This window comes from Piliocolobus tephrosceles, chromosome 15 (assembly GCF_002776525.5).
Source record: "Piliocolobus tephrosceles isolate RC106 chromosome 15, ASM277652v3, whole genome shotgun sequence".
NCBI lineage: Eukaryota > Metazoa > Chordata > Mammalia > Primates > Cercopithecidae > Piliocolobus > Piliocolobus tephrosceles.
The window spans coordinates 64,993,880-65,065,968 of NC_045448.1; the positions used below are offsets into that span (position 1 = coordinate 64,993,880).

Sequence of the window (72,089 nt, forward strand, 5' to 3'; positions counted from 1 at the left end):
AGAAAGCCAGTTCCTCAGTGAGAGCTTTCTTTTTCCTTATTCTGGGGCTTGAGTGAATTTTTCCTCCAAGTTCTCACACAAGGGAAGTCTCATAGATTCTCAGCAATCTATACAATGCTAAGTCCTCTACAGCTATTCCACAGGGTTCCTGGAGGTGATATTCCAAACCTCAACTTAGAACCAGCAATTCTAAGAGGTGGCAAAGGGAGAGAGGCTAAATACATCAACCCAGTAGTAGACTCACCTGATTTGAATTGGGAAATAAGATCTATGCTATCTAAGGATAGACTACATGTCTGTCAGGCAATCCTCCATACCTGTTTGCTAAAAGTTGGGTCACACGTGGTTGGAAGATACATTATTTGGAAAGAACTCAGCTAGAGTAGAGTAACTTTCTATTACTGATTAAAGGCAGATCAGTAATCTTCAAAATCAATCTGACACACATCCAAAGAAATACTAGATAGTCATTAACTGTTATTTTCTATATCATAATTTTTATGATCTGATAATTGTCTATAATATTACAGGTTTAAAAAATCAGTAACAAAATAGGATGTACAGCATCAAACATGGAAAAAAGAAGAATTTAAACATGGAGAATACACACACACACACACACACACACACACACAGAAAGATAAAGAATAGACAGAATGAAAGAATATAAACTGTTAGCTGTCTATTTCTAGGTGGTAGAATTTGACTGCTTTGTGCTTATGCTAGTTTTGGGTTCTATTCACTCCTGAAAGGAGAATTTGGGTGCAGCTGTTTGCGAGATAATAGAAGGAGGCACTAGAAGTGGGGTGAAGAAGTAGAAGAAAGAAAAGAAGGTCAATATGGGATGTGCTGATGAATGGGTTACCACTGTTGGCAACTGGAGCTAAATCCCTCAAGGGAAACTCTGAGAGACTCTGTGAAACACATCTCAGAACAGTCCCATCAAGGGTCAAGATAGCTGGTCAAGATATTTATCCACCCACTCTCATTCTCCATTGTTAAGGATCACTTCTGGAAATGTTAACTCCCCAGCACTCCCAGCACTTTCAACCACCTATGTGCAAGCCAAGAAAGCTCCTATAGCCAGAGAATGTTCTCAAGAAGGGGACGAAGATGCTTGAGAAAGGAAGCCATCCATATATAACAGAACCATCCACTAACTGCAGATGACTTCCAGGTGGATTAAGGAATGTGGGCAGGTCACCAGCAGTGTAGTTTTCATATTTTTTACATACTTTTGGTATCAGAAAAATAGTATTTATAAAAATTGACTTTTCAGAAGCTACATGTGCTGAGAGGCACAGGTTATGAGAATGAAGGACTTGACCATGACTCCCATATGAACAAAAGGAATTTGTCTCTGTCCAAAGGTGGACTGGGGCAGCACTATAGAAGGAACAAACTTAGGGAATATTTCTGGGTCCAATCCAGAAAACAAACATATGAGAAGTCAAGATCTCAAATCGTCACTCCACAGAATATTGATCACATTGATGTTGGCCTGAAGTTTATTCAGACTGGGAATTCAGTCTGAAAAGCTCAATCATGCATTCACGAAGTGTTTAAATTTGAGCATCATGGTTTCCAAGGAAAGATGGCTTTCACTTTAAAATTATAATTGCAAACTTCAAATGGGTGCCCAGCACTGCCTGGTAGCATGACTGTGTCTATTCTAAGTAAGCTCACTTTCCTCATTGTGGTGGCCGTGAGAATGTGTCTTGCAGTGTATGTGTAATTAACCACAGGCCCCAGCCACTGTACTGTGAAAGCCATCACTGTGTTGACTCTAAGGCCACCTTCCCACAGGCTGCTTGCAGCCAGTGGCTGAGCTCAACAGGGATAACAAGTCAAGCTCATTCAGGGGAAACAGGGCACTCCTCTGACAGCGAACTTTGGCTCAGCATTAATCCTGCCAAACCTTCCCCAGATTTCATGGCAATCTAGGATGCTTCCATCCAATCTCCCTTTCTTTTCTCCTTCACTCAGGGTCAGACTTGCAGCACTGTTGGACAGCTGCACCAGCCTCTTCTGACTCCCTCCTCACTTGTTCCCACAGGTGGTTCAACTAATAAAATCTTTGCATGCTTATTCCCATCTTGACATTTGCTACTTAAGGACCTGGACCAACACACCACTTTATGAACAGGCTCTTTCCTGCCTTCTTCTCTTTTCTCAACAACTCCCTTCTCTCTCCCCCTCTCAGCTGATGACATGGCCTCCTGTTTCCTTGAGAAAACGGAAGGCATCAGATGAAGCCTAAGCCCACCAGCATCTCCTTCCCTCATGCTAATGTAGCAGAGAAGGTGTCCCCTCTCCAGGCAAAGCCCAGTCTTTCCAAGGGTGCCCAGGATCTCACCCCTTTCCCCCAAAGCAGACCTTCACTCCTTCAGGTCTCTCCTCCCTCTCCTGCAACACAATCTCTTCCTTACCCTCTGTCATCCTGGCTCCTCAATCTCTCCAGCTGTTTCCTCACTCCTCTGCTCCTCTCCAAAATCAAATGTCTAGTAAGAGATCCTTACACATTTTGTCTCCACTTAGTTACTTCTCATTCATTCCTAATTCACTTCATTTTAGCCTCAGCAACCACCACCCTGGTGCTCTTGTCAAGAATAGCATGGCCTCCACCTTGGCAAGTTCATGGAATATTCTCCTATCCTCATCGCACTCAACTGTTCAGCATCATTTGGCATAGCTGACCATTTCCTTGTTCTTTAAGCCTTCTTCTCTTTTGATTCACACCATAGAGTCCTGGTTTTCTCCTACCTCACTGGCCACATCTTCTCAGTCTCCTTGCCTGACTCTTCCTCCTTTGCTAGAGATTTCAACATGGGTTTCTCCAAGACGCTCAGCTCTTTTCTCTGTCCCTTCTCCTCAATAAGCTCATTCACTCACTTGACTTCCAATACTACTGACATGGCACAGCTGTCAACTTTCTATCTCCAGCCCTTACATTTCCCCTGATGTTCAGCCTTGTTTCCACCGTCTGCCTACTCCACATCTCCACTCACATGCCTGATGGGCATCCCCAGTTTAACAGGTCAAGAGCTTTTGATTTCTCTTCCCAAATATGCTCCTCCCTAGCCTCCTCTTTGCAGTAACTGACACTACCATCCACCCAGTAGCATAAGCCAGAGATATCTGGAGGTCACCCTTGATTTCATCTTCTCCCATACTCTTCATGTTTAATTCATCTGTCACTTCTTCCTCAGAAGTATGTCTTAGGTCCATGTATATCTCTTCATCTCTGTGCATCTCTCTGCATCCTAATATTCTCTTCTTATAAGGAGACCAGTCATACTGCATTTGGTCCAACCCTGATAACCTCACTACCTTTTTAAAGGCCCTATATCTTCAAATACACAGTCACATTGTCAACATACAAATTTTAAGACCCATTACACTTGAACCACTACAAGTGTAAAGGGGATGTGAAAGCCTTATCTCCCCACTTCCATCCCATACATTCCCTCTCCATACAGAATCAAGAGCAGATTTTTAAAAACACAAATCCTATCTTGCCACCCTTCTGTCTCGAACCCTTTAGTGCCTTCCTATTGCATTTAGAATAAAACCCGAAGTGTTGCCCTGTAGCACCTGGCTTCAGTCTACCTTGTCAATGTCATCTCACATTCCTCTCTCCATCAGTCACCACACTGTTATCATCACACTCGACTTCTTTTAGCACCTGGAACAACCCAAGCCTTTTTACTGCTCAGAGGCTTTGAACACACGATTGGTCTGCCTGAAAGTTCCCTCCTGCTGCACATAGCATTGCTGTCTCTTTCTCCATCTTCATGTCTCAGGTTAAGGATCCCTCCACCCTTGCTGTTCTTTATGATAACAGCCTATACATGCCCTGCGTAGCACTCATTGCATATACTTAGTTGTTCATCTCTTTGTCTGATTATCTGTTTTCTATTTCTCCTTCTACAATGTAGGCTTCATGAAGGCAGGGACTTTGTCATCTTTTCACAGCAATATCACTAGCACCCAGAAGAGTGCCTGGAATATTACAGGTGCTCTGTAAATACTAGCTGAATGAAGGAATGGTCATGCCAGAATAAATTATGTGAAAAATGTACCCATAAGGAACTGAGAGTCAACCTGTTGCATAGTATTGTTGGATACATGTTAATTAAATTCCAAAGACTTCTGCCAAAATGACTGTTGTGTTTTTAGAATAGTTATTCTTGGGCCTTTCTTTCTGGTAATAGTTGAAGAGCAGGATCAGTTTCCTGTTGAAATCACTTCTAGTTCTTCACCTAATCTCATCAGTGGAACAGAGCACACCTCTGTAATTGTCTAGGGCAGGATCAACTGGCCACCATTAGAGTGCCACATTGGAATGTCACAGACTTTGGCATCAACATATCCGGGCTGGCATCCCACTTCTGCCATATATAAGCTGTGTAACTTGGCAAAGTCTAAACTCCCTAAGCCTCTCTGTCCTCATAGATAGATTGGGGACAAGAGTATCTACCTCTCAGGAATGTTCTTAAATTAAATGATATAATGATGTCATTATATATAAATGATATAATATATATTAAGTGCCTACCAGAGCTCCTGACATACAATGAATATTAATAAGTGATGACCATTTTTAAGAATCCAGGAAACAATGATTCAAGACTTTAGGGCACAGTCACGGAGGCAAAGAAGGAGAGATAGTTTAATACATGGTTATGAGATTACACAGACAGAATTTATACTTATTTTGATTGGGTATGAGAGATGAGGCAACATTAATTGAAGAGGACTGACTTGAAATTAGAAGCTGGGTGATTAGATGTGCAGTCATGCCAACAACAAACACTTCCACGCAAAAGCAGCTGTGTAGAATAACTGAATCATTTTGAGTTCAAATCACATACTGCATGATTTTTAGCTCTTGCTGGCCTTAAAATGGGGTTCACCTGTATTTAAGAACTCCTTGTGGGACCTTCTCAGTTTCTGGTCGGAGGAAGAAAGATATCTCAGACTCCAAAGAAGGGCTGGAGGGTTTATCTTTTTGTGAATTAGTTTTCTTCATCACCTGCCTTTCCGTTCTAAATATGACTGAATCTTTTCATTTCCCTTGCACTGAAGGGAAAAGCCTCCTCTGGGGCTGGAGCCTGACTCTGGCAGTCCTTCTGAAGTTACAGATTTAGGCTCCAGTGCTTTCGAGGTCTCACTGTGCATCCGTAGGGGTCCTCTGGTGGCCAAGACTCTCAGACATGTGCAGACTAAAGCCGTGAGCTGAGAAAAACACAGAAAATGCTGTCCCTGAGAGCTGGGAACCTATATCCCCTAAAACCAAGCTAGCAACCATGGTGCACTCTCTTAAGTTTAGGGTGGGTAGGCGCTATTTTATGTTTGATTGGTTGCCAGAAGAAAAGGTGGAAGGGAGAGACATCATCAGCAAAGCTTTCACAGAATAGAGATCCAATCAGCACCACCTTAGTGGCAGGGAGTGGGGTAGGGGGATGTAAATCATAATTGTCACATCAAAAGTCAACCCTTCTTTTACCCTCTAGCCCCATCCCCAGTCGTGACTTTTTAAATTGCAGTAAGAAGAGTTTATTGTAAATAAGTATTGAATGAATTAAATTACAGAAAGAAAAAAAACTGGGCATGCCTAATTATATGCTCCAGAGACATGAATGCGTATAGTCATTTAGAGACATGTATAAGACTTCTTAAAATAGCATTATTCTTAATAACTAAACACTAAAAACACCCCAAATATCTATCAGTACTAGAATAGTTAAACTGTGGTTTAGTCACGTGCAGAGGAATATTGCACAACAATGAAAAGGAAGAAGTCAGACACACAGTAGAATGTGGCAGACACATCCTACAGTGACTGCCGACAAAACACAATGTTATATCATCCAGTCCCTTTTATTACTGGCAGAGCCTGTGATTTGTTTCTAACAAATAAAATATGGCAAAGGTGATGGGATGTCACTTCCTTGATTAAATTATGTTATATGTCACAAGTGATGGGAGCGTGATTATGCTACTTTACATAAGGCTCTGTAAACCAGAGAGAAAGAATCTCCCTTACTGCCATGTGGTAAAGCTCTCATGTTGAGAGAGAGCCTGTGAGAGGGCCATGTGGCCAGGAACTACAGCTGTCCTTTAAGAGGTGAGGTTGGCCTTTGGCCTACAGTCATCAAGAAACCAGGACCAAAGTCATACAACCACAAGGAGGTGAATTCTGCCAACAACCTGAATGAGGTTGGAAGCAGATTCTTCCCCAAGCAAGTCACCAGAACACAGCCCAGCCACCACCTTGATTGCAGGCTTAAAAGATCCTGAGCACAGGATTTAGCTAAACTGTGCACTGACTTTTGACCCACAGAAAATGTGAGATAAGAAATGTGTGTTGGAGCCAGGTGCAGTGGCTCATGCCTGTAATCCCAGCACTTTGTGAGGCCAAGGCAGGGGGATTGCTGAGTCCAGGAGACCAGCCTGAGAAACATGGTGAAACCCTGTATCTACAAAAAATACAAAAATTAGCCAGGCATGGTGGCATGTTACTGTAGTCCCAGTTACTAAGGAGCCTGAGGTGGGAGGATTGCTTGAGCCCAGGAGGTTGAGGCTGCAGTGAGCCGTGTTCACGCTACTGCACTCCAGCCTGAGTGAGTGGTAAGCCACTACCTATGTGGTCTTTGTAACACCATGATAGGAAATGAATACAGAGAACATATTGCATGATTCTGTTGCAATTGCAAAACTGGGGATTGTATTTTACTTTTTTATTTTTATTTTTTCCATCTACTTCCCTTACGGGGAAGGATTTACTTCTCTTAATGCATACATATGTTCTTCTTGCTTCCCATCTCCCATCCTCCTAATATGATTATATTTGAAAGTTGGCTGTATCAGTCCTGAGGGATGATGTTATTATGACTACATAACGTGGAATGTAACCTGGCTGTATTGTTCCTTGGGAGCCAAGTGTTGTGCCATTATTAGGTGTCTGTGTGGGTTTCCTAGGTCCGCTGTGACAAATGACCACAACTCTGGTGACTTAAAACAACACAAATGTGTTCTCTCACAGTTCTGAAGGCCAGAAGTCTGAAGTCAAGGTGTCGGCAGGGCCACACTCCCTCTTCCAGCCTCTGGTGGTCACCAAACTGGGTTTTTTTTTTAAGTAGGCTCATGGTATTTGCTAATTTAACCATCATGAACTAGTCCTTTATGACTCAGAATGCGCATGACATGGATGTCATTTTGAAGGAGGCCAACTTGTAAATATTTCTTTCTGGAAGCTTGGTGCTCTAGAATGTCACTTAGCTGGTAAGTGAACCTGGCCGACTGCAGCTGCTATATCAACAAGGGGGCTTTATTGTTTTCCACTGACCTTGAGTCTGCATGTTCTTGGGTATTCACATGTTTGGGGATTCTGAAAGGTCTCCAGTGATCTCTCGGTCTCTTAAAGTCAATCACCCATTCAGGACCCTTCACTGTCCAATCTCCTGCTCCTAAGCCCCAGCAGGGTCCCCTCTCATGTCTTTGCTGGAGCCTCCTGCTGCCTCGGCTCCTAACACAATCTAGTCAGGCATACTTCCTGTGGGACCCTCTGCTGACAGTCCAGCTTTGCCTCATGCTCTCTTTAAGCAGGTACCAAGGAAGTGTTGCTGTTTTTCAGCCTCTTTTCATGAGATTTGTTTTAGGACTTCCCTTCCCCTTCCTCTGAAGGGTTAAAATCTCACCCTTTCATAGGGGGCCGTGGGGGGTGGGGATGGTGAGGATAACTAAGAGATTTCAGCTCAGCTACCTGGACAGGTGTGGCCCTAACCTTCCTGAATTCTAAATGAGGGATGAGAGGAGAGGGAAGAAATACAAGCTAACCCCCCACCCCAGGCCGCTGCCATGGTCACAGTACTTCACCCTAGAGGTGTCTGCCCAAGTGTCTCAAACCACACAGCAGCCTCAGGGAAAGGATCTCAGCCCTGTGATCCCCATAGTCAACCCCAGTCTCTGTCTTAGCATCAGAGACAGAAAAGTTACTATGATGCCAATGAAGCTTAAGATCCTAGTTCCTCCTTGCACTGGCTCCTCTATGGCCCTGGAAGGGCCCTAGCAATGGGTTCACATGGCAACATAGATCTACTAATAGTATATATAATGTCTTCGTCTGCTTGGGCTGCTATAAAAAAGTACCATAGACTGAGTGGCTCAAACAACAGATTTATTTCTCATAGTTCTGGAGGCTGAGAAGTCCAAGAAGAAAAGTCGGGCAGATTCGGTTTCTGGTGAGGCCTCTTTTCCTGGCTTGAAGGAAAAGCTACTAACCCCACTGTGAGAGTGCCACACTCTTGACTTCATCTAACACTGATCACCTCCCGGAGGTCCCATCTCCAAATACCATCACACTGGGGGGCTAGGGCTTCTACATATGAGTTTCGTGGGGGACACAATTCAGCCCATAGCATATTATATATATTATACACACAATATTCATTCCTCCTGCAATACAAATTATATGAAAATTGATACATAAAATATACATATAGAAAAAATATATTCCTGTTACAGCAATAGGTTAAAGATCACCCCTTCTTTCCACTTTCCTTCCCCTTCCATCATGCTTCCCCTCAGGTCAGGCTGTCCTGGAGTGATCGTGGGCATCTCAGGGATCTGGTTAAGCAGAAATGGAGTCAAGGATACATTTGGTGTCGGATTAGGGGGGTGTTTGTGTCACTTCCATGTACAGGTCGGTAATGGCTAGCCATCCTGCTATAGAAATGGCTCTGACAACCCACTCTGCCAACTCACCAGTGTCCTGACATGGAGGCACACTGGTGTTGTGTATGAATGTGGCCTGTGGCAGCCAGCACTAGAACTATGTAGGTAATGGAGAAAAAACAAGGATTAACATGTACAAAGCCAAAAGCTAGTATATGGAAAAATTCTTCCAACTCTTACAACTCAGATACAAAAGCAGCTTGATTAAGGTTTTCCTAGATTTGATGACAATCCTTAAAATGTACAGGATATTACCAATAATGAATTCTGAAGCTGAAAGGACTCTTAATAACTATCAGTAGCTTAGAAAAACAAATTTCACACACGTTAGAGCAAAGATTATCTTTCTATTCTCTCCAAAGAAAATGATAATTACAAAATTGTTGTCACATGAAGAGAAAAAGTGTATGTTGCCCAACACTACAGGGAAAAATATTATGAAGTTGTTTTGGGCAACAAATTCATTATATTCATGTTATTTTTCTGGATTCTGTATTTATGACACTTTTCATAAAGTATGTAGTTTATTGTTATTTCTTGTATTATTCTAAATAAACATTCAGTTTTATATTTAAATGTGTGGGGGTGGGGGAGACAGAGTCTTGCTCTGTCACCCAGGCTGGAGTGTAGTGGTACGATCCCAGCTCACTGCAACCTCCACCTCCCAGGTTCAAGTGATTCTTATGCCTCAGCCTCCCAAGCAGCTGGGACTACAGATGCATGCCAGGAAACCCAGCTAATTTTTGTATTTTTAGTAGAGAAGAGGTTTTGCCATGTTGTCCAGGCTGGTCTCGAACTCCTGGCCTCAAGTGATCCGCCTACCTCAACCTCCCAAAGTGCTGGCATTATAGACATAAGTCACTGTGCCCGGCCTTACATTTAATTGTTGATGGTAGTTTTGCATTATTTTTATTAAAGAGGGCCTCACAAATTACATGAGCTTCAGGCCCCACAAAATCAAGAGCCACCTTGATGGCGAGACTCTGCTTCACGCATTTCTCTGTGTCCCCTCGCCCATCCTCCCTGCATCTGCACAGGGATCGCCACAGAGTCCCTGCGTGGCTCCAGGCATTTGTTTCAGAGATAGTCTTCCAACCAGAGCGTGAGTGCAGGATGGAATGTTAGCACTTATTTTGTTCACCCCTGCCCCAATTTTATAGATGCGGAAACTAAGAGCCAGAGAAGCAAAGTGACTTGTACAAAGTCACGCAGGAAGCTTGTGGCAGAACTTGAACTCAGTGTGGCAGATCCCTGACTCTTAGTCCAGGGATCTCTACACTGTTGCTTGCAGTCTATCATTAGTTATACTGGTGGTTTTCAGGCTTCGTTATTAATAATCAAGCTTGCTAAAAACAGATTCCTCCAGCATGCAGGTCCTCAGGTCCTCAGTCAAAAGTCAGTGCGGGATTCCCTGAGACACGGGTACCTTGGATCCCTAGGGGCCCAAACCAGTGATCCCTCAGGTGCACAAAAATCACTTGAATGCCTGAAATGCAGATCTCTGGGCCCCACCCCTAGAGACCGTGATCCATTAGAACTGGGTCGAAATCTGCGTTTTTAAAAAACTCTCCCAGAGAAGCTAAGGCAAGAAGTGAATGAACTTAGCCCACTTATCCTAACCTTGTTGTTCCTTAGATCCCAAATATTCTCCCTCCTCTTCGTTCCACCCACGCCCACCTCCCATTACAATGGAGGACAGAGTGGTATACACCAGCTCTCTTCCTAGCTTCCTACTGTCCCACCTACTTTCAAACGTACATCACACTGCAGGTTTTTTTCCTAAGACATTGTGCTTGCAAGCTATTTATAAGGATAAATGCCCAGTGAATTCCAAGGACTGTCTAGAGCCTAAACAGCAAACACACCAGAGATCCCATGCCGGGATTATTGGGAAATAATTCCTGGTAGATTTCATAAATGCTTATTGGTTCTCTACATGAAATGTAAAATCTGGACCCGTCACATCCAGTTTCGTTAATGACCCTGGGGATAACCATAGGGTGAACTAGAGAATAGCTGCTATGATTAATTTTGACTCAGGGCTTTAATACCATCTTGATGCTAACTAGTAGTGACCTGATCTGTCGGCTCCAGATGTCTGGAGCCTTGTGAGATCTGGCAACCAGAAGAGGACGCACACTCTAAATTTCCTAACAAAGTAGATGCCATTTGAGGCCTTAACAATCATGGACCCTGAACTTCACTATCCACATTAGCCTAAGTTAGAAGAGGATGGCTTTTGCCTATCCCCAGGTATAGTGAGACAATGTATATGAAACTCTTTGCAAATTCCTAGGAGATATATAAATGCAGTGTTTCTACTCCCTGTTTTTATGAGGCCCAGATCCGTAAGTCCTCAAAAGGTGTTCTTGAGCCCAGAGTAATCAGCTGGCGCTCCCCTAAAGCACATAAACACGGACATGACTAATAATTGGTCAAACAGAATCCCTCATGGCACTAAAATTCTAGTTTTAGAAGAGCTACAAAGATGATTGTTAATGGTAATTCTTCTTGTTATTAATCATCAAACTTGCCAAAAACGGTTTCCTGTGAGGTGCAGTTCCTCAGGCACAACTCCACAAGGGGTTCCCTAAGGCAGGGTGCCAGGGGCCTCTGAAAGAGCCTCCCAAGGGCTTACCTCCTGGGCCCAAAGCAACCAGGATTCTTTTGATACGAAAGATTTGCCATCCTAAAAGCATGGGTATTTTCTATTCTTTGACCTTTCTGCTTTCTCTATGTTCAACGTCTCAAAATTGAATTCAAAAGAGGAGCTAAAGGCTACTCATTTCTCTAAATAGACTTGCATTTAGTGCTCCAAGAAGAAATTTTATTCCTACCTCCCATGAGCACAGTGTCCCTAATTCTAGAGATAATAGCTAAATAGTAGCTTGTCCCTATTGGTGTAGGAAATTCTTTTCTCCATTTTCAGGATAAAAATAAAGATTACTCAGACAGATCTGTGATTCTCCCTTGGCAGAGAGCTTCAGTGCCTGGGAACCAGAATCTATTGGATGAACATTCGTAGGCTTAATTTCAGAATCTCAAATGACAGAAACATTCTCACTGACTGCAAATGAGGACAGAATGTTTGGCTGGTTTTGATATTTTCAACTAATACCTTTAAAACAATAGTGATGACCATCTCTTGATTATCATCACAGCAAAATGTGTTCGCAAACTTCCTCAATAAATAAAAGTTGAAGTCCTGTACTTGAAAAAAAAAATTAATGAATTATCAATACATCTTTGTTGATATGCAAAGAATTATGCAAAGTACCTTGGCACCACAAAAATAAATGGGACACTGTTTCCACTAGGAGGACCTTAAAATCCAACAAGAAAGACAAGACATGAACACTGATAAATATAAGTAGAATACGAGAAGTATCACAAAACAGGGACAAACAAAGCTATAGGATTTCAGATGCAAGAGATTACTTTTAATGGAGGGGAATCCACGACGATGGCAGAGGGGTGACATTTGAGCTGGGTCCTTCAGCGTGTATGTAGTCTCGCTACTGGATCTGCCATGTGTTTCTCCAGTTACCCATCCAATAAAGCTTGCTTGCCAATAGAGCTCATGGTTTTGACTTATGATAGTTTGCTTTTGCTGTGTAACACATTACCACAAACTTGGTAGCTCAAACCACACATATTCATTATCTCATAGTTTCTGGGGGTCAGGAACCTAGACACAGAGTAGCTGGGTTCTCCGCTCAGGGTTTCACACAGTTGAAATCTAGACATCAGCCAGGTGTATTCTCAGCTGGGGTTCTCCCAAGTCCATTCAGGTTGACAGAATTTATTTCCTTACAGTTGCAGGACTGTGCTCCTTGTTTTCTTGCTGGCTGTTGGCCAGGGGTTGCTCTCAGCAACTTGAGGCTCCCTCGTATCTTAGCTGTGGGGCCCTCTTACTACACGGCAGCTCACTCCCTCAAAGTGAGCAGGAGAATCTTCTCTTTGGGGAAGGCCTGAACCCTCCTTTAAAGGACTTGCCTGATTATGTCAAGCCTGCCCAGGGTAATCTACCTTTTGTTTGACCCAAAATAACAGGAGAGACATTAATTACATCAGCAAAATTCCCCCACCTGTGCCAGATCATGTAACCTAATCACTCCAGTAAAATTCTATCATACTCACAGGTCCCTGACATTCAAGAGGAGGGGATTACACAGGGTGTCTATACCAGGTAGGAATCTTGGGGCCATCCTGCCTACCACGTGATTCAAGCCGAGTGTAAGCTTTGGCACCCATGGGATGACAGTCCTTCCTGTGAATCCCATCTCTGTCAATAAATTTAAACCAGCAGGACTATAAGAGGTAGAGAAAGGAATGGTGAGTATGGAAAGAGAGGTGGCAGACTGAATTTTCAACGTAGTGTGTGTTCACCATACTCCATACATGTATACTACATTAGTACAAGGTAGTGCGTTGCACACTACACACACACACACACAGACACACACTATACGTGCTGTTCCTCCTATGTGACATTGAACCCTCCTCCCATTGAGTGGTGGGTCTGGGTTACCCCCTCTTAGAATTGGACAGAACTCTGTAACTGCCTTGGCCAATAGAATATAGCAGAAGTGACACTAAATGACTTCTGAGACTAAGTCATAAAAATAATATGCACTTCCATTTTGTCTCTTGAAACGCTCACTCTTGGAACCCTGCTGCCCTGCTGTGAGAACACCAGTCACATAGAAAAGCCACATGTAGGTGCTCCAGCTGACAGTCCCAGTTAAGGTCCCAGTCAACAGGCAGCATCAAACACCAGATGTGTGAGTGAATGAACTTCAGATGACTCCAGCACCAGCTGTTGAGTCACCTTTGAGCTACCCCAGCCTTTAAGCCACCCCAGTAAGTTCCATGTGGAAGCAGAGATGAGCTATCCCTTTTAGCCCTGACCAAATTGCAGATTCATGAACAAATAAATGATTATCACTTTAAACTACTTAGTATGGACTTGGACAGAACATGACTGGAACAGATGCAGAATGGCAAGCTGGACACTGGCATCTCTGTATTTCCCCAGAATCAAGGGGAAGCCCTCCTCCTATAGCCAGGAAGGTGAAAGTAGTCAAAAGACTTTGAGACCCAGCATTCCAACAACTGCACCGCATTCTAACCTCCCCTGCTTTAATCTGGGGGCCTCGTCCATGCAGTGGATTAAGAACCCTAAACTACTGTCCAGAAAGAGCTTGATTTACTATTCCAAGGAAAATGAGAAAGCAAAGGGGCTGAGGAGATGAATGAAGAGCAACAGAATCAGAGGAAGAGATGCAGAGGAAAGAAACGCTGACTTGAAAATTGGAGTCTGAAATGCAAATGTGCATGTGAATGGGGGCGTGTTAGAGACAACAGAGATTTTAATAAATCGTGCTCTCTAGACACACACACACACACAGACACACACACACACACACACCCCTGGATACCAGCAAGAGACAGGCTAGCCTCTACCTCTCTTGCTCTTTCAGGTTCTGGAAAAAGGAATCTGGCTTTCAAATACATACTGAATTTCCCATTGTCATGCCACGTCCCTGGTTCTCTACAAAGCATGTAATTCCAGCTATTTGGCTGCAGCCAAAGAGTCACTTCATGCATGTGTTCTTGCTTATTTGCCTGGGTATGAGACAGAGGATTTCTGAAGGATCCAGAAATCTAGCATTGATTGGGCAATATGAGGGGTTGCTTGGGACAGCAAGAACAAATAGTGTATGACACACCATGCAGACACATAGTATATGCACAACACACACACTGTACAGTACACTACATGTATATCATATATACTATAGGTACAACAGATACACACAGGACACGCATATACAGCCAGCTGACCTTAAGGAAGAGAAACCTAATGTTAGGAATGGTTTGACTTAAACACTTGTGAGGATCTAAGGAAAACTACACATCCTAGGAATGTAATGTTTTACAAACATTCAATCCAAGCTCTCCATTTTATAGGCAAAGAAGTGGGGGTTTAACTGAAAGTGGGAGCATGTGTTCTCATTCCTAGACTGGAGCTATTTTCTCAGATCTTGGTGCTAGGAAGGCTCCACTGTGCCTCTACTAGTTTTAGAAATATACATGTTGATTAATACTTCAGCACTGGTTACACACACACACACACACACACACACACACACACACACACACACACCCTTCCTCACCGTGCAACTGCTGTTTTAACTTAACTCTAGAAAAATAATAACATGAAAATAATTTCGCTTTCAGATCAGAGCAAGGTGAGAAAATGGACACAATCAAGTTCTCTTGTCAGCCAGATGTCCCTCACTTCCACACTCAGGGGTCAACCTTCCTTTTGGTGCCCAAAAGACACAGTGCTTGCACCATAGACTCCAGGAGGCTGGCCTTTCCCTGGATCTTCTCCACAGGCTCCTTGGGACTCCTCAGGAATGCAAACCCATGGATCTTGCCATGCAAGGCTGCTGCCCAGGAGTCACGCTAGTCACTTGCCATTTCGTAACTGGCTTCTCCAGGTTACAGACATCCTCCCCTTACTAGCCCCCCTGAGCTTGGTTGGACCTGGCACGAACCTGCCTACTCAATTGAGAGAGCTTTGGAATCCTGGAGCCCAGTGAGAGAAAAGAACTCATTTCCCCTCACCTTCATCTTCCAGAGCCTCAGGCTGCTTCAAGTCAGTTAATCATCATCTACAGAGGTGCGCTCTGCCCACTGTGAGGAACCTCCTGCCCCTGTAACCAGGAAGGGTTTCCTCACAGTCCAACCCCACCCAAGTTCCTCTGCTGGCTCTTCCCTTCACAATCCCTGCCCCTCTGGGCCCAAAGACACTTTGCTGTGGAGGGGATTACAAGTGTCCTAGACTCTTGCTGGGGGTTGAGGGAGTCTGTACAGGGTGGTGTGACTGGAGCTCAGCAGTCACTGAGCATGGGACGGTGTCTTCTGTGGTTGATGGACAGAGAAGGACTGCCACGTGGCTCCTATGCCTGGCAGCAAATGGTGTTCTCACTCAGCTGGTGCCAGATAGTGGGGTCTCCTCATAGGAAGCTCCCCCTGGCTCCCTCCCCTCCAGTACAGGAGGCTCCTGGGAATGCTCCCTGGAGTACAGAGGGCAGGCAAGATGGCGTCCCCCTCTCATGACTTTCCTTTCTTTGCATGGCATAAACTCTGTGCCCCAAGACCCTCAAACCCTTGTCTTCTGATTTGCAAGAACCTGGTGATATGGTTTGGATATTTGTCCCCTCGAAATCTTATGTGATATTGATCCCCAGTGTTGGAGGTGGGGCCTAGAGGGAGGTTTGGGTCCTGGGGCCAAATCCCTTCCGAATGGCTTGGTACCTTCTTCGTGGTAGTGCGGGAGTTCTTGCTCTATGAGTTCCTACAAGATCTGATTGCTTGAAAGAGCCTGGCACTGCCCTCCACTCTGCCTATTGCTCCCTCTCACCATGCAACATGCCGGTTCCTCTGCCTTCTGCCATGAATGGAAGCTTCCTGAGGTCCTCACCGGAAGCAGACTCTGATGCCATGCTTCTTGTGCAGCCTGCAGAACTGTGAGCCAAATAAACTTTTCTTTATAAATTATCCTTCCTCAGGTATTATTTTATAGCAACCCAAAACAGACTAAGACACCTGGCCTGGAAGTTTTGAAAACAGCTCCATATTTATATTTTTTTCTCTTTGTGTTCCTACTAAAACAAGCTCACTAAAGGAAGGAACCAGAATGCAAGGGAAAAAAAGAATAGCACAAAGATTTCCTTTCTTTGCACATTTTAATATAGAGCTCTTCAGAGATTCATTATCCTAATTTTGGGGTCCAATCTCAGAGTACCCCTGTATGCTCTTCTCAACGATGACCAGTAACTTGAGAAACCAGGAGGTAGGAAACTTGACCAGGGTCAACTGTGAGAATGAAATCTGATCATGATAAACACCAGAGTGCCTGACACAGAGTAGAATCTAAACCTCTCTTAACTTCATTTTTATCATCTGCAAAATGTAGGTAACTGTTAGGTACAGAGTTTAATTCCATGTGGAAATTTCATGGCTTGCACATAGTAGATGTTCAATAAATATTCACTAAACTTTAAAACACTTTATTTTTGAAGGAATCTGAATTATGCCCAGTAATGCCTAGGTTCAGATTAATGATTACAAAAGCAGCACTGTAATTCCTTATTTACACAGTGTATATAGTGTGTAACTGTCCCCTTTTCCCTAGAGGGCTTAGCATCAGTCTTCAAATCAAGCACTTGATTTTATTTTCACATTTTTTTTTCTCTTTCAGTTCACAAAGGTAGAAGTGCTGGCTCCAGAATCTCTATATAGAAGATTTCAATTGGATCAAAAAGAGGCTTGAGACTTGAAGTTGCATTTACATAAAACACAGCTGCTATAAATATTCATGTGAAGGTTTTTGTGGGAACATAAGTCTTGATTTCTCTGGGATAATAAATGCCCAGGAGTAGAATTGCTGTGTTGAATGGCAGTAGCATGTTTTGTTGACCAGGGTCAACTGTGAGAATGACAGAAATCATGATCAGAAATTGCCAAACATTTTTGAAGAATGACTGTATCACTTGACATTCCCACCAGTGGGATCCAGTTTCGCTGCATTTCTCCTCACAGCATTTGGTGATGATGATACTATTTTTAATTTTAGCTGTTCTGAGAGGTGTGTAGTAATGTCCCATTGTGATTTTTAATTTGCATTTCTCTAATGGCTAATGGTGTTGAACATCTTTTCAGGTCTTATTTTCCATCTGTATGTGTTCTTTGGTGAAATGTCCCTTCATGTCTTGTACTCATTTTATAATTGGATTTTGGGGGTTTCAAGAGTTCTTTATATATTCTAGATACTAGTCCTTTGTCAGATATGTGGTTTGCAAATATTTTTTCTCCCACCCCATAATTTGTCTTTTTGCCCTCTTAACAGGGCCTTTTGTAGAACAAAAATTTTTATATTATTGTTATTATATATATGTTTTTATAGACAGGGTCTCACTCTGTCACCCAGGCTGGAGTGCAGTGGCAGGACCTAGAGTATCTGGAACTACCAGCGTGCACCACCACGCCCAGCTGATTTTTTGTCTTTATATAGAGACAGGGTTTTACCATGTCACTCAGGCTGGTCTCAAACTCCTGAGCTCAAGTGATCTGCTGGCCTCAGCCTCCCAAAGTGTTGGGATTACAAGCGTGAGCCACCATGCCCAGCAAATATTTTCAATTTTGATGAAATCCGATTTATTAATTTTTATTTTTATGATGAACTTTTGTTGTCAAGACTTAAGAACTCTCTGCCTAACCCCAGGTCCTGAAGATTTTTTCCTGTTTCTTTCTAAAAGTTTCATAATTTTATATTTAGGTCTATAATCCATTTTTTAGTTAATTTTTGTATAATACATAACGACTTAGGTTGAAGTTTTTGTTTTGTTTGCTTACAGATGTCCAATTCCTACAGCACTATTTATTGAAATCTATTTACCATCGCTGAACTGCTTTTGCATCTTGTCAAAAATCAGTTGGTCATATTTGTGTGAGTTTATTTTTGAGTTCTCTTGATTATTATCATTATATAATACATCTTGAAATCCAGTAGACCAATTTCTACTACTTAATTTTCATTTTTCAAAATTTTTAACCTATTCTACTTCCTCTGCTTTCTCATATAAAATTTAGAATACTTTTATCTATATCTACAAAATTCTTCTGGGATTTTAATGGAAATGGAGTTAATCCTGCCTATCAGTTTAGCGATAACCAACATTTTCACTATGTTGTCCTCCAGTCCACGAACATGATACGGCCCTTTTATCTTTATTTTAGATCTTTGATGTCTTTCGTCATCGTTATATAGTTTTCACAATAAAGTCCTGTATGTGTCATATTAGATTTATACCTAAATATTTCTCTTTTTTTGAGCAATTATAAATGGCATGTCATTTTTAATTTCAGTGTACATGTGTTCATCTGTAGTATATAGAAATATAATGCATGTTATTTTGCATCTTCCATCCTATGACCTTGTTGAACTTATTACTTCTAGGACTTTTTTTTGTAGATTCCTTGAAATTTTCTGCATAGTCAATCACATTATCTGCATATAGAAATAATTTTATTTCTTCTTTACTGATCCATATACCTTTTATTTCTTGCATTATTAATTGAATAGAACTTCCAGTACTATATTGAATAAGAATATTGGGAGTGGGCATCCTTACCTTATTCCTAGTTTTAGAAAGAAAGTATCCAGTCTTTCACCATTAAGTATAATTACAATAACATTATTTTGGTAGATGTTCTTTATCATGTTGAAAAAGTTCCCCTTTATTTATGTTTTTGGGCCTTTTTTTAACCATTGAAAGACGTTAAATACTCTCAAATACTGTTTCTGCAGCAATTGATATAATCATGTGATTTTTAATTTCAGCCTGTTAATATGATATATTAAACTGGTTTTTGGATATTGAACCAGGCTTGCATCCCTGGAATAATCCCCATTTAGTCATGATGTGTAATCATTTTTATGTTGCTGAATTCTATTTGCCAGTTTTTAAGGGATTTTTCTATCTATCATGGGAGACATTGTTCTGTAATTTTATTTTTTTTCACTGTTTTGTCTTGTTTGGGTATCAAGTAACAGTAACTTCATAAAATTAATGGGGATATATTTCCTCCTTTTGCATATTCTGGGGGAGATTGTACAGAATTTGTATTAATTCTTCTTTAAACATTTGGTGGAATTCTGTGATGAAAACATCTGGGACTGGAGATTTCTTTGGGGAGAGTTTTAAACATTTCTAATTTAATGTCCTTAAAGTTATAGGGCTATTTACATGGCCTATCTCATATTGAGTGAGTTATGATAATTTTTTTTTCAAAGTATCAGTCCATTTCACTTCAGTTGTCAAATTTATATATGTAGAGTTGTTCATAGTATTCCCTTATTATCCTTTTGATGCCTTCAGGGTCTTCCCTGAAGTCTTCAGAAATATGCCATTTTATTCCAGATATTGATTATATGTGCCTTCTCTCTGTTTTTCTTTGTAAGTCGTGATAGAGGCTTGTCAATTTTATTGATTCCTTTAAAGAAACAGCTTTTTGTTTCATTGATTTTCTCTATTGCTTTTCTGTTTTTGTTTTTATTGATTTCTGCTCTTATGTTTACCAGTTCATTTCTTTGTCTTGTTTTGGGTTTATTCTGCTCCTCTTTTTTTAAGTTTGGTCATGGTAGCTTACATTATGTATTTGAGACTTTTCCTCTTTCTAATGTATGCATTAAATTTCCCTCTCAGCACTTCTTTAGCTATGTCCTGCAAATTTTGACATGTTGTATTTTCATCTTCATGTAGTTCAACGTATTCCTGTTTCCCCTTGAGAGTTTCTCTTTGACCCATGGATTCTTTAGAAGGGCTCTTTCATCTCCAAGTTTAGCAGAAACGTTATTTCCAAAATAACAGAAAGTTTTCCTTTCTGTTATTTATTTTTGATTTTATTCCATTATGTTCAGAGAACACACTATATGATTTAATTATTTTAAATTTGCTGAGGTTTGTTTTATGACCTAGGATATGAGCTATATTGGCATATGATCCACATGCACTTGAAAGGAATGTATTTTCAGCTGGATTTGGGTGACGTGTTCTTCAAATGTTGACTAGATTCTGTTAGTTGATTGTATTGTTCAGTTCTTTTTTTTTTTTTTTTTTTTTTTTTTTTGAGACCGAGTCTCACTCTGTCGCCAGGCTGAAGTACAATGGTGCAGCCTCAGCGCTCACTGCAACCTCTGCCTCCCAGGCTCAAGTGATCCTCCTGCCTCAGCCTCCCGAGTAGCTGGGACCACAGATGCACATTACTGTGCCCAGCTAATTTTTTGTATTTGGGGCTTCACCATGTTGGCCAGGCTGGTCTCAAACTCCTGACCTCATGATCCGCCCGCCTTGGCCTCCCAAAGTGCTGGGATTACAGGTGTGAGCCACTGTGCCTGGCCTTTTTGAGTTATTTTACATCCTTGCTGATTTCCTGTCTGGTAGTTATATCAATTGTTGAAATAAAGATATTGAAGCCTCCAACTGTAATTATGGATTTGTCTATTTCTCTGTTTAGTTCTATCAGTTTTTGTTTCACATTTTTCAGCTCTGTTGTCTGTTGCATACACATTTAGGATGCTATGTCTTCTTGGTGGATTGACTCTTTTGTTATTATCAATATTCTCTGTCTCTGGTAATTTTCTTTCCTCTGAAGAGTACTGTATTTAACATTAATATAGTCAATCCTTCTTTTCTTTATTTAATATTTACATAATTTTGTTCCATCCTTTTAGGTTCACCCTATATCACTTTATTTGAGGTAAATTTCTTCTAGACAGCATATAGTTGGGTCATGTTTTTAATTCACTCTGGCAATCTCTGCCTTTTAATTAGTATATTTAGAAAACTTACATTTAATGTAATTATTGATGTTTTAAGGTTTATGTCTGCCATTTTATTTTTTCTCCTCTCTGTTTTTTCCCCTCCCTTCTTCTGGCTTACTTGAACATTCTTTAGAATTCTATTTTGATTTATTTATAGTATTTTTAGTACATCTCTTTATATAGCTTTTATGGTGGTTGCTCTAAGTGTTACATTATATACACATAACCTATTATAGTCTACTAGTATCATCATTTTAATAGTTCAAATAAGGGATATAAACTTTACCTTCCTCTAGATTTATTTATTTATTTATTTATTTATTTTTTGAGATGCAGTTTTGCTCTTGTCACCCAGGCTAGAGTGCAATGGCACCATCTCAGCTCACTACAACCTCTGCCTCCCAGGTTCAAGCGATTCTCCTGCCTCAGCCTCCTGAACATCTGGGATTACAGGCATGTGCCACCACACCTGGCTACTTTTTGTATTATTAGTAGAGACGGGGTTTCACCATGTTGGCCAGGCTGGTCTTGAACTCCTGACCTTAAGTGATCTGCCCACCTTGGCTTCCTAAAGTGCTGGAATTACAGGTGTGAGCCACTGTGTCTGGCCTAGATTTCTTTACCTCCCACATTTACAATATGATCATCTTAAATATTCATACATGAACCATATTATACAGTGTTATTATTTTTGCTTCAACCATAGAATATAATTTGGAAACCTCAAGATGAGAAGGAAAACCTATTATATTTACCCATATTTTTGCTTATAGTGTTCTTCCTTCCTTCCTGATATTCCAAGTTTCCTTCTTTTGTTGTTTCCTTTCTATTTAAAAAACTTTCTTTAGCCATTTTTTATGGTAGGTTTGCTGGTGACAAATTCTCTTAATTTTCATTCATCTGAGAATATCTTGATTTTCATTTCACTCCTAAAAGATAGTTTTGCAAGACGCTGGGTGGATGGTTCTTTTCTTTCAGCACTTGAAAAATGTTGTACCACTTCCTTCTGGTTCCCCTGATTTCTGACAAGAAATCTGCTGTCATTCTAATTGCTTTCTCCTTTAGGTAAAATGTCCATTTTCTCTGACTGCCTTCAAGATTTTTTCATTGTCTTTAGTTTTCGGAAGCTTAATTATAATTGTGAGTTGCTGTGAATTTCTTCGGATATATTCTGTTTGGGATTCACTCAGCTTCTCGAATCTGTAGGATTATATCTCTTGCCAAATTTAGAAAGTTTTCAGCCATTATTTTTTCAAGTACATTTTTAGCTCTGCCCTCATCTTCTCTCCTTCTAGGGTTCTGATGACACAAATGTTAGAGCTCTTGTTTTAGTCCCACAGGCCTCTAAGACTATTTTTCTTCCAGCCTATTTTTCTCTCAGTTTTTCAAACAGTAATTTCTGTTGTTCTTTCTTCTACTCCACTGATTATTTCTTCTGTCTCCTTCATTCTGTTGTTCACTAAGTTTCTTGTTTTCATTCTGTATTTTTCACTTGATTTAGTTCTTCTTTATATGCTTCTATTTCTTCTATTTCTTTTCTGCAACTTTCTGTTTCTTTGCTGAGGTTTTCAATTTTTTCATTTGTTTCAAGTGTGTTTATGATTGCTATTGTTGTTTTTATCATGGCTGCTTAAAATCTGCCAGATAATTCTAACATCACTGTCATCTTAATGTTGGTTTCTGTGACTTGCCTTTTTCATTCAGTTTGAGATCTTTCTGGTTCTTGGTTGATGAGTGGTCCTGGATATGTTCATTTTATGAGACTCTGCATCTTATCTAAAATTGGTTCTACTGGCTTTTTCTGATACAGTTCTGATAAGTGAAAGAGAGGAATGCTGCCTATTCTTCCTAGGTAGGGGTAGAAGTCCTGGTTCCCCACTTAGCTAACAAATAGTTGAGTATGGAGGGGATCATGATTGCTGCTGGGCAGGGTGGGAATTCTAGCTCCTCACATGGCCATTAGACATGGTGGTAGAGATGGCCCATTGCTGCTGAGTGATGGTGAAAGTCCTTACTATTCATTAGGCCTCCTCTGATACCATCCCAGCAAAGAGGGGGAGAGGTAGCTCATTACTGCCGGGTGGGGATAGAAGTATTTAATCAAGGTCACAAAGTTAGTGAGTCATGAAGTTGGAATTCAGGCCCAGGCATCTTAGTCACCAAAGCCCAAGGTATTAACTACACCATCATAATGCTGTGAGCTGTGATTATAACTACATACAAATATTTGTATATATATCCAAAGACTGGAGAGTTATAGAGAGATGAGAAGAGTATTTCAACTAGAGTGATGAAATATGACCCCCCTTTTTTTTTTTTTTTGAGACGGAGTTTCACTCTGTCATCAGGCTGGAGTGCAGTGGCGCGATCTCAGCTCACTGCAACCTCTGCCTGCCAGGTTCAAGCAATTCTCCTGCCTCAGCCTCCCAAGTAGCTGGGACTACAGGCGCATGCCACCATGCCCAGCTAATTTTTGTATTTTTAATTGAGACGGGGTTTCACCATGTTCGCCAGGATGGTCTCAATCTCTTGACCTCGTGATCCGCCTGCCTTAGCCTCCCAAAGTGCTAGGATTACAGGCATGAGCCACCATGCCCCGCCATGACCACCTTTTTTATTATAAAAATATTTTAAGTACTTCTGCTTCCAAGAAGATGAAGTAGAGTTACTTTTCTCTATTTATTCTCCTAGGTACAACTAAAAATCCTGGATATTATATATGAAACAAACATTTTAAAAAACTCTGAAAGGTAGAGAGAAGGCAGACAGACTATAAATCATAGGATCTGGAGAACAACATGGGTTCCTGTTTTTTGCTTAATCTCTATAAGCCTTCATTTCCTGATCTAGAAAATGTGGATACTAATAGTACCTCAGAGACTGTTGAGAGGATTTGGTGAAATAATGAATGTTGAATACTTGGCACAGAGCTTGCCCTGTAGGAAGTACTTACTGTTAGAACTATTATTGTTATTAGCATAATATAATGTCACTGTGGTTCCAAATACTGGCTTTTAAGGCAAGAAAATCCCTGTTCCCTATGAGCTGTTTTATCATCTTTAAGTTTGGTATTTCCATGTGGAGTGATCCCATTAACATCTATAAGGCTATAGATTTTGAAGCTTCTTTCTGAAGCTTGTGTTGTCCAATCATTCTAAATGACAGTCTACTGGCTCCATCAGAATGATCTGGAGTCTTTGGTACCAATACATATTCCCAGGACCCACCCCAACCTACTGAATTGGAAAGTCTGGGGTAGCCTACCATAATCTCGTCCCTTCTTAACATTCCTTGACTGCTCCCATTTGCTTCTTCTTTTGCTTTCTTACTGACTTCTGAGATTTGAAATGCTACTTTCTTATTTGCTTCCGAGATTCTGGCATAGTAAAACCTTCTTCGAGTAAGGAATAAATAATTCTACTATTCACATACCTAAATAGGATCAAATAATGGTATTAACATACTGTTTTGTTTCTATTTGAAAGTTAAACTATTTAAATTCAATAGTTTTCAATAACATTCAAAAGCTGAATGAAGTGAGACCTCTGATTAACAATCTTGCATCTATTTGTAAAGTCTCATATCATCAGCCACTCTAAAGTATCTTAATGCCAGAATATTTGCGCTGAATATTTTCCATGTGTTTTTCCAGATCCACTTACCTCTCTTTTTCATCCTGCTTAGGGCTTCAGGTGGCTGACCTTTGTGGATTGTATTAACTGCCTTCTGGCAGTTGGGCTCAACTTAATTGTACGCCATGCCAAGAGACAAGAGGGTGAGTGGAAATCATCAAGGCCAGGATATTCATTTCCTTCCCTCTCTCCTAGGTCATCATGCGTTAACTGTCTCCCATTCAAAGGCCACAGCTCCTGTCTCTCAGCCCTTTCATACAACTATCTCTCTGAGTCCATCACCTTGCGTCCTCCTATGACCCCTTCAGGCCTAGAAGTGATACCATTGTTGCCAACCCTGGAGTACTGCACCATCCTTTGTTAGTTTTCCTTAACATGACCACACCTTTGTAAACACCCCCTTTATTGAACACGCCTCACCATGTTCAAGACTAACATCTTAAATGACAGAATATCCTATCCAATTCTTTCATTTTCTTTCAACACTCCAAGGGCAACTCCCATAAGCCTTTCATTTTTCCAAGTAAACAAATGTGTCATCAACAAGTTTACCTTTGTATTAATATCAATAATATTCTGAGATGCAATCAGTAAAACAAATATTCAATATTTAGCCTACACTGTTATTTTAAAAAAAATACACAAATTAAGCAACAGTGAACTTAGTATATTGCCAGTCAGTTCCCATTATACTGGCAAAAACATAAAAAATGACATTACTAGTTGGTGAGGAGATGGTAAAACTGGTACATATACTTGAAGTATATTCATACTTAAGGAGGTAGAATCCTTGAAAACTACATTAATTGGTATAACCTTTGAAAAGCCATTCAGCAATATATTTTGAAAATCATTCACTATACTTTTGATCCAATAATTCTGCTGCTGAATAGTTCATCCAAAATAAAGTAATTTTAAAAAATTAAATGGCTTGGGAAGAAATTGATAAATAAATAAAATTAAATGGCTTAGGAGAAAATAGGTAAATAAAATTAAAGGGCTATATTAGTGTTTAAGTTAATTTAATCATCATTTAAAATAAAACAGAAAACAACACTGGAAGCAACGCAAATGTCCACTTATTGAAAAATTGTTGAGCAAATAAAATAAGAAAGTAACAATAAGAGAACATTCTTATTATGTAATGCTAAACTGCAAAGCATACTGCAAAATTGTAGTGATGTCATATCTATGTAAAATGATACATGCATGTGGTCAAAAACTAAAATCAAACATTTAAAATAAAGAGAATTTTTTTTTTGAGGCAGGGTCTTGTTCTGTTGCCCAAGCTGGGTTGCTATGGCACAGTCTCAGCTCACTGCAGCCTCAATCTCCTGGGCTCAAGCAATCCTCCTGCCTCAGCCTCCCAAATAGCTGTCTAATCCTCCCACCACACCTGGATAATTTTTTTTTTTTTTTTTTTTTTTTTTTGGTAGAGATGGAGTCTCCCTATGTTGCCCAGGTGATCTCAAACTCCTGGGCTCAAGTGGTCCTTCGGCCTCATCCTCTCAAAGTGTTGGGATTACAAGTGTAAGCCACTGTACCTGGCCACAGTTGATTTTTTTTAAGATGATAGGATTATGGTTATTTTTTCTCTTCACTTATTTTGTCTGTACAACTAATTTTTTAATGGGGGTTAAAGGACACCTCACTAATAATCGCTACCATGTATATACTATATTATACACCATCATACAGCATTGACATATATTAGAAGGCTACTGCATGAGGCAGTGTATCCTATTTTAGACATGAGGAAACTGGGGCTCTGATAATTAAACAAACTTGCTCAAGAACATAATGGAAATAAAAAGCAAAGAGTCAAACCCAAAGCCTGCAGCACATAGCTGTCTGCTGTAAGATCTAGCTAAAAGGACTGGCCCCTAAATCAGTGCACCCTTCCGGAGGCTTTCCTCCCTTGATTGTCGTAACAGGGGAGGAAAATTCTTGACTGTTCTGCTCCTCTGACCATCCCCACTGAATCTCAAGATCCTGACCCCCGGAATGCAGGCATTCCCCTGGCTCAGTTCTTGGCTTTTCCCTCTTTCTACCTCATCCCTCAGAAGGTTCAGCGATCTCCAGAGCTATAACTACCATTTCTCTGTGGATCTAGACCCCTTTGTTCTCCTGTATTTAAAACCTGTATTTTCAACCGCTTGGTAGGCCTTCTTATGTGTTTGCATTTCAACCTAACCACTTCCAAGACCAAGCACCCACTTCCCTCCTGATGCTGCCTCGCCTCCTAACCTTCAACATCCTTTAGTGATACGATCATTCTCCCCAGTAACCCAGGCAAAAACCTCTTTGAATTTCTCCCTGTTCTTTTCTATCCTCACATTCTGTCACTTGCCAAGGCATGTATTTAATAGATTCTTGCTTCACTTTGTCTATTGCATCCTTCTCATCTTTGTCATTCCCACTGCCTTAATCCAAGTTCAGGCTCATTAACTTTCAACTGGACTATCATAATCCTTGGAAATTAGTTTGGACTCATAAATACCCCCACATTAGCTTTTGCCTTGCAATCACACACACATGCACATGGATGCACACATACATACTCCCAGGCCCAACCCGCACCTACTGAATCAGAACCTTTAAAAGTACAATGAAGTCTGGGAATATTTTTTAAATCTCCAAGTGATTCTAATATAAAACCAGGTTGCGGAGATCCTGACCTATGGTTCCTGGCCTCTAGTTCTTTCTTTCAAAAACCCTCCTTTCCAAATTTTAATCTAGATTGTACGTTGTTTTCAGATAAATCTTGTGAAAACATATGCTTATATTACTCTCTTCATAGACCTCCACTGGCTCCCCCTAGAGCACCTTCTGAAGTGTATACCTGCTAACAGGTATTATCCAGGAAGGAGTCCTGCATTAAGTTTAACCAGTTTATTTAACACAGAACTCCTCGGCTTTTATTATGCAATTATATGGTGTGAATTTTCAAGAGGGAGGGATATAGCATGTGTAGTTCTCAAACTTACCTGACCCTGGAACGTTCTCTTGTGAAACATCTCATTGCCCTGAGGTTCTGAGGAAGCCTCTAGGAAAGGGAAGCCTATAAGATAAATTCCAAACTCCTAAGCCTGGCCCCAACTTACCCTATACCCAATCTGCCTTTCCAGTCTTGTCACGTGCATGAGTCTCAAACACCCTACTCTGATGAAGCTATTTGCTGTTCTACCAATACTTACTGTTCGCTCTCAGTTGAGGTGGAAAAAGCATTACGGTGAAAGTCAAATGGGAATCCACCACTCTGGATTCTTGTCCTCTCAATTCACAGGCCCATTTCTATTTACCAAACTAAAATGTATGTTTACATGATTTAGACTAGAGCCTTAACTGAAAAAAACAAGTCTAGGTTCTCCCTCTATGCTAAAGAATAGTATCAATAATGCGTGTGCCCACATATTCACCTGCACATGCACAGATGCGTGCACACTAAGTAAGCTTGATTATTTGGTATGGCAGAGTAAGAAACTGATTTTTGGTTTTGGTGTTCTTATTTGTTTACTAAAGAAACTTACAAGATTGGATTGCTGGGGGAAGGAGGGGAAGAGAGAACCTATGGAATACATATGAACTGGGCACCATGGCTCATGCCTATAATCCCACCACTTTGGGAAGCCAAGGTGGGAGGATCACTTGAGCCCAGAAGTTCAAGGTCAGCCTAGGCAACATAGGGAGACGCTGTCTCTACAAAAAAAAAAAAAAAAAAAATTAAATTAGTTGGGTGCCGTGGTGTGTACCTGTAATCCCAGCTACTTGGGAGGCTGAGATGGGAGGGGAGGGTTGCTTGAACCTGGGAGGTTGAGGCTGCAGTGAGCTGTGATTGCACCACTGCACTCCAGCCTGGTTGTCAGAGCAAGACCCTGTCTCCAAAACAAGAAATAAATATGGCCAGGAGTATACAGACAGACGCCACCAAGCTTTCTTCCACTAAATCTGAGACCATCGGACAAATATCTTCTTGCTTTTGGATCATAGTTACCATTAAAGCAACTCAATGATTAAGAGAGGAATTTCAGAGCTTTTTTGTTTTCTTTTGGTTAACCAAACCAACTGGATGTTCGAAAATCGGTCTCCTTCAAACCCCACGTCCAGTTACTTCTTGGGACAATTGAACCACTCTTGTTTAGAACCAGGGCTCCTTAGGTAAGCATCCTGCCCTAAGTTAGGCTACATGTATCATGGTTTCTGCTGCACAAAACAGAAACCTGACTGTGGTGGCTAAAACAAGTGGTTTATTCCCTCGAATAAGAAGTCTGGATGTCGGCTCTCCAGGGTTGGTCATCCAAGGATTAGACCCCTCTTACCTTTCTGCTTGCCCTCCTTACATCTGTTGTGTTCCAGTAAGAAAGAAAGAGGAAGAACAAAGAGGAAAAGGCAAATGCCAACCTTTTATGAGGGAAAAGAATGACTTTTCTGACAGCCCCATAAATTAGACCAATGAGATGTAAATCTCATTGGCCAGAATGACATTACAGTACTACCCTGAACAGCCAGGAAGTCTAAAGAATAGAGCTTTTTAGGGGACAAATTGCCACACACCCCAAAATTAGTCCTGTTTGCAAGGAAGAAGGGGAGAATTAATAGGAAGGAGTCAGCTGGAAGTATCACCAGAATGAAAGCACCAGAGTACCTACCCTGACAGGCAGAGCACTTGTATCTTCCATGTGGACATATCCAAAAAGATCAGGCACCTAAACGAATACCTGTGCTCTGTTTACCCACCTGTATTGAAATGCATATATGTACCTAGTATAGCTTCCAGAGTTTCTTCTATATATAGCATTAAGCAAATTGCTTATACAGGGATTACTCAACATTCCTGAGATCATCTAGTTATTGAGCATTTAAAGCCAACTTTCAGCATATAAAATATAAAGCATGGTGTGTTCTGAAAATCTCAGTTCTCATAAAATCTGAATACACTCATCTAGAAAAACTGCTTTTGCCCAGAGCAAAAAGATTGGGAGACATCTGACTGACAAGTTTTGTCTATAATTTAGTGAGTTTCACTCATTCATGCATTTGCACACTGCCTGAAAAGTAGAAGGAATGCCTCCCTTAGCTCGCTGTTGCTGAATCCCACTGAAACTATAGTTTTTCAGGGGGAATTGTTGCAAAAGAGTCCACTGTGAGTTTACTACGTATTAAATGACTTGAACTTAAGAAGCTGGGCAAGCTTCAGACGTAACCTTCTCAAACAAGGCAGACAAAAGAAATGTTAACAGCAAATAAATGGGCCAGTGAAAAAGAACAACTCATTCTTTCTGCAAAGGTTCAAGAGAAATAATCATTAAAGACATAATCACTTTCCAAAGAGCTTTATTGCAATTTCATGCAAGACTTTAGTGAAGCCAGGAGAATTGAGCTGGCTTCTTTCTCCCTGTCTGTGACTCAGGTCAGGTAGCTCTTTTCAATAGCACTTGTTAATCTTGTTAAATCTTAAGTACCTCTTGGTTTTATGAGCCACACTTACTTTCCCTTCTAGCCCTCATTGACCTTGCTGTCTGTGTGTGGCTTGAATGTCATCTCATGAAAGAAGTGCACAGTTAATTCTAGAACAACACCAGGCTGAAGAGTATGTGTGTGGCCTGCATTTCAGGGAAGAAGCAGAGGGTGAAGGTTCATATTGATGCCCATCAAATTCATTTTAGATCTATCTATGACCAGATAGCTTTTAGAGGCTGAATTTTGGTGAGCTGGTTATTGTATTTTTGTCTTGTTTTTTAGAAAGAGAAAATGAATTTGTCCTAAGGTTGGTACAGGTGAGTGGAAATGTATCACACACGGGAGTAGAAAATGAATTTAGCTGGTCCAGCCCCACTGGACAAAAACCTAGCAGTATGTATAAAACTATTAGATGGGTGTACCCTATGTTCCAGCAATTTCACCTCTTAGTGGTCAAATGCTTTGATTTTTATAAGAATGTGTCCTGACTCTTTCTTGAGGTACAGCATTCTATGAAAGAGTTCACCTTTTGATATTGAATCCAGCTCTCAGAAGAGACAAGTGTTGTGGAAGCAGCGGTGGCTCCCAAACGCAGTGTCTGAGGATTAAATATAAGCATCTCAAAGTGCAGAAACAGACTTTTTTCCTTATATCTTTTATTGACACGTAATAATTATAGATATTTATGGAATATAGAGAGACATTTTAATCAGGGAAATGCAAATCAAAACCACAATGAGATATCATCTCACCCCAGTTGGAATGGCTATTATCAAAAAGACAAAAAAAAAAAAAAAGAACAAATGCTGACAAGGGTGCAGAGAAAAGGGAACTTATACACTGTTGGTGAGAATGTAAATTAGTGCAACCACTATGGAGAACAGTCTGGAGGTTTCTCAAAAAACTAGCAATAGAACTACCATATGTTCCACTTTTTGTATGCTCCCTGGAATATGGCTTATTTTCATTGGGTTCCACCAACTGTGCCCAGCTGAGAAGTGACTACAGGAAGGCAGTTCAGAATCACCAAGGGGTCAGTGGAGAATACGCAGGATTCCAAGACTCCTCTCCCTCCACCATTGCTATCATGCCCACAGCTAGACAATGACCCTCCACACTTATTCCTGCTTCTGCCTTCACAAGGTTTGTCAGGTTTGGGAAAACATTTTTCAATACAATGCTAGATTCCAGAAAGAAGTTATTTACCCCCTCTCCAAACACAAACTGTCTACTCCAGGAAAAGCTATGTTCCTCTGAAACCATGCTTGTTTCCCAGAGGATGGTACTAGAAATATGTTATGCTCCAGATACACTATGTCTCCTCACATTCTCTCAGTTTGACTTAGTGTAATAAATGAGCTTGGGTATCTACCCTAAGAAAGATCTGTTGCTGGCCTCATGAGTTCTCTTCTAGTTGCTGTACATTACTTTTTAAACACCTCTGTACTTGCTTTCCTTTGTGAATTATTTATGGTATTGTTATGCCCTGGGCTATAGGGCAAGTCTCTAAAGTGGCTTTATGTGTTATGAAAATGGACAAATGAATAAATCATGTTAAAATATCCACAAGAGAATGGAATAGAATATGTCACAAGGGAAAGAACCTGTTAACATAAGGGTCAACAATGGTGACATAATCAGCTCAGTAACAAGAATAACCTTTATTCAGATCCCAAGTAGAATCCTTTAATCCCCCGGCTCAGAGGACGCATTTGGTCTGCTGGGAAGTTTATATGTCATGTTGCTGAATTTTATTGGCTGCCTGTTTTTGCAGAGTGCTTACTACCAAGATTTTGTTCCAGCCTTTTGGACTATGTTTTATATACAAATAAAAGTAATAAGGGATTAAAACATAATTTTTCTACTGGGCTCAGAGAGGACACTTCACCAAACTCCAGAAAAAGAATCTGAAGCCAGTTAATCCCACTGGAGCTAAAAGTCTTAAGCATAATAACTTTTATTACATGAACTCTTCTAGACAAAAATAGAAGTGTAAGTTAGGGGAAAATGTGTATTCTGCATCATCCAAAATAAAACTTGCCATCCTTGGATTTCTTCCTTGCCTAAGCCCAGTCTTTAGAACAAGAAGTCTAATTTCACAATGTAGGAAATGATTTTAAAATATCTTTGAAAGCCTGGGTGCAGTGGCTCACACTTGTAATCCTCGCACTTTGAGAAGCCAAGGCAGGAGGATTGCTTGAGTCCAGGAGCTGAAGACCAGCCTGGGCAACATAGTGAGACTTCATCTCTACAAAAAATAAAGAAAATTAACAAATTAACTGGGCGTGGTGGCCCATGCATGTAGTCCCAGCTATTCAGGAGGTTGAGATGGAAGGATTGCTTGAACCCAGGAGGTCGAGGCTGCATTGAGCCAAAATCAAACTACTACGCTGCAACCTGGGAACACAGCAAGACCCTATCTCAAAAATTAATAAATAAATAAATGAACAAATAAATAAAATATCTTTAAAAGATTATGTGTAGCTAGGCCAGGCACAGTGGCTCACACTTGTAATCCCAGTACTTTGGGAGGCTAAGGTGGGTGGATCACCTGAAGTCAGGAGTTCGAGACCAGCCTGGCCAACATGGCGAACTCTGTCTCTACTAAAAATACAAAAGTTAGCCAGGCGTGGTGGCGTGTGCCTGTAATCCCAGCTACTTGGGAGGCTGAGGCAGGAAAATCACTTGAACCTGGGAGGTGGAGGTTGCAGTAAGCCTAGATCATGCCACAGAACTCCAGCCTGGGCAACAGAGCAAGACTCTCTCTCTCGAAAAAAAGAAGAGATTATGTGTAGCTATAATTCCACAAAGTCAACGGGGAAACGTTCTACTGCCTCTGGATTTCCTCTGTCCTCCCACTTCAGTCTGGAATCCACACTTTGCCACTCTGAGGAACAGCTATATACCCACACGGAGCCCTCTGCCACCCTTTTGGTCATGCACAGTGTTATATTATCTTACAGACCCTTCTGAAGAGCACCCAGAGCCCACACTGCTCACGCCTACAGAACTCCTTCCTCTCCCTTCTTCACCCTCTTTCTCATGGTGCTTCCTACTTTTCCCTCAGGTCCTTTACTCTACTAACACTTCACTTGCCTGGCAGAGCTCAGAGGTGGCCAGCCCCACCCTACCTTTTACAACCTTTCTTCCACCTACTCACTCCCTTGTCCTAAACACTACAGAGGACCTTTCCTCTTCCCAAGCCATCATAAGAACCCCAGCACATGCTGTCTGGTCCTGGAATTCAAGCCCAGTCATTGCATCTTAGCCTCTAGTTCTGATTCCTAGAATTTTACAGGCAGGATTTAATATTCAAGTGCTGTAGACAACCCCAAATTATCACCTTTTGATGTCGTTCTTAATAAATGCACCAGATCAGGCAAACACATACACACACACACACACACACACACACACACACACACACACACACACCACCTTACAAAGAACTAAAAAACTGAAGCACTGATGTGAGTGCACTTTACAATGTCAAAGTGTAGTGCCAAGATTGCTGTCATTATTATTAGGCTACTCTTAACCTTCTCTATAAAGTAATAAGACAGCATAGCTGAGTACTTAAGAGCTCTGATTCTAGAGCCACACTGCCTGGGTTAAATCCCAGCTCTGCTATCTATCTGATCTAGTTTAGGAGGTTACCTAATTTCTCTGTACCTCAGTTTTCTCATCTGTAAAATGGGAGTAATAAAAGGACCTACCTCATAGGGTTGTTACAAGGGTCAAATGAATTAACATTTGAGCAGATACAGAGATGCAATCCCCACATTCCACTTCAAGGAAGGACTTGCTGCTCAACTGCAGGGGTATGGTCAGCAAACACCCTCCTCCAGCTCTCAGCAACTCCAGTCTGTCTCAGCTGCAGAACTGCCTTGCCTCAGGCCGTGCTCTTCCTTGCGGGGTCCTGGAGCGGGATGCATTTGGTGACTGAGTGAGGTGGGGGCCTGATGCAGGACACTCTGCCAGATTGGCTGAGGTTTTGCTGAGCCTACATTGCAGTTCTACTTCTTCCTGCTTTCTCTCCCTTCGCTTCAAAGGTGTTACTCTCTAACAAGCATCTTACACCGTGAACTCTGTTTCAACTACTGCTTCCAGAGAACCCAATCTGTGATGGTATTTGTCAAGTACTTAGAAGAGTACCTAGCACATAGTGAACACTACACAGTGCTTGTTAAGTAAAATTACATAAGTAATCTGGAAAAGGTAGCACTTTCATTGCTCATCCCTCTTACAGAAGATGTCAGAGTTAATGTTCAGCATTAGAGATATTAGGTTACTCTAAAGAGCCCGAGAGTTGACCTAATCAAGATGAGGAAACAATAACACCACTAATATAGATATTATATTGCTATGCTTGTGTTTTAGAATTTTTTTCACTATTATCTTTTCTGCGCTTGACCTTACAAATTCCACTTTTTTATTGCTTGCAAGGATATTTTCTGACATTTTAAATTTACGTTCAACAATTTCGGCTAATATTTAACATGAACTTATGTAAAATCCATATGCTGTCTAGAATTGAGCCTTCTCCTTAGGTGGGAAGGACACCTAAGGAGAATTGTTCTGAGACCGTGGACAGAGGGTCAGTAAGTAAACTCCAACTTGGGACCCTGGAGTCCTCAACAGCTATGAGATTATATATCATCTGCAGATCTGTGGCCTTGCATTATTCATCAACTCATCTATGTGCTCATTCAGTCAAACAACAAATCTTCATGCCCAATTCTCACAGTCATGAAAAAGGAAGACAAGATTCTGTGCTCAGGGCTCTTACTTTCTGGGGTGGAAAGGCCACACCAGGTAATAAACAAGACAACTAGAGATGGAGATAAATACTGTGCAGATGAGGATGCAGTAAAAAGCCCTGGTTAGGGCTGCATTAGGGAAGGCTTCTCCCAGGAGCTGACACCTGAGCTAAGGATTTAAGGATGAAGAACCTGACAAGTGTCTGGGGAAGAACATTCCAGGCAGGGGGAACAGCAAATGCAAAGGCCCTGAAGCATGAGCACGCTTGGCTGCTTGAAGAACGCCAGGGAGGCCAGTTTTCACTGAAGAGTGGGGAGCAGCAGAGAGTATGGCTCCCAGGTAAAGTTGGAAAGGCAGGTCCAGCTCCTATAGGGCCTTGAAGGTCATGGAAAAGGAATTAGGATTTCGTTCTAAATACCAAGAGAATCCGACAAGTAATTTTAAGGAGGGTTGACATTACACAATTTATGTTTTTAAAAGACCACGCTGCCTGGGCACAGTGGTTCACGCCTATAATCCCAGCACTTTGGGAGGCTGCGGCAGATGGGTCACTTAAGGTCAGGAGTTCGAGACCAGCCTAGTCAACATGGTGAAACTCCATCTTTACTAAAAAAATATAAAAGTTAACCAGGCATGGTGGCATACTCCTGTAGTCCCAGCTACTTGGGAGGCTGAGGCAGGAGAATCGCTTGAACCGGGGAGGTGGAGGTTGCAGTGAGCCAAGATTGTGCACTGCATTCCAGCCTGGGTGACAGAGCAAGATTCTGTCTCAAAAGAAAAAGAAAAAGAAAAAAAGACCACATTGACTAAACACAAGCTCAATATTGAGGAAGGGAACTGAATTACAATTTACTTACTATAAGGTATGGATACTCTCTGATTCCTGGGTGATGCTCTATTTTAGCATTGTGTAATAATTACTAAGGGCTCTAGGGTGAGCCTGTGGCTGTTTTATGAGCTTCTAGTAGAACACTGAGAATAAACAACATTGTGTACTAAAATAATTACTGGACCTAAAAAAAATACACATCCTGCTCATAGTCAGCAATTCTGCCCATCCTCTTTTCTCTTAAGCTTATTCCTTCTTGTTTCTATTTACAATATATCACCTGGCATTGGATAATCTATATAAATCATCTAGTGCCGACCCTTAGTTTGAACTTCTTCAGAATAATTGTTAGCTATATCATCTTGGCTTGAAATGAGATGACACTCATTTTTCTGCCCATCCTAGCTGTAGCACCAGTCAGTCCACAATAACTAAAAGAGACAAGGAGACACAGTGGCCTCCTGAAAGACAGGAACTTACCTACTCCTGCTTCCAAAGAAGGATCATATAGAAATGATATGTGTTTATTGGATCTTAATTTTCTCTTTCAGGCTGGGTGAGGATCTACTCAGTAAATCTAGCCTACAAAAGATAGGCTATAGAGGAAGAACCTGCTCAGGAGGACAGAGGAAGCCCAGATCTACTGGAAGGAATGGGGAGGTGTCCGAAGGGCCAGTAATGACAAGGGCCAACCTGTCCAGGTGAGAAGAGCGGGTTACTATGGAAACAAGTCATTCTGTATTATTAAATGATCGGTGCATTAGGTGGGCAGAACTGGCTGCGATCAGAGCTGCGTGTGGAAGATTCCAACTCACTGTCAAGGAGAACACCTGTTAGCAGAGAAAGTGAGAAAGCACCACAGGGTAGAAGTTTAATATTTGTATCTCTGCCTGAGTCATCTCAAAAAAAAGAAAAAAGATATGAGGTTCTTCTCTTCCTCACGATGGAGTTTTCCCTGGCATTACACTGGGATCAAAACCAAGCCCAGACAGCTGCTTTGTGTCCTCTCCCCAAGTTACTTTTGTTAATTCCTGGTAATTAAAATGAGGATTGCCTTTTAGGAAAAGCTGAAACCTCAGCAAAAAAAAAAAAAAAAAAAAAAAAAAAATCCTATTACAAAGTGGGCAAAGGACATGAATAGGCATTTCTCAAAAGAAGACATATGAATGGCCAACAGGGATATGAAAAAATGTTCAACATCACTCATCATCAGGAAAATGCAAATCAAAACCACAAGGAGGTATCATCTTACCCCAGTTAGAATAGCTATTATTAAAAAGAAAAATGACAAATGCTGGCAAGGTTTTGGAGAAAAGGGAACTCTTATACACTGTTGGTGGGAATGCTAGTACAGACATTATGGAAAACAATATGGAGAGTTCTCAAAAAAAAAAAAAAAGAAAGAAAGAAAAAACAGACAAAAAAAGTCCTGTAAATAGAACTACCATAAAATCCAGTGATCCCACTTCTAGGTATTTAACCAAAGGAAAGGAAATCAGTATATCAAAGAGATACCTGCACTCCTATGTTTATTGCTGCACTATTCACAAAAGCAAAGATTTGAGGCAACCTAAGTGTCCATCGATGGATGGATAGATAAAGAATGAAATACTACTTGACCATAAAAAACAATCAAATCATATCATTTCCAGCAACATAAATGGAACTGGAGATCATTATGTTAAGTGAAATAAGCCAGGAACAGAAAGACAAATATCACACATTCTCACTCATATGTGGGAGCTAAAAGAGTTGATCTCATGGAGGTAGGAAGTAGAAGGATTATTACCAGAGGCTGGGAAGAGTGTGAGGGAGGCAGGGGATGAAGAGAGATTGGTTCACAGGTACAAACATATAGTTAGATAGAAGGAATAGTTCTAATGTTCAATAGTAGAGTGGGGTGACTATAGCTAACAACAATGTGTTTTATATTTCAAAATAGCTAAAAAAAGAGAAATTGAAATATTCCCAACACAGAGAAATGATAAATACTCGAGGTGATGGATACCCTAAAGACTTTGACTTGATCATTACACATTCTATGTATTTAACAAAATATCACATGCACCCCCATAAAAATGTGCAAATAATATGTAACGATTAAAATTTTAAAAGCTGAAATTTCCCTTCTTTCCACTTTACCCACCTTCACACACACACACACACACACACACACACACACACACACACACACACCAGGCAATCTTAAAAAGTCATGCCCAGCCCAAAGCCTCCTGAATTTATACAGTTTGAACTAATTCTCAGGTTTCAGAGAAGCACTGAACCAACAAAGGCCAATAATGTGAATGAATGAAATGTGATGAGTTGAATCAATGTAGACTGTCAATTTGAATTTCTTCTTCAGTTTAAAACATTTTCTTCAACTCTTAATCTTTCTCTATGGGATAATCATTTGAACAATTCAGGCCTGAAATCAACATGTACCAGATAGACTGGATTTAGATAGAAATCATATTACCTGGCCGGGCGCAGTGGCTCAAGCCTGTAATCCCAGCACTTTGGGAGGCCGAGACGGGCAGATCACGAGGTCAGGAGATCGAGACCATCCTGGCTAACCCGGTGAAACCCCGTCTCTACTAAAAAAATACAAAAAACTAGCCGGCGAGGTGGTGGGCGCCTGTAGTCCCAGCTACTCGGGAGGCTGAGGCAGGAGAACGGCATAAACCTGGGAGGCGGAGCTTGCAGTGAGCGAGATCTGGCCACTGCACTCCAGCCTGGGTGATAGAGCAAGACTCCGTCTCAAAAGAAAAAAAAAAAAAGAAATCATATTACCTAAATGGAGGTGGGATGCAATGAGCCCCTGGATTCAAAGCATTTCATTTTGATTTTCTGGACTTTGTTGCCATGTTGGCGGGGGAGCTCTTAGATCCACTCTGAATACTGTCACATGGAAGAGGCAGTGTACAGGGGAGGAATCTATGATATGAGGCTAGCAGAGATATCCTTAGGAAACATGTATCTAAGAGCAGGGCAAGTATTTTAAGTGCAAGTAATGCGTGTCGTCATTTTTGCTTTTTTAAAGAAACTAAAAATTATCATAATGGCAACTAAAACAGAGCCTAGCTCAATAAATTGTTCTTGAATAAATAAATGAAGTGTGCTTTCTCTCAATCACCTTGGGCAATCAAATTTGGATGCCAAGTTTAAATTCCCAGGTCTCTTCTGGATGGTGGTTTGTTCAGAAGCTGTGCTGTGCTAACCCATACTCTGTGTAGTTCACCTTTGAAAAAATCCAGAAATCTGTGTCATCCAAATATGCTTCCTCCAAAAATCAAATGACCACCTGGCAACATGCCTCCTGGGTTTTCCTCCCCATTAGTCAGTATTTCCAAATGACTGCTAAATCCGAATCTTGGTCTTCTTCCACCCAGCCAAGTCAGGCAAGTTTCCATGAAACTACAAAACTAAGAAGCCCTTTATGCCACTTGACAACAAGAAAATAAAATCACAGAGGCGGTGAAGAGGAGAACTATAAACGAGCAAATGAAAACAGAAACGACAAGCATAATGAGAGGAGCATAATTAGGCCTGGGGCACTGCCATGCAGGCCTGTCACATTCCTGATGGGTAAAAGATTGGCTGACCACAGACCCGCCTGTTGGAATTGCCAAAGGTGAGGCTGGAGAGAAGGCTCAGAAGCACATGGTTGCCTCTTTATACACAAAAAGCTCCACTGGAAAGAATCTGAAAATATCTCATTCACACTGTCAGTTCCAAATGCTGGAAGCAGGGGTTCTGTTTCCCTGGACAGCATGCACTCCGCTTCCCCGTCGGCCAGGGTTTCTGTTCTAGGAAGGACTTCTCAGACACGCTAAAGGGTCCACGGTGACATTCCCCGGGGCTTGAAGCACAGCACACCTTTGAAGCCTTGAGCTCCTCCTGAGAATGGGTTCATTATTCTCTTCTTAAGCTGGAGGTTTTCTGAAATCAATCCTTTCTGCACTAAGTAATTAAAACACAAGCAGAAGGCTCATTCTAGTCTCCTCATAAATAAACCAAAAATACATGAAATGTTGAAACTGGCATTGACTGCCAAGTTTTGTGGCTGTCCCCTAATTGCTTTGGTACAACACACATTTGTGTGTGTCTAAAATGATTATTTGATAACCATGACCATAGTTCCTAAAATAATTAAGAACTGTAATCACATTGTGAAATATAGAAATACAACCTGATAAACATTTGCCCTCCTACCTAAGTAGGTAAACAAAAGGATGCTGAGTTTGTGTATTTTGCTGCCTACATGAATATTGATCATGAGCAGACTGGCCTGAAAAAGCAATTATGCAGCACTGAAAGCTTGAATGGACCTGTAACACTGTGCAGTGTCTTATTCCTCAAAGTGGGCTACCACTATCCTTTGAGACCTGGGGTGAGGAGGGAATCAAAGTTGCAGGGTAAACAAGATAAACATTCGGGATGCTGTACTATAGGTATAGGCGTGGGGAGCACATTAAGTTCACATCAGAATAAACATGGCAATATTATGGAACAGAATGCACAATGCACACAAATCTCTCAATATTACAAAGACATTTTGATCTGGCAGCTACACCCACAGGGTCCCTCATAGGTCATCCTTCAGTTTAGAGGTTCTTTGTGGAATCATTTGCAAAGTGCTCCTAGGTAATCAGGAAGTAATGACTTGCCAAATAAAAAGGAAAAAGTGTTTCTGATGTGCACGTTTCAAATCTAGATTTGATTGGAAAAAATTTCATATCATATATATAAATAAGGATAATAGGAATCTTAAGGCATCTTCTAGATGATTGGTTCTTACAGGGTGAAAACTGGCTTCCCTCTACCCTTGTAGTTTCCTTGGCTGGACTACGAATTAATTTGACATGAGACAGGTTAACAGGAGAAAAACATTTCAATTACATATATACACATGGGAGTCCCACAGATTATGAGACTCCAAAGGGTCAGATGGTTGCAGCTTACATAGTATCCTGAGCTACGGAAAGGAACAGGGCTTGGGCCTTCAAGAGGGTGGTGGAAACGTAAGTTATGGGAGGGTGAAAGCACAAATGTATGGTGAATAAAGGTCGTCTTGTTATGCAGATAAAGTCACCCAGTTAATAAAAGTTGTCTGGAGCAGCCCTCTTCATGATGCAAATACTGTATTAGATTTCCTTTATAGATATACATTTCTTTTACTAAAGGACAGCTTTTCCAGCTGCAGTTTCCTAGAATAATCAGCTCAAAATATGCCAAAGAAGTATATTCTGGGGTGGCATATTCTAGTCTCCTACAGTTACATTTTGGGGTAGTGTGTCCTGAGCCTCAACTGGGGACAATTTGTGCCCTCCCTTCCAAGAGGGGCTTTTGTCAGTATCTGAAGACATTTTTGGTTGTCACACTAGGGAGGAGGGGGAGGTGTTATTTGCATCTAGTGCTCAACATCTTCTAACACACCAGACAGCCCCCCACGAAAAAGGGTTTCCTAGCCTAAAATGTCATTAGTGTGAGGAGAAACCCTGCTTTAGACAATGTGTATATACACACCGATAGAAAATGAGGGGTCTGTAAATTCAAGTCAGGCCTTGGAATCATGGCCCATAGGAGGCCTCAGATGGCAGGCATGGTGGAAAGGAAGGAAGCACATGCCTCTCCGGACCAAGGCACAGATGAAAGGCAGCCTCTGGAAGCAGGGGTTCAGTTCAGCTGGTTGCCACACCAGAGAGAAGAGTGGGGTTAGAATTTACGCCACAAACAGAGCTGCAATGTGGTCTTTGAAGACTTGCTTTTGTAGTTCTGCAGCAGTTGCTGCCAGGCATATGCTCAGGGATATGCCACCACCTCCTTCAGAAAGTGGCCTTAATCCTCCAAATGGGAGTGAATTTCCCTGCATCAGTGCTCAGGCTGTGGGTCTGAGGCCTTTATTATCTTACCCACTAATACATCCTGCCATTGTGTCCCAGAGTAGACTGTGAGTTTCCTGAGGACAAGACTCATGCATTTTCAACTATCTCCACAGGACCACAGCATGTAGCAATACTGATAAAATAGTTGCTGAATTGTCATCAATATTTATTCTCCTCCCAATATTAGAAATTGTATGTGCATACATTTGAACAAAACATATAAAATGTTAAGGTAAAAAGGAAGTAATCTGTTTTCCTCTGGAAAAATCATTTAGCAAAGCCCATCTTCAAAGACGTGTTTGTACTTTTTTTCAAAGCTAATAATGTTTGACTGCCTTCCCCACTTCTTTAACGTTTTTAGTAGTTTCCAGTAGTAACACAGTTCATCTTGAAATTTCACTACTGCATTTTGTGAATGGGTCCCAATTTGGTTAATGTTTTTACACACAAATACCTATAATCAAATTATATGGAGCAAATTTTGCCTATTCTTCGCTATACAACTCAAAAAAGATTTTTTTAAGCTCTATAATTCATTAATTTGCTAATGGCTTTTCCCCATAAGGGATAGCTTGACCCTGCTCAACTTTTAGTTACAACAAAAAAAACTCATTCAGGCTTTCTCTCTGCTCTTCATATTCAAAACAAACCATTCCATAGATTGAGAAGGAATCAAGCATTTTTGGAATAAAAAGCGATTTTCCATGATAAAATATTCTGAGCACATTTAGTACCTTCCTATTCTTTACATTTCTAAAATGTAAGAAACTCATCTCCAGCAATCCATATATCTTAAACTCCACTTACAAAACAAATCAAAGGGTTATTCTTCACCCTACAAAAGCACTTATCAAGATTCAACCCAAGAGTATTTTCATTCAGCAGCACCTACTCTCAAACCCATTTCAATTTAGATAGTATTTACACAGCTTTTCAGGAACCAGAACTTTCTAAGAGCTAAGAGGGAATGATGAATGAGCTCAGCCCCTTAATTCTGCAAGTGAGGAAACTGAGGCTCAGAAGACCATATGAACTCTCAAAGCTGCATGATAACAGCTAGGACTTATCAAGGGCCCAGGGCTTCTCACAGCTTCACCACTTCCACCGTGTCAAGGCCACCATCACATCTTGTTTGGAATGCTATAGGAATCTCCTAAGTCCCATTTTTACCCTCCCTCCTACCATCCACCCTCTCTCCAAAGGCCACTCCATACAGCAGCATGTGGATGCATCTACAGTAGAAGGCAAACTATGTCCCTCCTTTGCTCAGAAACTTTTAATGTCTTCCTATTTCCCCATGTAAAAGCCAATCCTCAACCACAGTGTAGAAGGGCTATCCATTTCTAGCTACACATCTCCTCAGTCACTGCCCCCAGCCCCAGCACTTGGGGACTTTTCCCTTGCAGTTTCCTCTGCCAGCAAACTCTTCCTCCAGATGTCCACATGACTCACCCCTCTTCTTCAGGGGTCTTCTCAAATGTCACTTTACCAGAGGTGGCTTCCCTGACTATCCTGTATAAATAGCATCACCCTACCTCCTGTCTCTCTCTCTACTGGCTTTTAAATTATTTCTATTATTATTGAGACAGGTTCTCACTCTGTCACCCAGGCTGCAGTACAGTGGTGAGATCACGGCTCAATGCAGCCTTGACCTTCTGGCTTCAAGTGATCCTCCCACCTCAGCCTCCCAAGTAGCTGGGACTACAGGCGCACACCACCACACCCAGCTATTTTTTTTTTTTTTATTTTTGTAAAGACAGAGTCTCTCTGTGTTGCCCAGGCTGGTCTCAAACTCTTGGCCTCAAGTGATCCTCTTGCCTCAGCCTCCCATATTGCTGGGATTATAGGCATGAGCCACCACACCTGGCCTTATTATTTTTTCCTAAAGCTTTTATCACCCGACATATTTTGTTTACTGACTTCCTTTGCCCACTAGAATGTAAGCTCAGCAAAAAAAGTCACCTGCTGGATCCCCAGTGCCTGGTATATGGCAGGCACTCAGTATTTTTGTATAATAAGTGCTCACTATGTGCCCAATACTGTTTTGAGGAAAGCATTTACTTAATCCTCCCAATAACCTGAGACAGGCATTATTATCATCATCATCATCTCTGAGTAACAGATGAAGAAACTAAGGCACAGAGAAGTTTAGTAATTTTTCCAAGATCACATAACTAGAGAATAGTAGAGCCAGAATTTGAACCCAGGACACCGACTCTTTAACTCCATCACATATTGTATCACCCTTATTGTGTCACTCAGTTAATGACAAAGAACTACTGCACTTTAATGCTTCTTCTCTATACCAGACTCTCAGAAACTGATACATACTAAAGTGGGCTTTCAAATGTCAATAATTTCCTATAAGTGCCTAATATTTTAAAATATAACGAAGTGTGATTTTGAGCTAATACTGGTAAACAAAGTGTGCTGCAGCCACAAGCGTGCTGCGCTTCAGCCTCTAGTTCGAGAACCACTTCCAGAGGATACGACTGAGGCTTACAGGCGTGTGTAGGTAATTCTCCCTGCTCAACTGAGATTACCATGATTAGCTCTGGTCCATAAAGGGAAAACTAAGACACAAAAGCCGCAGTGATGTTCTAGGCCACACAGCCAATTGCAGTGGCTAGAAAGAAGCCCGGCAGCGAAGGTTGTAGTGAGCTGAGATCGCGCCACTGCACTCCAGTCTGGGCGACAGAGGGAGACTCCGTCTCAATTTAAAAAAAAAAAAAAAAAGGAGCCTCTGAGGGGCCCTCTGGGACTGCAGTAGGTCACACACGCTCCCTGCTTATTAGTGTAGAACGCCCCGGTGATTCATGCAACGGAATGTTTCAGCCAAGGATGTCACCTAATAGAGGATATGTTGATACAGCTTTATCTGAGAAGTTACATAATCATCCTAGTGTGGAAATGCCATAAAGGAATTTCTGGCTTGAATAAAAGAGGTGTGTGTCCCCCGGGAAGTACTCCATGAAGGGTATGAGGAGATTTTCAGTGAGAAGCTTACTACCCCAGACTGGGCAAGTGACTTGTTAAAAACAGGGCTCAATGGAGGCTCTCTGAGGACAGTGACTGTGCCCAGTTTGATTTGGTAAGGCTTAGACTCCTGCCCGAGAGAGTCCAGGGAACCCCGGACCTGCCTGTCCTTCCACAGGGAAGAGAGACCTTTCTGTTTCTAGCCTTCTGGGATAGAAAGGTCCCTACCTTGAGTCCTCTCTGCTTCGTTCTTTCAGGTCACACATTTATTTCTGCAAGCCTTCAGACCTTTCATTCTCTTTCTGCCCTAGAGAGCAGAATGAATCCTTCCCCCGATTTTGTTGGAATTCTCTGAAAGAAATCCTGCCGAGTCTCCCACTCTGGAATACCACCCCCAGCACCCAGTCTTCCCTCGACCTCGCCTCCCACCGCCCCACCAGCCCCCAGGACGTGGCAGGAGGAGGAAGGAGGCTGGAAGGAGTGGCGCCGGTGGCACGAGCACCTGTCACCTGACCGGCTCGGGCCCTCACTTCTCCAGCCCCGGCCCTGCCCACCCTCTGGCCGGTGTGCGCCGACAGGGTCCCCGCCCTCCCGGACCGGGACAGGCCCGTCCCTCCCGCCCCGGCCTCCGCCACCGTCCAATGGCCGAGGGGCAGGGCCCGCTGAGCAAGCCGCGGCAGCCCCGCCGGGTCCCCGCCCTGTTCCCGGTTCCCGAGCCGGGCCCCGGAGGCCTTTAAATGCTGCCCAGGGCCGACGCGGCACGGCCCTTGCCACCTTTCTTGGTCGGGCAGCAGCAGCGGCAGCAAGCAGCAGCGTCGGTCCAGGTCCGGGGCTGTCCCGGGCCGCGGTGAGCACCTTAGCCCTCCCGGCCCGCGCTGCCTCCCTCCCCTCCCCTCCTCCCAGGCCCTGCCTGCCAGGTCGGCGCCGGGCCCCGGGAGTGCGCGCGCGCGCCCCCTCGTGTGTGCGCGCGCCCGCGCCAGCTCGGACCCGCGCCCCCGCCCCCGCCCCGCGCAGGACAGCCCCGGGATCCCCGCCCGCGCGCTGCGTCCCACGTACCCCGCCGCGCCGGGCAAGAAGATGGCGGGATCGGTGGCCGACAGCGATGCCGTGGTGGTGAGTGTGGCAGGGCGCGCGCGAGGCGCCCCTCCCCGCCGCCCCGCACTCCGCTGCCGCCTGCTCCAGCAGTGCTGGGGTGCTGAGAAGCCGCAGGCCTGGCCAGCGCCCCCCGCGTGGGAAGGCGCCTGGTACCTGTTAGCAGCCGCCGGCTGCGCGCGGCCGGTGTTGGGGGCTGGAGAGGCTCCCGGGCTGCAGGGCTCTGGGCTAGGGAGGGAGTTTGGGGAGGATGGCGGGGTGGGGGCGCCCGACAGCCGGATCTGTGCCGTGCAACCGCCAGCCAGGTGTGCGCGTGGGTGAGTGTGTCCGGGGCGGGCGCCCCGCCACCGCCCCCAACGTCCCGGGGATTCCCCCTTGGAAATGGGTCGGCGCCCGGGGCTCCCGAGAGAAGTTGAGCACGGCCGCTCCACTTCAGCCACGTCCCGGAGGACAGGCCTGGCCCACCGCGCTTCCAGAAGCGTTTGCGGTTGAAGAGGGGCCTGCCCTCCTCCGGCGTGGGGCTCTGGCTCCTCGGTGGACCTCGACCTTGATTTTGATCTGGATCTGAAGGGTCTGCGGATCTTCAGAAGCTTAACCACCGGGTGGAAAGGATGGGTTTTGTTCGGGGGTTATGAGATTATCTAAGAGACAGTGAAGAGGCATCATCTGCAGACACTGTGTGCGTGTGGAAGACTGCTGGATTCCACCACATCTGTGTGGGTTCTTCCTCCAGCCCCCCCAAAAAGAGCCCATGGAAAGCCAATCTGTGTGCTTCTATTTTTAGAAACTAGATGATGGCCATTTAAACAACTCTTTGAGCTCTCCAGTTCAAGCGGACGTGTACTTCCCACGACTGGTAAATGGCTTTGCTCTGTGTTCTGTGTCTCTGCCTGTACCCTCCTCCTTTCTCATTGCTTTTTAAAATTTTATTCGTTTGTTTATTGCATTTTCCAATGGGTCAGGCCTTCAGGATCTGAGGTCTTGGCTCTTCCCTAACAGGCTGTGAAACTCATTTTTCTTTTCCCACCCTTTGCAGATAGTACCATTTTGTGGGCACATTAAAGGTGGCATGAGACCAGGCAAGAAGGTGTTAGTGATGGGCATCGTAGACCTCAACCCAGAGAGGTAAGGCAGAGTCTCTGTCAGGACAGAACTATCAGGCTGTGGCTGAGCCTGCCCACTCCTGTTGTGGTTTAGCACTCCTCCTCTTCCTCTCCTTGTGGACAGTGTTGCTAGTTGCCAGTGCCAAGAAAGTACCATGTTCCCATGAAAAGAATGTGTATGAATCCCAGCCATCATTTCTCCAGACAGCTATTTATATCAGAGATTATAAATATAGGCCCACATTTTCTCTTTGACCCTTAGGGAGGCCAAAGGATTTTTTTTTTTTTTTTATGGTTTTGAAACATGGTGCCAGGAGCAAGAACTATCAAGATGAATAAGAACCCAACTTAACATTATTTCCCGTGGTCAATTTCTGTGGCGGTTTTTGAGAATTCCGAAGTGGATTAAAACATAGATGTGTGGTCGCTTTGGGGTATTTGAAATCGCTAATTTTAGTCATTTTCAACTCCACCAAAGTTTTCACCAGAGTTTGCTTTAGGTAACAAAATAAGCTGGTTTGACTTACTTCTCCATAATCTAACCTCTCTTGAAGAGTAGTGGCCTCTTAAAAACGGGCAAACCCAGAGGAGGAACAGGAAATATAAGCACCTGGGTCATTTTGAAATGTTTTTATATCCAGCCCTGAATCAATGAGATGATTTTCTTTTCAGCTTTGCAATCAGCTTGACCTGTGGGGACTCGGAAGACCCTCCTGCCGATGTGGCAATCGAACTCAAAGCTGTGTTCACAGATCGGCAGCTACTCAGAAATTCTTGTATATCTGGGGAGAGGGGTGAAGAACAGTCAGCAATCCCTTACTTTCCATTCATTCCAGACCAGCCATTCAGGGTGAGTACCTCGAGTGCCTCGGCTTCAGCCACTGGCAGGGTGATAATGTTCGGCTTATCTAGTGTGTGCCAAGAACACTTGAAGCGGCCAGAATTTTTGCATGTCCAGGAAATTTGTCACCCAATGGTGAAAAAAAGATCAAAAGAGCTCTGTTTGTGGATGTAAATTAACACTTGCCATAGTAACTGTTAGTTCTATTCAGCTCATACATTTAAATAGACCCATATTTACATGACCAAATTGTTAAGAATAAGTAACTTTTCTATGTAGTACCCAACATATAGTAGATACCTACCCCCAAATATCTGATTGATCAATCAATACTAGTAAGTACCCACTTATTAAATATTAATAAATATTAATAAGGTTGAGAGCTACTTATTAGCTCTCAGCCTTATTTGTATGACATTTTAAAAAATATGATGATCATTTCATTTTCTCTTGTTCCCTTTGCTAATGAGGCCATGTTTGTGTCCTTGTTTCCCGCTCTGGATTAATTAACCTCAGTCTATTTCATGGTTACAGACTGTGTGGCTGACAAATTCCTTCCCTTGGGACTGGATGAATAAAGATTTGCTCCCCACTATCTTTTGGGCAGGAAGCACAATCCAAACTTTTCATTCAATCAAGCAGCCTTAGCAGCACCTTTCTCTATGAAAGGCAATGCCAAATAAGAGATGCAAGTAGTGACACATTGGCTTGTGCCTGTAATCCCACCACTTTGGGAGGCTGAGGCAAGAGGATTGCTTGAGCAAAGGAGTTCAAGACCAGCCTAGGAAACATAGCAAAAACCCTGCCTCTTTAAAAAAAAAAAGATCAGCCTGGCGTAGTGTCACACACCTGTAGTCCTAGCTATTTGGGAGGCTGAGACGGGAGGATCGCTTGAGCCCAGGCATTCAAGGCTACAATGAGCTATGGTTACATCACTGCACTCCAACCTGGGTGACAGAGCAAAGCTCTGTCAGAAAAACAAAAGGAAATGCAAGTAGTAATGGTGTTGAAAAGGGGTCAGACCTAGTGATGAATTGTCATTACACCTTCACATTACATCACAATAATGACAACTCAGTTAAAAGCTCCATGACATATGAGCCCAATAAAACAGAACTACACTTAACTGGTTACCCTTCATCTAGAAATTTTCAAGTGCCTCATGAAGAAGTAATTATTTCACTTCCCTTCTTACATTCTGAGGGGAAAATAAGAATCCATGATTTTTGCATCGGTGGTAGAATTGAGATAGTTGCCCTTCTAGTTATAGCCTCTGGAAAGCACCCTGACCCATTCTCTCTCCTCACCCCCTTCTCTAGAATGGTGATGTCCCCTTGGGCTCCTCTTGGCGAGGATAGTTTCTCAGTGATGAACCTTAATGCATAGCTCATGAATGTGAATAACCACAGCTTCTGACTGCCAGGAGGAATATAATGCGCCCAACAACAAAACTGAAGTGAAATAGGCCTTTCTTGGTGATAAAATTTTAGTAATATGAATTAAATGTGACTAATATCACATATGGAGCCTCCTTACATGGTGAATACCAATGCTTTTAATAAACCCATCATAGCACACTAGCAGTAATTAAACTTTATGGTAAATTACTTGAGGAAAAAGCTTTTACCTTATGGAACCAGTATTTCTGTTTGACTCAACAAAACCTTGCTAATTACATGTTCTTTGTCCAGTGGTAATTACTATGTGTAACCTTCTCTCTGCCTTAGTGCTTAGCATATTTTGAGTGTCTAGACTATTATGGTCTGCTACTAATGGATGCCAGTTCTGCCTTGTGAGGGGCCCTTCTGAAGGTGGAATAGAATAGTTCAGGGGATGACAGTGGAGGCATTAAGTGCCATATAAACAAGTCTGTGGTACTTTACATCACTTTCTGGAGTATAGGGAGAAGGGAGATATGTTAAAGCAATGCAGTTTTAAATCTTTAAAAGGTATTATATTGAGTAGTGTAGAGCAATGGTTCTCAAAGTGGGTTCTCTATTCTAGCAATATCAGCATTACCTTGGAACTTGGTAGAAACACACATTCTTACACCTACTGAATCAGAAATTTTGGAGGTAAAGCCCAACAATCTGTGTTCTAACAAGCCCTCTGCAGGTTTCAATACATTCTAATGTTTGTGAACCACTGAAGATACTGCCTTTTTTTCTCTAAAATGAAGTATTATTTGTTTTCCCCAGTAGGGTTCACTGAAATTGTGGATTATTATTTTGTTTCTTCCAGGTGGAAATTCTTTGTGAGCACCCACGTTTCCGAGTGTTTGTGGATGGACACCAACTTTTTGATTTTTACCATCGCATTCAAACGTTATCTGCAATTGACACCATAAAGATAAACGGAGACCTCCAGATCACCAAGCTTGGCTGATTTAGACCACCTCTATTTCAAATAGGATCACGTGCCACAACTGTCTGACTGTTGGTCTGGAAGAAGTGTCCTAGCAAGATCTGGACACTTAAAAAGAAATGGCAAGCTTCACTGTCTCATCTTTTGTACAGTTTAAACCCAAAATGACAACTTCAACCATGGTTTGCCCTTAAGAAGAAAGCTGTTGGGACAAAGACACCGAGCCGTTATACCCAGAATAAAATAATACATTTATGCTGGATTTTATTCAGACCACACTAAAATGGATTTGTGATGATTTGTGATTTGGTAGCAAATTATTCATCTTTTCGAAGCAAGGCAATGCTTAGAAACAGAAGTGCTAAAGACACTTGAAAAGCCAACAACAACGGTACAGTGAAATCAATGCATTTCTGCGCTGAAGTGGAATTGTGTAGCACAACCAATATTTTAGTCAGGGTATTTACATAGAATGTAGGTTGTTCAAGATTTGACTTTTTTTTGTTTTGTTTTTGTTTTTGTTTTGCACAGCATAATGTTAATTCAGATTGTTGAAGCTTTCTTGTAGTTATTTATTTTACTCAATGTATGTAGTAGAGAACAAACAATGTCTCAAGAACAGCAAGTTATAAACTTTTGAATGTATAAATATCTTAGGTCCTGGGGGAGAAAATGACATATTACAATTATGAAACTGGTGAATTTCTACTTTAAAGAATTGAGATTCTCCATACCCCTAAACTTAGGATCTCTTGATATAAATTGCTGTAAGTGCTTTTGGGAAACCTTTGCAAAACCATTTTGATAAAACTGCTTTTCAAGTTATTGTTGGTTATGTAAAATTCTATTTACATTGCTTTTTCTCCTTACTGGGAATTAGCACAGTATTGGCTTCCTTAAGACTAATTATTTCTCTCTTGATTTATATAATAGCTCATTAAGTTGTTATTAAATTAATCAAAAACACAAGAGGTGACTGCTTAGACAATTTTTAAAGTGACTATAATATAAACTTTTAAAGGGATAATATGAAAATGACTGTGGAATTCAGTGTAAAGCAGAAGCAAATGGCCCTGAATAACTTACTTGGAAGTAATTTATATCAACTTAAGCTGTTAGCTCATTGTATAACTTTTCTTATGTGACCCTCACCAATATCCCTAAGTAATGCCTTTGGAAGCTTCAGAGTAGAAGATGCTTCCTACTGTGTTGGCTCTGAGGAGATAGTAGGATTAGATGGGATTCAGATTAGGAAATGATCCAGTTTATCTGAAAGGTTAACTCCCAGGACTCCAGGTCTTTGAATCCAGCCAGTAGAGTGAATGCTTCCAATTAAGCTGTAGGCGTTTCCCTGCACTTATGGAACTGATCAAACAGGGTGACTCCAACAGGAGGCTGCAGTACTGTAAATGTCACTGCAAGGCAAGGGATGCTTAAAGTCCTGGGTTCTGGACTTTACAAGCTACATTGGCCCTGGAGGGAGGGACCCTTGGCATTGCTTTGATCAGGTAGTGAGGGAAGACAGGGTTCTGGGGTGGGGGTGTATTTATATATAATTTAGGTTTTGTTTGTACAGCATACTGTGTCTTGTAATGACACATCCTTGTCTTGCTTTGCTTTTTTGAGTTTTTTTTTTTTTTTTATACAACATGCAGAGGCACTGAAGTGACCATGTCATTTTCAAGTGTCAAGAATGTAGACAGTGTTTCAGTACCAAAGTCTAAAATAAACAAACTAAAATCGTGAATTTTTTATAGGTGATATATTTGGATTCTTCTCAACTTTGAAACTGTTTAGCACAGTTCCATTGTATTATATAAGAAGATACTGTATCCAACAAGACTGGCTGTATATTGAAAAGCTTCATGTACCAGCCAACTTATTTAACCATATTCAGCCTGTTCCGTGGGGGCTGTTCTGTGGTACCAGGTATTTTCAAGCCTGTGATTAACTTCTCATGGCTTGTCACTTCAAAGTCCCTAAATTTTGAGAAGTGTTTGTATAGAGACTTAAAGGGCACCTTGAAATAACATTTGTGAGAGTTTTGATTCAACTTATGGTGGAAGAGCCCCATAGGAAGACTCTTTTGAGTGGCCAACCATTCCCACCCACTGCATAATTCAGAAGAAACTAGAGGAGCAGGGCGTGTAACTGATTGGAATTGAGACTCTTATTCTGTCTACCTATCAGCTAACTCATTAGCAGCCAAGCCCTTAGGCAGCTTAGTGTGAAAATATAATGTTAACTGTTTGTTTCTCTGTGAGGTTAGTGGGAACCCCTTGGATAAGCCTATTGGGATTAATCTAAATGATGTGATGATTTGATTCAGGTATAGCCCAAATTAGTAAGGGGCTTTAGCTGTAAACTGGAAACAATATTCACACCCTCTCCTGGACCTGTGAGGTCTAAGGTGAGAATTTCGGGATGGAAAGTGCAATTTAAAGCTTCCATAGGAAAATATTTGGGTATGTGAGGAGTTATTTCTGACCAGAGCCCCAGTTCTGCGATAACCAAAACCAAGGAGTATAAATAACAATCAGGCTCTGGGGGAATAGAAAGCAGGCTTTAGACAATCTGTCCATTTCTACAGTAAAATTGGAGTGAGTGGTATATCTACTTAAAACCTAATAGAAGTGACTTCTACTTTTTGGGCTATTCCGGAAGTATTTTAAAATTATTATTTAAATTTTTGAAGCCCCATTTCAAATCTTGCCGACCTTAGTTCAAAACCCCCTGAGACATCGCTTTTATAATTGAGGATTTGTTAAAATGGCAAGTCATTTCATTTGTGTTAAAAAGAAGATACCCAAAAGGAAGGAGGGAGCCCTGTTGCCTTGAGATAAACGGCCTTGGCATTTTCTGGCATTAATGTAGAAATAATGTTCCTATGATGACACATTTTCAAAGAAACACTTTCTTATTTACTGCGTGGTATAAAATGTTGCTAAATGTGTTGTTATATTATGTCACTGCTGAAAGTTATTTGCACTATAATAAAGGAATTTTCTACAAAACAGTTTCCAGTTTCTAACATACTACATTTGGCGCCAGGTATAATGTACTTAGCATAGACCCTAAGGCCTAGCAGTGATTCCTCACTTTCACACTTGTGCCTCAAGATAACTTTTTCCTGCATTCCCCACACTGATAAACAGAAGAAAAGTGTCTCAGGGCCCTCAGAGATCTAATAACTTACATTGTGAATGGTAAATGCAGTGGGTTCCTTTAAAATATAATTTGCCTACAGCAAATTTACTCTTTTGGTATAAAGTTCTGAGTTTTAACATATACATATAGTCATGTAACTACCATCTCAATCAGAATATGGGATCATTTCATCATCTCAAAAAATTCCTTGGTGCTACTCCTTTGCAGATAAATTTGTCCCCCATTCCTAATCCTAATTAGGCATCCACAGATCCATTATCCCTCCCCATAGTTTTGCATTTTTTGTAATGTTTTCTTAAAAACAATCATATAACATGTAATCTTTTAGAGTTGGCTTCTCAATTTGCATAATGCATTTGAGAGTCATTCTTGTGTATATCAATAGTTTTTATTGCATTCCATTGTATAGATACACTACAATTAATCCATTCAGATGTTGAAGGATGCAGTGGGTTTTTATCAGCAAATACAATCTTAGCACAATGTGGATACAGAAACAAGATTGCATTTCTCTTGCCTTCTCTTTTCGTGTGGTTTGAATGATTAGGGAAGAAGTTTAATCTCTTGGCTATTCAGCCTACAGATAAAACTGTATGGCTTCTAGAAGCTTGCCCAACTTCTGTCATTGCTGGGTGACAGATTTACTCACATGCTATATCTAGGGCCCTATTTATACCTTAATTTTATTGATCCCATCTTTTTTTAGAGTGTAGCATTGTGAGGCTGGTTTGCTGCTTCCTCGGTCACAGCATTTGTAGTTAAGTACTGGCAGATGAGGCCTGTTAAGGTAGGGACAGTTTGCTGAGGCTATTGGACAAAGATAGGAGAGCCTCCCTTGCTCCCTAGCCTGGTTAGGAACACCTCTTGGGGGATGTGACATTTTACTTATGACAGCATTTTGGATTAGATGGCCTGGAAAATATATCCGTAATTGGGGCCTTTGAGTGCCACGAACCCTTAAGGCCTTCATTCATTCAACAGGTATTTATTGAGTTGTGTCACTTGGATCCATCAGTGAGTATAAAAGACAAAGGTCTCTGGTGGCTTTAAACTTCAGTGTGATTAACAGGCAGATAGCTCTCCCGTTCCCCCAACCCCCAGGAGATCTCTGTTTCACCAGGTCTGGAGTAGGGCCCAGGGGTTTGTATTTTCAAAACCACCCAGGTGTGGTGGCTCATGACTGTAATCCTAGTACTTTGGGAGGCCAAGGCCAGAGGATCATGTGAGACCAGGAATTTGAGACCAGTCTGAGCAACTTCGGGCGACCCCATCTCAATTGAAAACAAACAAACAAACAAACAAACAAATAGGTGTGGCAACACATGCCTATAGTCCCAGCTACTCAAGAGACTGAGCAGGGAGAATCGATGGAGCCAGGAAAGTTGAGGCGCCGTGGGCCATGATCATGCCACTGCACTCCGGCCTGCAGTGACAGAGCTAGACTCTGTCTCAAAGGAAAAAAAAAAAAAAAAAACAAGAAGCACCCTGGATGGTATAGGTGGTCCTGGGTCTCCTGAATCTTAGATTAAATGACGCTGCCTTTGGGAACTCGTAACTGTTGGGTTGTACAGGCCTTGAGATTCCAATCTATGGATATCATTCTGTGAAAACTGCATTTCAACACAGGCACATCCTTCTCTGCCAAGATCCTGCAACTATCATTACAACATTACAACTATGTGTCATTGTCCTTGACTTAACCTTCTCTTCTCTAGGATTTCTCTATCATTTCATTTGCTCACTTCTGCCTCTACCTCAAAATTAAAACACTGTAGTAAAAGAAAGTTTGCCTTTCAACTGAGTCTTGTAAAAATCCTCCTTCTTTGGGTTGGTTTGGGACCTAGATGGCACTCTGACACCTATTTTAAATAGCGATTGCCCCTAGAAAGATTAAAATTCTAGGGGAGACCTGTCTTCCTTCTTGGTAAGCATTTCAATTAGTTATTCACTGAAGAATTGTCAAGGTGGAACTCAGTTTTCTCTGATGCAAATCCACATGGTGGCTTACAGCTTGTAAAGAGGCAAAGGGCAAGTAGCAGTGGCCCAAGTGAGTTTTCACGGCACTTTAGAAATGAATTTAAAGGCTTCCTTTCACAGGAAAATGCAACTGAGTGTGTACATAATGTTGCGTGGTTGCCTTGAGCCACTTGCTTCCAAATCACCAGGTTAATTTCACAATGATTTTTCACATGCACACACACACACAAAATCTTCTGCATAAGGCAGAGACCTGCCTTGCAAAACATAGACTTCATAATCAATTAAAATGGGTGTATCTAAGGTACAGAAACAATACCCAACCTAGAGAGCAGAGGAAGAAATAACCACTGACTCTTTCTCTTGCTTTGATACACCCTTCCATCTCCCAGGGAAGGATGGTGACTGGATGAACAAACAGAGGGTGAGGAGGCATCATTGTTTGATAGGACAACACAGACAGTCCCTAAATAATAGGCCCTGGGAAGCTGCAAGCCAACCACAGGCCTTGGGGATGATGTGGGGTTTTGGGGGCCTTCCAAGCTTTCATGAGTCAGAACAATAACAAATGTTTGCTAACAACCCCAACACATCCCTTTCTGTCAGTATTCTGTTATTAATTCTAAAACGACAGATACAAATTATCAAAGCTTACCTAAACAGTAGGGATGGAAACAGGAGGAAGCAAAGTGGTGAGTCTCTGGTGACAACAAGGAGTTGGAAATGGGGCGTCCATGCCTCCTGGATTTGTGATGTGTGCTCAGGCTGGTGCTTTAAACCTCCAGCCTTAACTGACCTCCTGTGGGAAATAAGGACTGCAATGCCACTTGCTATGGTGAGCTTGGAGAGCCAGAGGTGACAGCAGGTCATGTAGGAGTAAAGCATTTCTTACAGCTAATAAAGCCAGAGTTCAAAATAATCATGACACCAATTTCTATAATAATCCTCCACAGTTTTATAAAGAAACAGTGTAAAAACTGCTAATCCTTAAGACTGTGCTCTAATTCACCAGAATATGCCTTACATATAATTTCATTGGCCTCTCATTTTATTTAAAATCTAGCCAAAGTTAGCAGTGTATTAGGCAATATTTAGAATAGCATTTGTAAAATATACTTAGGGATTTTTTTTACTCTAAGTTATTGCAGCTGTTCCAATATTAGAAAGCACAGATTTCTCCTAATGCAATAACAACGACCTTGAGCTCAGCATAAAATGATATTCAGTGTTATAATAAAAAGTGAACAAGGAAGAGATGCACCAAATGATGAGAAACTGCTGAAAACATTTTTTAAAATGAGAATCTTCATGTAGTAGTGTGGTCTGTTACTCTAAGATTCTAATTAACCGTGTATCACACATTTTTTAAATCCTCAGATTTAAAAAAAAATCATACACAGTATGGAGCACAAGACCACAGTCTTTTATTAGAAGAGATTGGAAATGGATCTGCTCTCATAGGGCTCTGATTAAAGTCGACACTGAGGTCACCTCACAGGTTGGTTTGTTTTAAGGCAACTAACTTTCTTTTTGGTTTTGTAAATGATGTAAATCCTTGACATGAGAGTCCCCTTACAATCCTTCAGAATTAAGTACATAATTAAAACAAATTTAAAAACATATCTGTCTGGTTAACCATAGCCATCGTTTCTCTCTCCTCTGAGAGAATCACTCATAACTGGTGCCAATGTAGTTAGATGTGAAAGAAGCACTGTATCTGAAGGCGTATTAGACATTGTGGGGTACCAAACAGGGAAAAGACACATGCCATTTACCCTTAAATAATTTATGATTTAGCTGTAAAGACAAGATGTATACATATAAAATACACATAAAGATGAATGTCAATAGATAATTAGAGTCAGCCTGAGTAGGCAGAACATAGCAAGCTACAGAAGGTTGGGGAGGACAGAGCTTGCCATGTCTTGGGTGATGGGGGTAGGTGGGGAGGGTCTGAAGCAATGGTCTCCAACCTTTTTGGCACCAGACACTGATTTTGTGGAAGACAATTTTTCCACAGACAGGGAGGAGGAGGGATCGTTTTGGGATGATTCAAGCACATTACATTTATTGTATGTACACTTTATTTCTATTATTATTACATTGTAATATATTATAAGATAATTATACAACTCAACATAATGTAGAATCAGTGGGAGCCCTTGTTTTCCTGCAGCCAGACAGTCCCACCTGGGGGTGACGGGAGACAGTGAAAGATCACCAGGCTTTAGATTATCATATGGAGTACACAACCTAGATCCCGCACATGAGCAGTTCACAATAGGGTTCACACTCCTATGAGAATCTATTGCCACTGCTGATCTGACTGGAGGTATCTCAGGTGGTAATGCGAGCAATGGGGAGCAGCTGTAAATACAGATGAAGCTTCACTCATTCGTCCACCCTTCACCTCCTACTGTGTGGCCTGTTCCTATCAAGCCACCAACTATTACTGGTCCACGGCTGGGGATTGGGGACCCCTGGTCTAAAGGACTTTAGCCGTGTTTCTAAGGACCTAAATCCCCTTTGCATGTTTACAGGCACAAAGCTCACCAGTATATACTAACTTCGGGTTTGATCTACGGGGCCAGGGTTGTGTTTCCTAATGCTCGGTGATGTGGCTGAAATTCTAGCCTCCCAAGAAAAGAGTTCAGGGAGGAAATGTATGTTCTTTAATTGCAAAACACATGGGTCTCTGGTAGAGAGCAGACCCTTCCTTGAACAAAGCCTGGGGCAAAGAAGGCCTGCTTTGTGGACTATCTACAAGGAATCACATCATTGAATGTACTCAAACTTCAGCTCCATGCACTTATCACCAAAATATAGAACAAAGCAAAAAACTGTTTAAATACTATATATGGGTGCCATGGCTCACACTTTAATCCCAGAGATTTGGGAGGCCAAGGCAGGAGGATCACTTGAGGGCAGGAATTGGAGACCAGCCTGGGCAACATAGCAGGACCCTGTCTCTTAAAAAAAATTAATAAATAAAAATAAAAAATAAATTAAATTATCTACATGTGGTGGCACATGCCTGTAATCTCAGCTACTTGGGAAGCTGAGACAGGAGAATCGATTGAGCCCAGGAGTTTGAGGCTGCAGTGAGCTGATAGCATTCCTGTACTGTCTCAAGTAAATAAATAAATAAATACCACAGGGACAATTCCACCTGTCGTTCCATTGAAAGAGAAAGGAGCCCAAGAATGGGGATGTGATTCAAATGTGCCTTCAGTTGGTTCTGCTTCCTGGGTCTCTCACAGTTAAGCCCTCTAGCTCCCTGCAGTGTTCCGCCAGTGTACAAAGATACCATCAGTATTTTTTATGCATGGCCCCTAACCACAAGCCAAATCTTTCCTCAGCCAAAGAAACAAAGATCTGTTGACTTTTGTACCTAGCCCGTGGGTGAGATGGGCTTCCACTGTTTAACCTGAGTGGACAGTTTCCTCGTTTAATCGTAGTAGCCAGCTCCTAGATAGCAGAATTCATTCTATGAGCTCTGGCTCAAGACACAGCATTATCCACTAAAACTTTCTGTGGTGTTGGAAATGTTCTATAATATCAACTGTCCAGTACAATGGCTCCTAGCCATATTTGAGCATTAAGGTGACTAAGGAACTGAATTTTCCATTTTATGTCATTTTAATCAATTTAACTGTAAGTGGCCACATGGGGCTAACATCTACTGTTCTGGCAGTGTGGGTGTGGAACATCAGGAGCTGCTGGGCTTATGTTTGGTCTGGACACTCAGAGAATACCAGAGGCTGCAGAAATTCCTTATTTAAACCCAAGTCATGTTCGCCCTCAAGGTCAGAAAAGGCTAGGTGCTTTCTAAAGGCCAGTGGAGGCCTAGTAGTATAAAACACACAAGTGCTCCTGGTAAAGAAGTCATCCTAAGGGAAGAAGTGCTCAGGCAGTTCGATGCAGGAAGACAGGCAAGTTGAAAAGGAAGTGGCAACTCTGTGGTCCCAGGCCCTGCTCAGTGGAGCCACACTTGAGTGCTAGAACAAGGACGCGGCCATAAATCCCCTGCTTCCTCGTGAACCCCACTCCCTGGAGCATGAAAGGGGAAGGTAGTGGCAGATGGGCAGCTTTCCTCATTCAGTCTTGCAGCCAGCCTGTATTTCCCAAGCAGTGTGTAAATGCTCGGCATGGTGCTGGCAGCGGTGTTGGCAGCTGCCGCAGCACCTATCCAGGCCTGCTTTTAACAACCTCTGTACAGCGGTCAGCAGTGACAGTGATGCCATCATCGAGCATCAGGAGTATAGCTATTTTGGAATTATAGTGACGATCAGGAGCATTTATTTATTTCTATTTTTATGTCCAAACCATAGGTGGCTGGTCTCCTACGAACAAGCCTTGGGTTCACCTGAAGCCAACCCAGAAGAAGGATGTGGTGCTTTGCTGAATCCTCAAGAATCAAAACTACTCCAGAAAGCATTAGGGAACAAGGAATCTTACTATTTTGTGGGAAGAAGTGCATTTTATCACATACCACCCACGAAACTAGGGCGTAAAAATTCCTGTTAGACTTTTTTTTTTCTCTTTCAAGTTTCTCTTAGTTTCTATTCCTTCTCAGGACCCTCTTTTAGGCAGCTTCTAAATATCCCCCAGCTCCCTTCCTTATGCAGAGCTATTTGGCCACTACAAGCTCTTCTGGGGTTTTTTTAAAGCATTCATCCTGCATGGGCCATTTTCCACCATAGGGGAGATTTGCCCCTAAGAAAAGTAGGATTTCTGTATCATTTCATTTCATTTGTTAGTTTCTTTAACACCCAGCCTCAAGCCCAGAGGAACTCAAGGCAGCAAAAAGTGAAAACACCAAGACAGGTGAGAAAGAAAAAGGTCAGGCACCTCCTGGTGCTTTCTAGTCTCAGGACTCAGGTTTAATGTCCTTTCTTCAACTTCCCCATCTTTATCCTAAAGTGTTCCCCTTTCCTCTCAATGTTGTCTCCTCTGTATGCTTTCTTAATACCCATCTCTCCCATTAGATAATAATTTCCACCAGGACAGGTACCATGCTAGTCTTATTCTACTGCATCCTGAGCACCTAGCATGACGTTTAACACATAATAAATAACAAATAAGCCAGACACGGTGGCTCATGCCTGTAATCCCAATACTTTGGGAGGGTGGAAGTGGGAGGATCGCTTGAGGCCAGGAGTTCAAGACCAGCCTGGGCAACATAGCAAAACACAGTCCCTTCCACCACCTACAAAAAAAAGTAAATAAATAGACGTTTGTTGAAGGAATGAATGGTAGCCAAGATGTGGTATTGGTTATATATCACTCTGCAACAAATTATTCCAAAATTTAAAGGCTTAAAACGATAACAAACAGTTAAGATCTCACACAGTTTCTGTCAGTCAGGAAACTGGGAACAGCTTAGCTAGGTAATTCCAATTCAGGGTCTGTCATGTTATATACAGTTAAGCGATCAGCCAGAGCTGCAGTCACTTGAAGATTTGACTGGGGCTAGTGGATTTATTTTTCAACATGGCTCATTCACATAGCTGTTAGCCACATGAAATTCTCCACAGAACTGCCTGAGTGTAGTCACAACGTGCAGCTGTGTTCCCCTTAGGGACTGATACAAGAGTGAACAAGGTAGAAGCTGCAATGTCTTTGATGCCCTAGCCTCAGAGGCCACCCTTCCGTAATATCCCATTTCTTACATAGGTTACCCCTATCCAACGTGAGCAGGAACTACACAAAGGTATGAATACCAGGAAGCGGAACTGTTGGGAGCCATCTTGGAGACTGGCTACACAGATGGCTAATTGTTGCAAATTCTCAGAATTATTTGAGTGGTTGCAGAATTCCTAGAAGGTAAATGACAGTGGAGGCAGAGAAATGCTGTTCATGGCTATTATGGTTCCCTGGTATTATATCCCCCACCCCCTACTACTGTTGCCTGGGATTAGTGTTTCCTATAGAATGTCTTCACTTGTACATCCAGATCCTCAGAGTAAACTAAGACAAAGAGAGCATGAAGAACCCAGATATTCCTAGAGGATTGAAAATAGCAAAATTCCATTTATGAAATACGATAACAAAGTCTTCCTAAAATTATGGCAGAGGGTAGAAAATCAGTTCTTATTGGGAACCTCAAATAAACATAATTGTATTTAAGAAAAGTATTCACTTTTTTTCAGTTTAAAAAGAGTATAACTACTCCTCAGAAAATGTGTGAGTTTTCCTTATTTGTCTTCAAGTTTGATGTTTGGTTTTAATGGAATTGGATAGGAAGATAGACTGAGGTAGCAAAATCCATTGCTAGCCTGCATCAAAGGGCACAGACTCAAATGCCTACAAGGGGAAAGTATGTGATATTAAAGAAGTAAAATGGGCCATGTGGGCAGCTGCCACCCAGACCTAGCCATTGTTGCCATAAATAAATGTGAGCCCTTTATTGCCAAAGCTTCTGGATTTTCTTTTAAAAGAAAAGTCAACATGTATTAAATGTTGCATGTGAAAATAATTTTAACTATGTGGATTAATATGGCCCTAGATCTGGCATACTAGCTGCCATTTTGCAATCTTTGCTATGAGTTAAAGAGCAGATGGAGTAATAATCAAGCAGGTGAATGGGTCCTGGTTACTGCTTGCGTTAGGTGGTGGAGTGGGGGTGGTGGGTGTGGTGCCTTTTGAGAGGCTACTTGGCCTTTGAGTTCTTCCAATTTACTGAGGAAGTTTTCCATTCTCATTTTCACAGACATGCTCTGCATATCTGAGGGTTGGGGGTAGGAGAGAGGGGAAAACATGACAAAAAGGGGTAAGAGAGTCTCGTAATTCAATGGACATAGCAGCCGAAAGGAACAGCACACTAAAGCATTCTCATGCCACCGTTGGAGCTCCTTGCAGGTGAAAGGACCTTCCAAAGCGAAATCACTTCTGTAGACTCTAGCAGGACAACCAGCTCCTTACATAGTCAATGAGAAAATCAGCCTTTGGCTTTCCTCCCTCCTCGGTAATAAAATCATCTGGGACTCCAAATGTCATTGGCTGTGCAATTGGGGTGCTTCTTCATATCAGGCAGTGGTTTTGAGGTAAGTCAGTGCCTCTCCACTCAGAGACACGGTGCAAAGGAAAAGAACATGAAGACAGATGTATTAGGATTCAAATCTTGCCACTTACCAGCTACGTGGCCTCCTTGCATAAGTTTTGACAAGTCTGAGCCTCATTTTTCTCATCTGTAATATGGGATAGCAAAAATCATCCTTATAAGATTATTGTAAGGATTAAACAAGAGAAGACACCTAACCATTAGGGTTACATCAGAGTAACAATTCTCTCACCTGATATTTTATATTCTGGACCTCAACTTTGCAGTTCATAGTCTACCTGAATAGTAAAGCTTGCAATTTTCTCATGTTGCAGATGAGAAAAACCAGTCCAGAGTGCTTAGGTGGCTTTGCCAATGGTGGGACTTTGCTCCTCACTGCTTGTCAGGACCCTGCGCAAGGCTCCCTGAGATGATACAAGTGGAAACCAGCTCAGGAAGAATGAAGACTGGCCCAAGACAGCAATGTTCTGTCTGGGCTGCTGAGGCCACTTAGTGGTGAGCTGGGAGCTTGGCTACTGTCTTGGTTGATCCTACAGGAGAGGCTCACGTGCCTGACCCACCTCCCAGCCATGGTTAGAAGGGATTAATTAGTGGCTGGGAATGCAGCTGTGACAGCCATCCTTATTCCAGTAAGCCACCCGAGTGCACCCAGCAGCTACAGCCAGATGGAAAACAACCACTTACGCCTTAACGAGCTTGTTCAGCTGTAGTTCTGGGGAGTCCTGAGAGCCCTGCTAATTACCCCATTTTGTTGTCATTGTTGTTGTTTGGTTTTGCTTTGTTTTTTGTTTGGTTCAGGTTTTCCTCACTGAGCAGGCCCCTGCTTTGATTAGTTTGTCTCAGTCGTCCGTCCTGTCACATACTACTTTCTAGGCAGATTTCAAATCATTTGCAAATGCAGAAGTACGAGACTGTGTTGTGTATTTGCCTGGATTCAAGCCTTCCTCAATTTGCCTGAATGGCTTCCATTTTTAACCCAGAGAGCTCACTTCTCTTTCTAATCCATTCTAGCACCTGTTATAACCTACCCAGGGCACTGGAAGAGAGAGGAGACAGATTTTCTTTTATCCACAAAATGTAACTCCCTGGTTAGGCAATGAAAAAAGCACCAGGCTCTTTTGAGGTCAGGAGGATGAGACGTAGTGCCCTGTCACAGGCTTTTCTGGAAAACAGTACATGAAACACTACCTACTGCCCCTACCATAAAAGTGAAATGAAAAGTTGAACTGTGTTCACACGACAGTAAGTTCAAAGTACACCCTACCCTACCCCTCCAAGGCCTAAAAGAGGAGAAATTCCTGTGCTCTAAATTTGCTACAAGTGGGATGTATGGATGCAACAGAGTACCAAACAGATGAGCAAGTTCTGGGTGGCTGATGGGCTGCAGCTGATGATGGACACCACAGAATCATGCTCCAGAGACCACCCACCCTCCCGGGGCAAGGCCTGGGGTTCCCACAAGGAGAGTCACACTCTGGAGATGAGGTCCTGCCTGAAGAAGGTGCCTGTGAAGAATTCAAATAAGCTCTCTGGAAGGACAGTATATTGGCCTTAGAGAACTGAGACGTGAAGCCAGTTCTAGGGTGAGAGGGGACTGATAGAAGGCTTGGAACTCATTTGTGAAGTGATCTAATATTGCCATTTTATTTTATTTTATTTTATTTATTTATTTATTTATTTTAGTCGGAGTCTCACTCTGTCACCCAGGCTGGAATGCAGTGGTGTGATCTCAGCTCACTGCAAGCTCCGCCTCCCAGGTTCACGCCATTCTCCTGCCTCAGCCTTCTGAGTAGCTGGGACTACAGGTACCTGCCACCAGGCCAGCTAATTTTTCCGGCTAATTTTTTGTACTTTTAGTAGAGACAGGGTTTCACCATGTTAGCCAGGATGGTCTCGATCTCCTGACCTCGTGATCCGCCCATCTCAGCTTCCCAAAGTGCTGGGATTACAGGCGTGAGCCACCGCGCCTGGCCAATATTGCCATTTTATAGGTAAGGAAGCTGAGGCCCAGGGAGATGAAGCCAATTGCTTAAAGTCACACAGTTTACCATAGATGTAGAAACAAAATCCCGATCTCCTGCTTCCTAAGCCAGGACTTTTTGCAGGAAAAAAGCCAGGAGCAGGAGGTGGTGTGAGAAGCTGAGGTGAGATGGGAGTTACCAAGGCTGCTAAAGAGGCTCTGAAAGGAAAATAGTCAGATACTCAAATCTGTCCCATGTTTCCCAAGGATTATCACAGCTTAGAGAGTAGTGAAAAGTGACCCCTAACCCCAAGATATAGAATTTTGCTTCAAGGGTAAGGAAAACATCAGAAAGAGAGAAGGGTAATATTCTGTTTATGTATGTATGTAAGTATGTATGTATGTATGTATGTATGCATGTATGTAGAGATGAGGTCTCCCTATGTTGATCAGGCTGGTCTTGAACTCCTGGGCTCAAGCAAGCCTCCTGCCTCGGTCTCCCAAAGTGCTTGGATTACAGGCAGGAACCACTATAGCTGGCCCCAATTTAGTTAGATGCCTGGCAAAAGAGAAGGGCTGAAATGCAGCACTCTCGGGTGAACGTGGAAGCTGTCTACAAACACAGTAGTCTTCTGAAATCACTATAGACAGTAGAGATCTATAGAAATGCTTCCAGCAGAAAGTCTGTTGAAAGGGAGCAGAGACAGATTTATCATCTGTGGCACCTAAAAATGACATTGTTTCTTGACAGGGGCCAAGAAACAATGTTGCCAGGCGTGCCCACTGGCTACCCTGCAAACAGGCACTGGTTTGAAGGGATGGCTCACCCACGGGTCCTGGGATTCTCCCATCTTGTGGGGGACTGTTCACTTCCATGAAATGGGGAAGGACAAGGTTCTGAGGGGCCTTCCAAGATGAGTCAAGTGATGAGACTATGGACACTGAGAAGACGTGGGGTGGGGATAATGAGGAGGATGGGGATGCAGGACCCCGCGTTTCCCTAAGTCTATCGGACCTACACACCCTGAACCAGGGCCCTGAGCAGTCCACATGGGGGAGGGACAGTGCATGTACTTGGCTCCCTGGTGGACAGGAGGTCAAGTCCAGCTGGCTGAAGAGCAGAAACTGCTGCAGAGCTGGGGACTGAAGCTGAGAACAGGGAAAGAGCACTCGATTCTGCAGTTCTGCAGATGTTCTGCTGGGTCATCTGTGGTTCTGTGAAGTACGTGACATTGTCTTCACAGCCATATCCCCCAGTTTCTCGTCTTCTCCTTCCCACCCACACTCCCAAGAAGATGAACTTTCACTTCTTCCACTGAATGACCGATACGTTAATATGGGAGTTCCAGGTGGTAGAGGACACCAAGGTCAAGTGTCACCTGGGTCTCAAGGGAGGAAAGGTGCTAAGAATGGCCCAGCTCTACTGCAGGTACCTTTCTCTCCATTTCACTACACCAACCTGCTCATCTCCCTGCATTCTAGGTATATGCCGCAGTCATAAACAGCTCTTGCATCTCAGGGACTTAATAAACAACCAAGTTTATTTCTTGCTTGTCACTTCATGTCCCCGTCAGGTGGGTAGAGGGTGTTGAGCTCCTCATCATCCTCACTCTGATCCAAGCTGATGGAGACTCCATCATGAGCACCATTGCCCTGGCAGTAAGCACTTAACACATGGGCCTAGTGTTTCTTATGATGAAATCTGTTTTCTCCCATGATGTAGTTCTTTTGAAGATGGCATAATCAGGGATGGAAAGAATGAGAATTCTCATTACAGGGCAGTAAAAAGGTCAAATAACAAAGGTTCAGGAAACCAATTCCCAATTTTAAAACTGCCAGTTACTGGCTATGTGACCCAGGGCAATTCACACATGCTGTGAACAGTTTCTGTGGGTTTGTCTATAAAATCAGCAGGTTTGATTTGGGTCATCATGAATGTGCTTTAAGATGTAGGCTTTATCATCAGGCATAATAAATTTGGCCCTTAATTCACTGATGGTCATTGACAGTGAGCCTGGTCATCCAGGGCTCTGGCCCAAGCAGGACTCAGGCCCCTGGCCAGTCCCTTGTGGGAGGAGCCAGGCGGTAGTTTTGTGGGGGTCCTCAGATTCACACTACACGTCAGGTGGTCAATGCGCATTCCTGCAGTCATTGTATCCTATGGCCTCTGGTCTCAGAAGGCTCAGTTTCCGGAGGAAACATGTAAAACGTGCCTCTGCTTGTCAAACACCACTTTGAGACCTTCAGAGAGCACAAAAGCGAGACTTCCTCTTTTCTGCTCTTCATCTGAATTGCAAAGGGCAGCTCGTGTTTCCAAGAGCTCATGGTTTGTTCCAGATCACACAACCTGTGCCCTCCTGACAGGTCCCCACTGGTGCCAGCAGGCCACCTTCTGAATCACTAAGATGCCCAGTCCAGTCTTTCCTGACAGGACTCTTCCCTGGACAAGAAGGACTGACAAGCTTCCTATGAGCATTTGACAAAGCAAAAGATTGTTTTCTAATCACACCTTTGAAAATAGAGTCTCTCAAACATTGCTGGTAGAAGCATGCATTGATTCAGCCTTGCTGGCAGGCCATTTGGCAAAATGTATCAAAAGCATTAAAAATGCATAAGCCATTTGAGCCAGAAATTCCATTTCTAGGAACTTACCCTAAGGAAACCGTCTAAGATTGAGGTGCCACGGAATTCATTACATCCTTATTCAGAATGGGGGGGAAAAAAAACTAGAAACAACCTCAATGAGGAGAGCAATGTTAATAAATAAATGTGATCATAAGATGGAATCCTGGGCTGCCACAACAAATGACATTCCCCAAACGTTAAGGAGAAAGAAGAAAAAAGCAGTATGATACAATATGATCCTATTTTTAAAATGTATTTTATTTTATTTTTATTTGTTTGTTTGTTTGTTTAAACACAGAGTCTCACTCTGTTGCACAGGCTGGAGTGCAGTGGTGCCACCATGACTCACTGCAGCCTTGACCTCCCAGGTTCAAACCAGCCTCCCTCCTCAGCCTCCCAAGTAGCTGGGACTACAACCACATCCAGCTAATTTTTAAATTTTTTGTAGAGATGGAGTTCCACTGTGTTGCCCAGGCTGGTGTTAAACTCCTGGGCTCAAGAGATCCTCCCACCTCGGCCTCCCAAAGTGCTGAGATTACACATGTGAATCACTGTGCCCAGCCTAAAATCCCATTTTTATAAAACAGTATGAAGGACATATTTCAAGAGGTGATGGGAATTGTATTGTCTTCCTTTTGTTTCTCGGTGCTTCCTAATTTTTCTGTAGAAAATGTAAATCCATCCAATCTTCCAACAAGTAGATTGACCAAACTACTACAAGTAGCAGTTGTCTTGAGTAACTACCAGGTAGTTTATTGAGAAACTACTAAGTATCAAGCACTATGCTGGGTCAGTACTGAGAGATGAGATTCTTGTTCACCAGAACTTTTCTGTTTATTACTACTTGTGTGATTGTTTTTGAAATTATTTTTTCAGTTGTACCAGTTAGGTATTTTTTCAGTCTAGAATCCAGGAAGTGAGATATATCGGAGGCTTTCAAATAGTTCTAGTTCACAAAGCCATCTTAGTGGTGCTAAAAACCCACTGATCTCCTGGTTCTTTCTCCCATACCCCACTGCTGCTTGCCATGGCAAATCAGGCAAACTCTTTGTCAAGGCAGTAGGGAAAGGCTGACCTGCTTTCAGAGAAGGCTATACTCTTGTTAAATATCAAAAGGCAAGTTACTGATTTATGCTAGAAAGAGAAGGATACCTGTTGTGTATCCTTGAGTGGATGAAGAGTCAAGGGTGGCTGTTGGACACTTTCTCTTCCGGGATTTTAGAATGGGCACCAGGAGACTTAGGTTCATTCTGAACTGGTTTTTCAAAAGGAAGAAGTAAAACACCTTGGTTGCTGGGCTTGGCCATCTTTGGTCGAGGAATCTGGATTACAGAAGAACAAAGCAGTTTGCTGACAGAGGCAGAGCCGAGAGACAAACAGGCCTGGTGGATTTCCACTTCCAGGACCCTGGCCTGACCTAGGACTGGGCTACATTCTTATCTTCAAGTTCAGGAGAATGCCCTGTATTCTTATCAAAAATCCTCCAGTTTTGCTCAAGCTAGTTTAAATCGTCTCTGTTTTCATAACTAAACAATTCCAACTTACACTTCTCCTCAAAAATTCTGTGAGAATCAAATAGACTAATTTTATTTTTAGATGGAGTCTCCCTCTGTCACCCAGGCTGGAGTGCAGTGGTACGATCTTCACTCACTGTAACCTCTGCCTCCCGGGTTCAAGTGATTCTCCTGCCTCAGCCTCCCAAGTAACTGGGACTACAGGTGCCCGCCACTACACCTAGCTAATTTTGATATTTTGAGTAGAGACAGGGTTTCACCATGTTGGCCAGGCTGGTCCCAAGCTCCTGACCTCAGATGATCTGCCCACCTCAGCCTCCCAAAGTGCTGGGATTACAGGCATGAGCCACTCTACCTGGTCAAATAGGCTAATTTTATATGAGACATTTGAAAACTCCTTTAAAAAGGAAGTCCCCTAACTTTGCAGTTAGGGTAGGATCTCAGGGTCTGACTGGTTTTCTTTCTCAAAATTCAAACAATTCTGCTAATTTCTACTCCACCCTTATCCCACATTCAAAAGTACATGTCACATCCAATTCCTGGGCTTTCTGGGGGATCTGTGGCACAAAGTAACTTGATACTTGGATTGCATATTCATTACAATAAGTAGTGCTGGCTGCTGTAACAAATAAACTCCCAGTTCTCAGTGACTTGACGAAATAAAAAGTTAATATCTAGCTCATGTCAAAGTCCAGTAGTGCTGGAAGGAAAGTTCAGCTCAATCCTATTATGTGGGAACCCAGGTTTCTTCTACAAACTGGTTTTGTCATTTCCAGAGCCTTGAAGTCCTCTGCACAAGTCAACAGGACTTGTCCAACAGCCACCCTTGACTCTTCACCCATTTGCTCCATCCACTCACAACAGGTATCCTTCTGTTTCTAGTATAAATCAGTAACTTGTCTTTTGACATTTAGCAGGAGTATGGCCTTCTCTAAAAGCAGGTCAGGGTTTCCCCATTGCCTTGCCAAAGATTTTGCCTGATTTGCCATGGCAGGTAGTAGTGGGGTGTGGGAGAAAGAACCAGGAGATGCATGGGTTTTTATTTGCGGACTAGCCCTAATACCAGAGGACACTGGATCATCTGTGCCCAGCCTGCAGATAAAGGAAGAGTGAGTAAGAACTCAGAGGTCTCGTGGGCGGTTTCTGTGGGGCCGGGCCTGAAAGCGGTGTACGTCATTTCTGTCCATATTCCGCTATTCAGAGCTTAGCCACATGGCCCCACCTACCTATGAGAGGGGCTGGAAACATACAGTCTAACCACATGTCCAGAAGGAAAAGGAAAAGGGAAGGAGGTTTAGTGAACACAGAATAGTCTTTACCTCCATTTTCCAGCCCCATATCCCCTACTCCTGTTTTTAATTGTCTCTAGCCTACTGTCATTTAGCCAACAATACAGGGGTTGACAAACAATGGCCTAAGGGCCAAATCCAGCTCATGGCCCATTTCATACATAAAGCTTTCATTGAGACTCAGCCATGCCCATTTATTTACTTACTGTCTATGTTGCTTTCACACTATAATGGAGCAGCTGAATTGTTTTGACAGACCTCGTGTGGCCTGTAAAGCCTAAACTATTTACTCTCTCGATCTTTACAGAAAAAAATTGCCAACTCCTACAAAAATACATCAGCTTTCCAAATAAGAGTGCACAATCTCTCCTGACTGTGTCTTTCCTCTTCTGTTTTTGCCCCTTACGGGCCACCTGCTGCCCCGGATAAACCATCAGGTGAGACAGCCTCTGGAGAATGGTTCCAATGTGCTAAGGAAGAACTTGGGTGCTCATTTATTCCTGAGGTTCACTGGAGTGTTTGGTCTTTTTGTAAAATTGCTGAAATTTTTTATGCTCTAAAGTCTAAGGATACTCTTTCTGAATTTGATTATTTTTTTCTTACTCAACTTCCAAATGATGTTCTCATGTTCACCTGGAAGTGCCATATCAGTTTTCAACTAATGGAACAGAAAGCAAACAAGATGACTGTGGTCAATTAAAGAACAAAAAATGAGCCGGGCGCGGTGGCTCAAGCCTGTAATCCCAGCACTTTGGGAGGCCGAGACGGGCGGATCACGAGGTCAGGAGATCGAGACCATCCTGGCTAACACGGTGAAACCCCGTCTCTACTAAAAAATACAAAAAACTAGCCGGGCGAGGTGGCGGGCGCCTGTAGTCCCAGCTACTCAGGAGGTTGAGGCAGGAGAATGGCGGGAACCCGGGAGCGAGCGGAGCTTGCAGTGAGCTGAGATCCGGCCACTGCACTCCAGCCTGGGTGACAGAGCAAGACTCTGTCTCAAAAAAAAAAAAAAAAAAAAAAAAAAGAACAAAAAATGGGTTAGAAAAAGAGCAAAAATTGGGAAGAGATAAGCAATGTTACCACAAGTCTCACAACCTACAACACCAACCCAACCCCTCTAATACCTTGTTGTTACTGAAAAAAGACTGTGGGATAGGATTTATTGCATACATCGTGCTATCTTTGTAAATTCAGAGGTTATACGTAATTTAGATCATTTTAATTAACAAGGGCTATATGTTGCTTCATTGTCCTTTATTATGTATATAATGTCATAAACTTTGCTGCATGATCAAAGCTTCTTGGATTCTTTTTTAAATAAAGATTTTGAGACTTCAAAAGAACCTACATCCCCTCTCAGATGGCTGCTTCTAGCCTAGAGTTCCTATGATTCACAGAAACCCCATCCAATCCCCAGTGGCTCTGCCCAGCCCTTCTGTGGTGTTTCTAAGCACGTAGGTCTGGTTTCAAAAAGAACCCACACCTCCCCGCCCTTCCTGGAGCTCAGAAAATGAGCTTCCATCCTCCAGAGCCTGTGCCCTGTGGGCAGATGTGCCTGAAGGAAACCAGACCCCTGGTGGAGGTGCCTTGCTTGGGGGAGAGGGCATGGATCATATGGTAAGGCAGTGGGTGAGCCACCCTCCCAAGCCACAAGGAGACACTGGGGATGGGGCTGGAAGATTTGCAGACTCTTCTGGGCCTCACTGGGAAGTGCAGCTCTAGCCTCCAAGCATGTAAGGACTTTTTTCCCCTAGACATTCAGAGGCTTTTTCAGTGTAAGGGACATGGCTATGCTTTGGTCAAGGATAGCCCCAGGTAAACATCCAGAGTGACTCAGAAAGTTTAGAGCATAGGTGTGCAACTCCACTTGTTATCACACCCATGTAGCCATAACATGGGAAGACTCATCATTTGGCTCTAAGCCACTGTTGTCTGTAAAAGGTATAATTGCCCTGCTGACACTGTATAGGCCTGCTCATGCCCAGACAGAGAAAGAGTTAAGCTGCTGACCCTGAAGAGAGAGCCAGCAGCGCAGCTGTGCATGGGAGCAGCCGGACCAAGCAGCTGAGTTAGAGCAGACAGTGTAAGAGAGCTGCTGATGAGAGAGCTGCTGAATAAAGCTGTATTTCACCTCCCTACAGCCCCCTAAGTGTTCTTTCAGTTATTTGCCATTCATCCACCCACTCCCTTCAGACCTCAGCATGGGCTGGAGCCTAACCCTAGACTTAACATTCAGGAATCTCCCTTTTCCATGAATCTCTGAGCCCCTCTGAGACTAGAGCTTCCAGTTGCTCCTCCTGAGATCAGCAATCAGGGAAAGCAATCAGCCAAAGCGCCTGCCTCTGCCTGCCACTTTAAAGGTCCCTGCTAGCATGTAAGCTCCATGGAGACAGGGACCTTTGTCCCTT

The 72,089-nt window shown here is 42.4% G+C and overlaps 1 protein-coding gene and 1 long non-coding RNA gene across 2 annotated transcripts; both read left to right on the plus strand.

The window, feature by feature from the left end:
- The first annotated feature begins 18,174 nt into the window (after nucleotides 1-18,174).
- LOC116418453 lies at nucleotides 18,175-36,929 on the plus strand. The gene is made up of 3 exons (XR_004228483.1): nucleotides 18,175-18,262; nucleotides 24,824-24,914; nucleotides 36,373-36,929. It is a non-coding gene; the product is annotated as an uncharacterized LOC116418453 (long non-coding RNA).
- Nucleotides 36,930-45,315: 8,386 nt separating this feature from the next.
- Nucleotides 45,316-53,099, plus strand: LGALSL (galectin like). Its single transcript, XM_023224016.1, has 5 exons — nucleotides 45,316-45,798; nucleotides 46,562-46,633; nucleotides 46,814-46,902; nucleotides 47,553-47,730; nucleotides 49,963-53,099. Exons 1-5 carry the CDS (start codon nucleotides 45,763-45,765, stop codon nucleotides 50,104-50,106), a joined length of 519 nt encoding a protein of 172 aa, XP_023079784.1. The 5' UTR covers nucleotides 45,316-45,762; the 3' UTR covers nucleotides 50,107-53,099.
- The last annotated feature ends 18,990 nt before the right edge of the window (nucleotides 53,100-72,089 follow it).

Coding starts and splice junctions, on each gene's coding strand:
- LGALSL (XM_023224016.1), top strand. CDS start 45,763: ATGGCGGGATCGGTGGCCGACAGCGATGCCGTGGTG. Junction 46,634..46,813: donor ACGTGTACTTCCCACGACTG/GTAAATGGCTTT, acceptor CACCCTTTGCAG/ATAGTACCATTTTGTGGGCA. Junction 46,903..47,552: donor GTAGACCTCAACCCAGAGAG/GTAAGGCAGAGT, acceptor TTTTCTTTTCAG/CTTTGCAATCAGCTTGACCT.